Raw genomic sequence first — 72089 nt, 5'->3', positions numbered from 1 at the left:
AATGGTCCCACAGGCCAAATATTTGAATGTTCCATCTCTGTCCCTGTCTCTGTCTCTGTCTCTGTCTCTGTCTCCCTCTCTGTCTGTCTGTCTGTCTGTCTGCCTGTCTCTCTCGCTCGCTCGCTCTTTCCTTCTCCCTCTCCGTTTCTCTCTCTCTCACTCACTCATTCTCACTCCCTCTCTTTGTCTCTCTCTTTCTCTCTCTCCCCCTCTCTGTCTCTGTCTCTGTCTCTGTCTCTGTCTGCCTCTCTCTCTCTCTCTCTCTCTCTCTCTCTCTCTCTCTCTCTCTCGCCCGCCCTTCTCTGCCTGGTGCCTGTAGATCACATGTGAGTACTCAACCACTCCTACAACACTGAGACTACCTGCATGTTGCCATGCTCCCCGCCATGACTCTGGAACCATGAACTCCCAATGTTTTCATTTATAAGTTCCCCTTGTCATGGTGTTCTGTCATAACAATAGAAAATTAACTAAAATGTTTGGTATTCAGAAAAAGCAGATGGAAATACTGACTAGTTTTTATAGCACTGGAAGGTGCTGTATAGGCATCTGACAGATGTAGGGGAGACTCATCGATAATCTTACCCAGCTTTGAACCTTGTGAGCTACAAACTACAATAGTGACTAGTGTGGTAAGATATGCCCATGGATGCAATAATGGCATGGATGTTAAAGACGTAACCAACTCCTTTCTCTTGGACTTAAGACCTGCTCCACAAGAGAAACATATGCTTCATACTATAAATGTCTCCAAGAACACATGCTGGAAGCTCACATGCCCTAGGGATGTAGTATTATTTATTAAGTGGACATAGTGTCAAACCAACCCCTAAATGTGTATTTCAACACCCATAATGCAGCTCTCGGACCTCATCAGAGAAGTCTCTATATGCAGTGGACAGTGGTTAACGTAGAAACTCATCACAAATCAAGTGCTGAGATTGCTAGTAGAGTGTTCAGCCACAAACTGGGCATCTCTACAGCACACACACTCCCCACAAGACTCAGGAACCATCACAGAAGAGGGAGCAGAAAGAGCCAGAGGTCACAGAGGACAGTGTCTTCTTGACATGATAAGACTATTACACTCATAAACATACAGCAATTGTGGTTGCCTATGTAAGACATGTACAAAATCAAGCCAGTCAATAGTCCAACATGGAGGGTGTTGCCCTGTAGCCATTTCTAAGTCTACCATATTCCTGTGAATGACCTCACACCCAAGGGTATATGACACTTATGAAGTGGCCTCCATGAGTTATTTTTTTAAAGAGGACACAAAGTTGGGGGTGGGGTGGGCAGGTGGGGATGGATCCAAGAGGAATTAGAAGGAGGAGCTGGGATGGATATAATCAAAGACAATGTATGATCTTCTCAAAGAACTAATAAAAATACTTTTCCTCTAAAAGAGAAGAGAAGGAAAGTGTGAGAATATTAAGTTAAACTAAATAGAGATAAAGTCAGAAGATTCGCTATGCTCCAATGGGAGCTTCTAATATAAAGAAAACAGGAGCAGAAATGAAGATTAAGGGGATATAGATGTAGTTTTAAAAAAAAAAGAAAGGAAGAAATATCCTTGCAAATATCCTAAAGAAGCCATTTCAAGGTGACTCAATGTCAGTTGCAAGCAAACAAAGTCACAAAGTCCGAGCCATACTTGGTGCAATTTCAAGGAGACAGTGCTGAAAGATATGGCAGGGCATGTTCCTACACCAATAAAACTCAGATAGAACTCAGAACTTGGCTTCAGGTGACAATAGAGAAAAGTTTCCTGACTGAGTAGTAGTTAATCTAAACTTCTATGAGCAGTGTGAAGCTAAGAAATTCTGGGACTCATGATAGATAGATAGATAGATAGATAGATAGATAGATAGATAGATAAAGATAGATAGAGAAAGATAGATAGAGAGATAAATTGATTTTAATATATATAATCTGTATGTATCTAAAAGGCATATTATATTCAAAATCTAATATACCTAATAATCATATTATGTATAATAATATAAAATCTAAACACAATAATATATAATTATATAGGTCATACACTATAGATTATTAATCTATAGTAATATAGATAACATAATTACAGATTATATTATAATCTATATACATCTAATAGGTACAATACAGTGCCCCACCAAATTTGTCTTCATATTATTTTCAGAATACTGTATCTACTCACATGGTAGAGAAGTGTTTTCAGATATGATCAAATAAAGGCTCTTGACTGTATCATTGTAGGGAGTGATTTAAAACCCAGTGAGTTAAGTCCTGGGTCAGTGTGTGTTTTTGAATGAGCTGATCATGTCAAGAACCCCAGAGCCTCAGACCCAAGAGGAATGGAAAACCATAGACAAGGCAAACTGTTCCTCTCACCCAAATGTGGTTGTTGATAGCGTATATAGAAAGTGTCTACCAAACCTTTCTACTCATGGATGTTTATGGCCAGAAGACTGCTCCCCTGCAGAGACTGCTCCTACCAAAATTAGCCAAACCTGCCTCCTTGATCCAGCTGCACATCACAAACCCTGCCTCCTTGTTTATCTGTCTGGAATAACCTCACCTCTCTGTTCATCTCTATATAGTAAACATGCTGAAATTCTGGGATGCTGTGATTTCTTTAACATAGAGCCCAGAGCCCTATCCCAGCTTTCTGTCTATGTGTCTGTCTTTTTCTGCACATCCTCATCACACCAGTCAGGTGCATCCCTGGAGGCCGTGCTGGACCCTCATCACACCAGGTCCATCTCTGGAGGCCATGCTGGATCCTCATCACACCAGTCAGGTCCATCCCTGGAGGCCGTGCTGGACCCTCATCACACCAGTCAGGTCCATCCCTGGAGGCCATGCTGGACCCTCATCACACCAGTCAGGTCCGTCCCTGGAGGCCATGCTGGACATAGCAGATCACTAAGAATGAGAAACTTTAATATGAATGAAAATCGCTTGATTTAGATCTTCTACAATGTATACAAATTTCTTCTTGTTCCTGTTTGTTTGCTTGTTTGGGGTTTCTGGTTGGCTGGTTGGTTGGTTGGTTTGTCTATTTGGTTTGGTTTGGGTTTTTTTCCATGAAGACAAGGTTTCTCTGGTTGGAGTCCTGGCTGTCTTGGAACTCATTCTTTAGATCAGGCTAGTCTTGAACTCACATAGATCAGCCTGCCACTGTCTCCCAAGTGCTGAAATGAAAGCATGCACCATCACCAACCACCTGAATGTATACACATTTCAAAACATGCACCACAAATATATACAATCTTGGTTAATTAAAAATGTAAAAAATATTTTTTTAAGTAGGCCAGTTTCCCCTCTGGTTGGAGGGAGCTGCTCCTGCAAATGACCGGACTGATATAAATGCTGAATTGGAAGGCAGAAGAGTGAGTCCATTAGCCAAGGACTGTGAACAATCTCCAGAAGCTGGAAGGCATGGGCATAGAGATTTGCCTAAAAGCCACCAAGAAAGGAGCCAGCCCTGCTGCTGCCCTGGCCTTAGCCTATGTGGGGCATCTTACCTCGAGAACTTTAAGATAGGAAATGTGTGTTGTCGTAAGCTACTAATTTGGTGTTGATGTGTCACAGCAAAAACAAACTAAACAAACAAACAAACAAACAGGGTGTAGACAGTGCAGTCCAATAGTACCCTTCTGAAAAGAATTACCTGAGGCCATGGAATAGCAAAATAAAAGCAGGTGCTAAGAAAGAAAAGTCATCCAGAAACAAAATATGAATGCAAACTGGGAGTTGTGCAAATCATCCAGCAAGCATCCTGCTAAGATTCAACTTAAAGAAAAAAAGCAATTCCTGTTGCACAATGTCCAGGATTGAGCTCGGTGACCTTAAATATTGGCTGAAGGCACAGCTCAGTGTATTTTTAAGAGGCTAAGCATTAAGAACTTGGACAGAAATTAGAAGCTGTATATAAAAGCCATTGCCTAAATACACGTTTTTAAGCAGTTGGTGGAGAATAAAAGAAAAACTTTGTTGCTGCTCACAGAAGGAGCTGCTTCTCTTTATGACCTACCTTTGAAATCACCGCTTCTCCCTACGTTCAGTCACAAGCTTAAAGTCAACTGAAAACAGTGTTACCCAATTAAAATATCTTAAAATGCTTTCTCATGGGTGTTTAGCCATTTTCTGAATTAACTTACAGGCAGAACAATTAATACTTATTAGCGATTAGGTGTAGAATGTAGAACTGACAGTACATCAGGAAATACATACATCCATGCTGACCATCAGGAAGGAAGGGAGGACCCAAGGGGAAAAAATATCATCCAATAGAGTCTTCTGAGAGGACAAGAAGTCCATAGACTCTGCCTAAACAAGAACAAAGTGAAAATCTTAAACAAGAATATTTTTAAACTCAGAAAGAGACTCACTCATTTAGCAAATAATAATTAAATGACAACATCTGGCATCTTTCTAGGTATTGGGAAGGTAAAATGAAGGAACTAGGCAAAGCCCTTTGTATCCCAAAGTCTTAATGTTCTATTGATGCAAAAACCAACTGCAAATAAGGAAACAAGCATTGGCCTTACCTAGTAAGTTAGGTGCTAAGCAGCACTACACAGCAGAGATCAGAAAACTGTATATATGGACAGTACATATTTTAGATTTTACAGGCCATGGGCTTCTGTCTTGATATTTAACTGTGCCATTATAATAGGAACATAGTAATAAGAAACACATAAATGAATACATGTGACTTTGTTTGAATAAAACTTTATTTACAAAAGCAGGCAGTGGGCCTAAACCCACCTGAGAGTCATGGAGAAGAGTTGCCACTTTAAAACAGGAGAAGAGAGAAAGCCTCAGGAGTAAACCAACATTGGCAGTTGTTGAAGAAGCAGGAGTAAGTCTTAGAAGCCTTAGACCTTGGAGAGACGAGTGAGAGAGCAGGAAGAGCAATTGGCACAACATGCAGAAAGGGATGGTAGGGCCAGGGCAGGAAGTCAGTGGAGCAAAGGAATAGGTGACAGTCCCAGGGCAAGGTGGGAATGTGGGTCTGCAGAGGAGACTGGTTCTCTAACCAGTAGAGTTAGGGGCCCCAGGATCACAATATGCACTCCAGAAAGAGCCCAAAGTAGATCCTGTGCAGATTAAAGTTTAAAATTGGTATGGAGCTCCCTGCGTAGCTGAAAGCCTTTCACCTTTTGTCTGGAGCAAGTGGAAAACTGATTCCATTGACTAGCTGGCTGACTGGTTGGAAAGAATGGTTTGGATCAATATTTAGTGACTTCTCTGCAGGAGGGCAGGGACAGTACAATGAAACAAGATGGAAGCCTCTAGTAATCCACTTGGAGGTGATGTAGATTTGTAAGGAAGCAAGTTGAAAAACACTGGCCAGCATTTTTGTTAGATAATTTCTCACCTACAGATGTAAAACTGCCAACCAGCCAGTGTCTTGTTAGTTGAACTTCATTTATATACTTGTATTTCCATTGTGCGCACAATGAAAGAAAAAAGATGTGCATGTCTCTGATGTGTGTTGAAGTATGTAGGAAATGGTTATGAGTGATTCAATAAAATGGAAAAAGTTCCTGTGGATGTTTTGTGTAGTAAGTTGGCATCTGTATTGATAGTTCAAAATCCACATCTAAATAAAACTTCCATGGTGTGAAGAAGAAGAAGAAGAAGAAGAAGAAGAAGAAGAAGAAGAAGAAGAAGAAGAAGAAGAAGAAGAAGAAGAAGAAGAAGAGGAAGAAGAGGAAGAAGAAGAAAAAAAGGAGGAGGACTAGAGAATTACATGGTTTGAGATCTGATCTAGGTTGAAATTTGCCAAGTGGAGAAACCTGGAGAGGAACACGTGGAGATGACCAAAGGGAACAGAGCTGAAGACCATGATGTCAGTGTGGAGCACACTACACATCTGAGCAGTCTGTCAGATGCCACGTGGATGTATTAAACAGGGAGTTGGTGACATGAATCAAAGTTTAGTAGAGAAAAGGAATTATTAAAAATTTAAAGAGTGAGCCAGGTGCAGTTGTGCACACCTGTAATCCCAGCACTTAGGGAAGTAGAGGCAGGCAGATCTCTGTGAGTTCAAGGCCAGCCTGGTGTACCAAGTGAGTCCAGGACAGCCAAGGCTACACAGAGAAACTCTGTCTTGAAAAACAAAAACAAAAACAGAAAAAGAAAAAGAAAAACAAAAAATCTAAAGAGTGCTAGTGCAATGGCTCAGCAGTAAATAAAGGTGAAGGTGCCTGCCTTTAATCTCAGAACTCAGGAGGCAGAGGTGGGCAGATCTCAGAGTTCAAGAGCTACACAGAAAAATCCTATGTGGGGAGGGGGATCAAAACCAAATCAAGCCAAACCAAACAAACAAACAAAAATCCAACAACGACAAAAGAGCACTTATTGTTGTCAAAGATGACTCGGATTGGATTACTAGCTCCTATGTGGTTCTCACAAGCATTCCTAACTATAACTCTGGAGGATCCAATGCCCTCTTCCGGCATCTAGGGGCACCATGCATGCACATGGCGCACACACACACACACACACACACACACACACACACACACACACACACGGGGGACGGGAGTGGGGGAGATAGATACATAGATAGATAGATGATAGATAGATACATAGATAGATAGATGATAGATACGGATAGAGACAGATAAATATGGCATAGATACAAATGATATAGCTATAGATGGTGTGATATAGACAAGGATGTTATAGAAATAGATAGAATCAGATATATGCAGGCAAAACTCTTTTACACATAAAATAAAACAAAACAAACGATCTTGGCCTGGATAGATTTCTTGGCAGTCAAGAGCACTTGCTGCTCTTCCAGAGGCCCCATTCCCAGGACCCACATGGTGGCTAAAACCATCTGTAACTCCAGTCCTAGAAAATTCAAACCCTCTCTGGCTTCCTCAGGCACTAGGCATACCTACGTTAGTACACAGACGTACATGCGTACCAAACACCAAGACACATAAAAATAAATAAACCTGAAAAAATACAAAAATAATGCTAAATCCCATGAGCAATGGAGAAGGTAAAGAAACTGTAGAAAGAAAGCAATTATGCCCAAATGTTCATTTTAAAAATGATTAAACATTGTTTGAGAGATTAAATAATCTATTTAAACATAAACTAGATCTATTTAGTAACCTACTAAAATGAAAAAGTCAAAAGACAAAATTGTACACCCTAACTGAAAAAAAAAAGCCAGTCATGAAAGTACAATATTTTTTTTATTCTCCTTTCATGTAGTACCTTGAACAATAACATTCACAGACATGTGAAATGTTGGCAACAGATGGAAGGGTGTAAAGCAGGGGCTGTACCACAGTGCCCCAACATACTGAGTACCACTGAAAAGCATGGTTAAAAATGGTTAGACCAATGGCTCGCTGCAATGAAAGTAAAGATGTGTGGACAAAGGTTGTACTGTGGGACATACTGTGACACACTACATGGTTTCGTTTTGATTTGATTTTGTTTTGTTGTTGTCTGTTTGTTTCTTTGTTTTATCCTTTTTTTTTTTTCTTTTGGGGGCAGGTTGCGAGGATGGAGGGTAGATCGGAAGGGATGAGGCGATGAGTGGGATTAGGGTGCATGATGTTAAATCACAAAGAATCAATAAAAAGGAAATCTTAGGTTATGGGTATGTTGCCCCCAAGAAAGGTGTCTGTGTGTGTGTGTGTGTGTGTGTGTGTCTGTGTGTCTGTGTGTGTCTGTGTGTGTCTGTGTGTGTGTCTGTGTGTGTGTCTGTGTGTGTCCGTGTGTCTGTGTGCGTGTCTGTGTGTGTGTGTGTGTGTGTGTGTGTCTGTGTGCATGTCTGTGTCTGTGTGTGTGTGTGTGTGTGTGTGTGTGTGTGTCTGTGTGCGTGTCTCTGTGTGTGTGTGCGTGTCTGTGTGTGTGTGTGTGTGTCTGTGTGCATGTCTGTGTCTGTGTGTGTGTGTGTGTGTGTGTGTGTGTGTGTGTGTGTGTGTGTGTGCACGCACACACGTGCATGAGATCTGCGATGTATCCATGGAGGTTATAAGGTTCAGGAGGTGGCTCTTACCTTCTACCTGTCTCTCTGCTGCTCTGTGCTGGACTCCAGGCTGGGTGGCCCTTGAGCCATAGTGGATTCTACTGCCTCTGGCTCCCATCTTGGCATAGGACTATGAGGATTACAGGTGCTAACCACATCTGGACGTCTACAGAGCTGCTGGGATTGAACTTGGGTTCTCAGGCTCTCATAGCCCAGTGCTTTTACCCAATACCCATCTCTCCACCTCACAAGAACATTTCCTGAAAACCTCTTTAGGCTCACAGAGCAATCACTGCACACACATAAAAAAAGCTGTTCTTGTGGGACTGGGAATAAGAAAGCAGAATAAACCTGGACACAATTTTTTTTAATCTTATACTTTTTCTGTATTGTTTGCACTCTTTAATTATATGCACACCTTACTTCCCCATTTAAAAATAAACTGATTTTTGAAAGAGTAAGTATGGAAAGGGAGATTTTTCAATCCATGTTTCTGCTTGACTTACACTCAAAAGCTCAAAACACTATTTTATAGAAACTGATTTCCAAGAAGCCTTCAAAGCCCTCTTTTTATTACTATTACTAGAAGCCATTGCCTTGGAATCAGACACTTGTGTTTTTCCGATGGAGCTTGAAGTCAAAGGCTGGAGGGCGAGAGCGGTTGGAAAGCCGCTCAGCACAGCCCTAAGCTTTGAACCGCTGTGTTCCCCAGCCTTCTCCGTGCATCCTCGTCCAACTGGCCTTCCATCCAACATACCCGTCAGACAGGCGGGATTTATGGAGCTGCTTGTGGGGGTGCCCAGAGCCCGTTAGAGGATGCCCATTAAGCGAAGCAGACCCACCCACAAAGCAGACCTTATGAAAATGCCAGACTGCAGCTGTTCATTGCCTGGGCGCTAACCAATATGCTAAAAAAGGACGCCAGTATACAAGACCTTCACATCTTACAGAATTCGCCAGAAATGTCAGGTTCTGGGAAGATAATTCTAGTGTGGTAGAACTGAGAGAGACCTCAGAAATCATCCTCTTTTATACTGGGGAAAATAAGGTCCAACCGCACACAGCCAGGGACAAAGCCCAGCAGTGAGGTACCTGTGGACATTAGAAAGCACGGCAAGCTCTACATTAGTCTGAAGGTGTCTTCCAGCATGGGCGGCTCTGTCCTTTAGGGGAAGTGGGAGGAGCTGAGGAAAGACGTAGTGAAGGGCATGGAAGAAAGTGAAGCGCAGACCTCTTGTAGCTTTAGTTACACTGGCAGATTCAATGGCGGCAGCATACCAAGGCGGCAGCCTTTAGCCGAGTCCTTCCTGTTCACCATGAAAGTCGCCCAGGCTCCTTGTTGGTTTGAGTGTTTACATGACTTCTGACAGACCTGGCTTCACGCTCTGTGGATGTAGAACCGAATTAGACATGCTCTTGCCTTGAAAGACTCACAGTCGGGGAGGGAAGATAGTAACCAAGCTGCTCACACACACACACACAAACACACATACATACACACACACACACACACACACACACACACACACACACACACCTCAGCCACAGCATGAGATGGGGCACCGTGTCCTAAACTTTTCCCCAGACCCACTAAGACAGATTGGTTTGGGGAAGGTCATGGCAACCTGCGTTGTTAGAATCCCAAAGTGAGTCTTACCAGCAGTCAGCCTAGTCGTAAAGCAATTCAGAGTTGCACTCTGTTCTGGCTCAGGCCTGTGGTGTCGTCTTCTCCACAAAATGACTTATCATAGCATTCACTCTTGCCTGCTCCCAGATTTCTCAAGGTTATACACAAGCCTCCAGTGAGCCCCTAGGGGCACTCTGATGATGTACAGGTCCTGTGCTGTACAACACCAGCCAGGGCCTGAGCGCTCATTGCATCAGTCCACGCCACAAGAATTTCTTGTCCCAGAAGAAAAGGTCCTATTATTGCCTTGTTCGAACATTCTCTAACCTTAATGTTTTTAAGCTATGTCACCCCAGAGGGACAACTATTTTTCTAAGTTCCCATATCAGGTCCCAGAGGGTCCTCTGTAACACAGGTGCCTGATGATACTGGGACCAGTTGGCCACTCCCATAGCACCCTCCCACATTAGGTGCCTGGTGATACTGGGACCTGTCGGCCTCTCCCATAGCACCCTGCCACATTAGGTGCCTGTCCTCATTAGGGTTACTATTGCTGCAGTAAAGCACCATGACGTAAACAACTTGGGAGCAAAGGGTTTATTTGGCTTCTGCTTCCACATCACAGTCCATCATCAAAGGAAGTCAGGACAGGAAGTCAAACAGGGCAGAAGGAGGGAGGGGCTGATGCAGAGGCCATGAAGGAATGTTGCTTGTTGCCTTGCTCCAACTGGCTTGCTCAGCCTGCTTTCTTTCTTTCTTTTTTTTTTTTTAATATTTTATTAAATTTTAATTTATGTCCATTGGTGTGGGAGTGTCAGATCTTGGAGTTACAGACAGTGTGAGCTGCCATGTGGGTGCTGGGAATTGAACCTGGGTCCTTTGGAAGAGCAGGCAGTGCTCTCAACCAATGAGGCATCTGCTTTCTCATAGATCCCAGAGATGGCATCACCCACAATGGGTTGGACCCTCTCCCATCAATCAGTCAATAGCTAAGAAAATGTCTGATCTTATTGTTTCTTAATTGAGGTTCCGTCCTCTCAGATGACTTTAGCTTGTGTCAATTTGACATAAAACTGTACAGCACAGTTCCTCACATCATTCAGTGTCTACACCAGGCTCATGTGTGAGCTCTTTCCTAGCCTGAGTCCTTGCCAGGCCTCTCAGTCTTGTGATAAAGGATGCACTATCCCGAGTGCTCTTGGTCCCATGCCTGGAACAAGAAGCCACATGGCTTGAGATTGAGGCCATGAGCTCAAGTCAGGTCCGAGTTTAATTTTCAATTTTACCCTTTACTGTGTGACTTGAACAAAAATCGACCATTTTCTGTGCTGTGCATATTTAAGAGTTTCTTGTGCACATTCCTTGTAGGATCGGACAAAATAAATGCCCATAAAAGTTTGTGGCACAGAGCCTGGGACATAGTGAGCCTCTGTTTCCTGCATGACACATCATTGGATTTTAGATGCACCTCAACACCCCTCAACAGCTATTATTATCATCCCACTCGACAAACAGAGAAAACGGGTGTTGGGAGTAAGATGGAAGACACAAGCACTGGATCCATACCCAGCTGCAACTGTCAAATCCACGTTGTTTCTACTTTTGCCTTTTCGTCCAGACATTAACTCTTCCCAGAGTTTCAGGTCCAATATGTAGAAAGGATACGACTTCAGTCTCACTTTATAAATGCACCTGGGTCAGGGCTAGCATCACAGGCAGCCTAGCCATTGGGCTTGTGATCCTTGTGCCAGCTCAAATCTGTTTGTAATTACTGCCCAGAAGGCTGTGTTATGAAAGACTGTGAGGTCAAGCCAGGGTTCACAAAGCACCTTGATTGATTAATGGCATCAGCCATGGGAAAAGGATGCAGGAAGACGGCAGGTCCTAGAGAGCACAACCCACCCTTGAAGCATCCTCACTGCTGAGCACACTTGATAAAGAGGGAGGTCCAGGGGGGTTAAATGAAGCTGTTGAGGACCATTAGCATCTTACTAAGACCTTTTCCCAGATGCAGTCTGAAATAGCCAAGGAATACAGAATGGAGGGACATTTTTGGAGAGAAGGCATGAATGTAGTCAACGGTGTTTTATTAACAAATGACTTGCCCCTGAGACTTCATGCCAGCTTCCCTGTCCCTGAATCTCCACATAGGTGGAGGGAAGCCATTTTGGAATTCTGAAACCTCCTCATGAAGTCCAGGGGGAGCTGATATGTGACCTTGGGAAATGAATTCAGACTTTTAGGACTGCAGGTGTTTTTGCCTGTGAACTTCAGAAAAATAACCTGTGACCCCTGGTGCAGGGTGCTTTGCAGGTGTTGACTAAGGCCAAGTACAAAGGGAGCCCTGAGACCCTCACCCGAAGCAGACATTGGACAGCATCCACTCCCTGTTCCTGCCTGTCCCCCCAAATTAGTAGTGTGCATGTATAATTGTTCTTGAGGTGTCATTTACAAACAGTGGGAGTCATTTATTTGGGGTAAATAGTCGCTTACATTTTGGCAAACATACACAGCAATGTAAATAAATACTACACTAGAGACAAATGTCCCTATGATAACCAGAAGTTCCATCATACCTCTCTCCAGGCAATCTCCCGGCCCTACCCCCAATCCTTGGCAAGCGCAGACCTTATTTCTACTCTTATACTTTTACTTTTTATTGCAGCCTATTTTAAATGCATAAATCCAAAGAGCAAATAATTCTCCTGAGTTTTTCCCTTCACATCCTACTCAAAATAGCTTAGCCCTGATGGCAGGCTCTCTGTTCCAGGAAAATTCTTCATTAAATAAATGAATTCCATGTGCATATTAAAAAGACATTCTGCTGCATATGCCTTCTATTTATAGGCAGAGTCCAACCAGCAGAGGCCCAGAGCCTGTCAGGGTGCCCCTGTCTTCCTCAGCTCACATCCTTCCTCCTCCCTGCTCTGGCCTGAGTGCAGATCTGGCTGCACTGGGCGCCTGTGGAAAGGTGACGTGCCGAAAGGGCATGTTTCCTGAGAAGGTGTGCTCCCCACGCTGAGGAGCCAACCCTCAGGATGTTTCACAGTTCCTGTGGGTTTTCGTAGCCATATCGTAACTAGCAACAGCACAGGTAATCTGGAGATCAGGACTTCACGTAAGGCCAAATAAAGTTAGGTGGCTTCCAAAGTCCTTCCTGAGGGGAATCTCACACTGCAGACAGATCATGCAACAATCTAAGTCTACCACCACCTACCCTCTTGCTCACTTTCAAGCACTAGATACTGGGTTAGGCACAAAACCTAAAACTAAGCAGGTAGAAATTATTTTTATTATTATTATTATTGCTGTTGTTGTTGTTGTTATTATTATTATTATTATTATCATTACCATCATCATCATCATCATCATCATCATCATCATCGTTGTCGTCGTCATCGTTATACAACTTTTTCTCTCCACAAAGAATGTGCTGTGTAATAGAGAAATTAAATAGGCAGAGAAGGTTGTGGCTGGGTAGGGGAGAAGTGACTTTGGTGGTGGAGTCAGGAGCAATGAGGTTTCAATCTGACTTGGTCCCTTGCTGATTGCATACGCTTGGGCATACTTGCTTCACAACTCTGAGCTTCAGTATTCTCAGCCGTAACCTAAAAATGATATCCATCCTCACTCCCGAGGGCTGCAGTGGGAGAGGTGGCTGGTGCAGATCACCCAGCCCAGCTTCTGTGGCGTTCAGCTCAGGAAAGAGTCTGTGTTCAAAGGCTTCTTCACTAGGCTTTCCCAAAGAAACAGAGCCCATAGGAAGAAGACAGATGATACATAAGTACATGATAGGTAGGTAGATAGATGATAGATAGATAGATAGATAGATAGATAGATAGATAGATAGATAGATAGATAGATAAGATAAGATAGATAGATAGATAATGGCAGGATACAGGGGGAGGACTTCCTATAAGCAATGGGCTCATGTGGTTAGGGAGGCTGCCAAGTCCCACACTCCGGAGTCAGCCAGCTGGAGCTTCAGGAAAGCCATGGCTCCCATTTAGTCTGAGGAGAAGAGGATCCGGAGAGTCTGTGCTGTCAGTCACAGTCTGAACGGCAACTTGAGACCTAAGAAAAGCCAACTTTTCCATTTAAGCCTGGAAAGCCAAAAGGGAGGATGGCCTTTTCCAGCAGCCAGGCAGGAGGATGGATGCCCATGCTGGCTTGTGTTCTGTCAAATCAAAGATTTAAGAGTCAGCCGGGCATGGTGGTGTGTGCCTTTGATCCCAGCACTCAGGACACAGAGGCAGGCAGATCGATGTGAGTTCAAGGCCAGCCTGGTCTACAAAGCACGTCTAGGACAACCAAGGCTATCATCACACAGAGAAACTTGTCTCAATGCCCCCCCTCCCCGGCAAAATAAACAAACAACAACAAAAACCACTAAGAGTCACTGGGAAGAGGGAAGCTTGCCTGAGAAAATGCCCCCACCAGATTAGCCCATGGGCAAGTCTATGGTGCATTTTCTTATTTGATGATTTCCTTGGAAGAGCCCAGCTCACTGTGGGTGGTGCCACCTCTGTGCTGGTAATCCTGGAGTGCACAGAAAAATCAAACTGAATAAGCAAGGGGGAGCAAGCCGGTAAGCAGCATTCCTCCGTGACCTCTGTCCGTCCTTGCCCTAACTTGCAGGATGTTGGACTATAAACTATAGTATAAAATAAACCCTTTCCTCCCCAAGTTGCTTCAGGTCATGGTGTTTTCTCACAGCAACAGATACCCTGAGACAATGCCCTTCCTCTGTTCTATTCTGTTCTTTACCCCCTGGCCAAGGCCGACCCATTTTACTCAGTCTATCAGATCAGATATTAACTATTACTCTTAGCCAGAACCACTCATATAAGTGCATCTAGAACAGTGTTTGACCAAGAATCTGGATTCTCCATGGCCCTGTCAAAAACAGTATACCCTCTAATAGTGATCTAAAGGGAAACCGTACAGAAGAGTGATTCCAACATGGTAAGGATGCGTTGGCTGCAGGGCAGAGTGGGTAACACCGAGACTTTACATAGCTCCACTTGCATCATCTCCTAAGAATCTTTTTCTTCCTACAAGAGAATCCTGGTCACTTCCTAGACGTCTCCATAGCACCTCAGGATTGGGCACCCCACTTTGTACCTTCTATTAGCATCCCTGTGCCTGCTCTACTGTTCTTGTAGTCTTCACACAGACTTTGTCGGTGACTGGCCCAGGCTCGGGGCCTGCCACGAGATAGGAGGTGAGGCTTCAGCGACTGCGCAAATATGAAATCTCACACAACCATGCTTTGCTGCAGACAACACAGTGAAGGCTGAATACTTATTAGTTCATTCCACCAGTGTCTGTCGAGTCCCTACTGTGTTCCATGACAAATCAAGCCAAATACAAACAGAAGCAAGATAGCACATCTGGTCAGAAAGTTCAAGTGGACATGATGGGGTGAGACAAACTCCTACTATATCTATCTGCAAGGCTCTTTACGTACATCACTTCACCTTTTGAAGTGTCTTTCTTTTCACTCACCTGTAGGTTCTGCTTCTTAACAATTAAACTTTATTATACAACCCAACTAGCTTACACAAGAGGGAAAAAAGGTTAAAAGGGAAAAAGAGTGAACCTTCTGGTGTCCGTTCCACGGGACGGGTCCCTAGGTGTCTCTGGACTGTGTGCTGGTCCGGCCTGTTTGCTGATCTACGTGCCTGTGCTCAAGCCCGATCTGCACCTGCTGCTGCTCTCTCCTCTCCGCCTGCCCGTGTCGCGTGTGAAGGGCGGTCTCCTTCTCCCATTGAGGGTTGATTAGAAAAACAATAGTCCAGGTGGAGTCCCCAGGTCCACTTCCTGAATTCCAGGCCCAAGATGGCTCCACCCAGTCTATCTCAAGGTATCCATGGTGTGTGCAAGGGTAAAGCCCGCCAAGATTGCTTTCTCCTGTGACAAAGCTTACAGTCTTTCCCACACATCCTTTCATTCAAAGTTGTTAATGAGCAGTAACGGTTCCAGTACTTGCTGTAGGTTCAAGGTGTTCTTTAAAGAACAAAAGAGGCAGAGTTTGTAATACAGAGTTCAGTCTAGTAGAAAACAGATAGAATAAGACAATTGTGACTTCAACACTAATTGCAAAGTGTAGAGGAATCAAAGTAGAAAGCAAAGATTAACTTCCAAGGAACACAAAGGGTTTACTAGTATTCGAGCTAAGAATTTGAGGCAAAGTACAAAGTGTCCAATCAGAAATGGAGAGGAACACTGCAAACCCAAGATATTAATCTTGGTTGATGAAAATGGCCGTACAAAGTATTGGGTGCGTGGGAGAACATAAACATATAGGGGCTTTCCTTTTGTGACAAAATCTCCTGTAGTTTGGTGTTGTTAAAATACCACACTAAAACAGACTGAGCACCATTGGATGCTGCAGTCTGACTTGGGTTCCTCATCAGACCCACAGCTGGTTAACTATAACTGTGGCCAAGAGCCACCAGTCTCCAACAGTCATCACTCAGAAAGGCATGCCCCATTGGGCTGTAACTGCAGAACTCAGGAATGCTGGAAGGCAAGAGACTGTCTTCTACTATCACCATTCACACATTTTTGGTGCTGTGGTTGTTTTCTTCAACAATCATTATCACCCATTTTACATGAAATCCTCCCTTCAAGGACCAGAGGATAGGAAACTACCAGACAACTGAGCTGGGGGGAAGGGGCTCACTGCAGCTTCTTCCTTGTTTAGCATAATGGAAACCAGCTTGTTTAGACTCAGTTGATCATCTTTCTTTTGGTTGATGGCTTACTGCCTGCCAGGCAGCACACTGGGCAGGCAGCATAAAATCTTCAGGCCAGTCAGGAAACATGGGCACTTGTGCTAGTGTTCGTTCCCATTTTATAAGTGTGGAAACTGAGGCCCAGAGTGAGGAATGATAGCATTAGCATATGGTCCGGAGGTCACTAAGCTCAACTTTTCTCTCTCTGCCAACACCCTTCCATAACTACCTATTGTAATTGTGTAACAAAATTGTATAACAAACAAACAATATTGTCTACCTGCATAGAAAGGGGGAGGGCTAACCTTGCTAGTAAGTAAATAGCACAAACTCTATATTCAGAGAAACCTGTGTTCAAGTGAAGTTTATCAGATTAACATGGTGTACAGAATATAAAATAGTGGTCGTTAGGTGGTTAATTCCTAATGCCGGCTTCATGACAGTTGATTCTTGCCTGTACAATGTTCATTGACTGATTTGTGAGGAAAAGCATAAGACAGTGTTAAATTTCCCTTAAGATAATTCACTCAAGAGCTCACCAGTAAGAAAAAAATCGAGGAGGGGGAATATATGCACATTTTTTCCACTATTCAGAGAAAAGGCTATTTTACAAGCAAAAGTCACCTTTTATGGCCTAACAGATGCTAGCATCATCACTGGACTTTTCTGGAAACCTCATATCCCTTTCAAGGCCTGGATGAGCCTGGCCCTGAGGTCCACCTGCCACCTCTGTTGCTAAACATCTTCTTCCTATGCTGTCCTCGTAAGACCTTAGGTGAGATGTTGCAGAGCCTCCTCTTTTGATGGATCACACTGTATGGTGTTATTCTGAGGTCTACTAGGCTAACACTGAGTTCCAGCTCTATGATGTAGGACAAGCTATTTAATCCTCTGGACATCAATTTATACTCTTGTTGAACAGTGATAACTTGTGGGCTAACATTAAAGATAAGTGGAAAAGCTCATTCAATCACTTAACAGAGTACTTTGGAAAAGAACCTTTATTTGTCTTTGGTGCTGAGGCTGGAACCCAGGTCCTTTGTATGCTAAGAACCAGCTCCCCTGAGCTATACCCTAGTCACGTGTTCTGTCACTGTTATCCTTACGGCTGTTTTCTAGCTCACAGGCCTTTCCTGTCTCGGGTGGTTTTAGACACACCCTGGTCAAGGACAAGTCCTTTTCTGCTGAGAGCTGGAAATTGGGAGGGAAAGTGGCTTAGTTCAGATCAAAGTTGGTAGAATCCCAAGGCCATGAGGACTAACTATGCTCTTATATTTGTGTTCCTTCAAATACCCAGCCCTGTTGTTCCATGGAGGAAATCAAGGAGATGCCACTGGGAAGGCATCAGGTGGCATCAGTTGCCTCAAAAAGCATGTACCAAAGTCAGCTAAGTGTTCAGAAAAGCAACAGCTCTTGAAGAGGAGCCATTCAGAAGAGAAGAGTTTCACACTGGCATTGTCAGAGTGGTTAAGTCCCTAGTCTCTGGAATGAGGCCTGACCTTCATGTAGCCCTCCACCACTAGCTATGTATCCCTAGAAGACCCTTCATCTCTCATATATAAAATGAGTCCATGGCAATACCTACCACTTTAAAGTATTCATGTAATTCAAGCACATAGAAATCTTAAACACAATGTTAACTAGTAGTATTATCATTGATTTGCCTCTTTAATTGGTACCTGCTGCTCTTGGACTTTTGAAGAGAAAAAACAAACAAACAAACAAACAAACAAACAAAAAACCCAAGTGTCTTTATCTGATCCACAAACCCAGAAATTATCCCAACCCTTCCTTCAGCCTAGCGCTCCTCTTAGCCTAAATACATCAGCCACACAAATGAGACAACAGTAGAATTGCTCTCCTAGTGATGACACTTCAGCAAGTCCACAAAAGCTCTCTCTTCAAATGAACCAAAGAGTCATTTGTTTTTATTGTGGCTATGCGAATCGTGTGTGCATGCGCACCACAAGTGTGCCTCGTTTCCTTGGAGACCAGAGAGGGTGTTGGATGGCCTGGAACTGGAGTTTCAGGTGGTTATGAGATGTCACCTGGGTGCTGGGGACCGAACCTGGATCTTCGACAAGAGTAGCAAGTGCTCTTCACCACAGAGCCATCTCTGTAGCCTCCATGAAGGCTTTCTTAATGAATATCCGGGACTTACACAGAGACTATGCAAGGCAAACAAAGGCATGTGGTCTCCTACCCACTGATGACTCTCCATCCATAGTCTGTGCCAAACTCTCTTGGAACGTCACCAACACTGCTTTACTCAGCCAGAGTACCTTTCACCTTTTATTGCTCTTCACTGGTTTCTCTTCCGACTCACTCTTCAAGTCACTGGAGGTGACACTTGCATCCCCGTGCCCTACCAGCACCCTGGATCCCTTTCTAGTGATTTTTTTCTTTAAGCAGTTCTCTCTGTCCAGGTTGGGAGATGTCTGTCTCTCCCACTAGGACCCAAAGCTTTACACGCAGGGTCTTCCATGTCGCTCATCCCTGTATCTCGGGTTTCTGGCGGGTACTAACTGAATCCAAGTGTCCTACTGGATCCGTACAGCAACTCTGCAAACATGAAGAGGAGTCACCACCTCAATTTTATAGTTGGAGAAATGAAGACAGAGATGTTAAGAGGCGTGCCCAAGCTTACGGGGGATTCGCTGAGTAGGCGGGACTCTGACCCAGATTTAGATTCCCTTCTTGATACACTTTTTACTGCTTCATCCTGTCTCTTCACATTTTGTTCTCCTGGTTTCTGGAGCTGAATCTCTCAAGCTCTATAGCCAGTAGGTAAAAGCAGTACAAGAGAAATGCCCCTGAGTAGGAGGAGGCTTTCCTCCTGGTTCAGTGGGGGACCTTTGAAAGGGAGGTTTATCTTCAAGTAAATATAAGAAATAAACATTTTTTTCCAGGCTGGAGGGAGCCTGTTCCAGTGGCTGCTTAGATTAAAGCTCTGAGGCAGTGCCCAGGTTGACCCCATCTTAGCACGAGAGTCTCTGGCCACGCTCCGCAGCCTCAGCCCAGGAGAAACACATAAGGAATCAGTTCCCAGTCGCCTGGCTCCCAGGCAGCCTGAATGGCTGAAACCTGAGAGGCTTCCTGAACTTGGAGGAGAGGTCAGTCACCAAACGCCCCATTGTCCACTGAACAGTAACCCGCTGCAGCCCCAGAGACCCAGGAACAATGCTGTTCTCTTATAGCAGAGCGCTTTACATTATTCAAAGAGCGTCCATAAACAGCTGTGTCTTCTGTTTGTCCTACCAATAGTGGGTTGGGTTTTTTTTCTTTTTTTAAATAGGATGACATATAAATTTAAAAGTATGAAAGAGGAAATGCAGCAGAAATGGTTAATATTATGGGGTTTGATACCAAGTGGGTTTCAGAACCATTTAGGTTACCTGACTCATTCAACAGTCGGATGTGAACAGACTGTGACATGGGATTCCTGGATCCCAAGTCGCAGCACAAGAGCCATGACTCTCACCGTCCCCCCCCCAACGCCCCTTCCCCTCCCCTCCCCCACCCCTCCCCCACACCCTCTCGCCCCCCAAGAACCTCTCTTCAGTTCTTCTCCACAGCTAAGCTGTAGCCTGAATAAATATTTGTAGAATAAATCAATAAACCAGTAAACTTCTGTCCCATTCTGGCACCCAAGTTACCTTCTTGCTCCCCTGACTTGGACCCTAAATGCTTCTGGAATACCGGGTTGTCATGGTGATGAGTCATGAACCCGTAGGACTCCAGCATCTCCAGAGCAGCCAGGTTTAAAGGCAAGATCCTTCCTGGCACACTGATGAGAGTGCAGCAAAGACAGGCTGGCTCTTGATGAATCCCACACACAGCCTGACAAGGTGAGTGGCAGCCTCGTCAGATGGGCCCTTGGCAGAGGCACCAGGGGAGTTCTTACTTCCCAGCCTCTGCGGACCTGTCTGTCTGTCCACAGCAGCTTTGGCCTCTGATTGGGGAAGCCCGAGCCAGGCAACCAGGGGGTCCTGCAGATTGGAGTCAGCTTGCTAAGCTGTCAGCTACAGAGATGGGAATGTTGAATTCATCAGTCATGCTGACAGGGGTGTGAAGGGGGGCAGGAGGGGGGAGGAGCAGGAGCTCCCAGAGAACAGAGGAAACCCTGAGTTGAGGGACTGGGAAGAATAACCAGCTTGGGTTTGAGCAGGGTGACCCCTTGAGCCAGATTAGCAGCCCGCAGATTCCTGGGGTTTGTTTCATATTGCACTAAACGGTGGATGAAAAGCATTCGCCTTTGGCCTTCACTAACTCTTCATTTTTTTTAAAGCTGTGAAAAATCAGATACAGGTTTAATGACATTTTTTACATATTCCTAGGCTGTATAAGAGTTTGATCTTCAATAATTAAATATTCTGTTACTCTCTGGGAAGGGGGCAGGGCATTGTGCAGCTACCGTTTCATGCACTTCTCTGAGCGGGGATGTGATTGTCTCCCAAATTGAAAAGTAAAGAGGAGCAGGAAGAGACTAGCATGTCAAATCCTCTCACAGACAGGGACAGGAGCAGAGTTTCAGTTGCAAACCAGGCTACACTGGAGTGGGGTCAGCTCACACTCCACTCACCACACCTTGGCTCCAAAGAGCAGAAACAACTGGTTTTGCCCATTGTTCACATGTTGATATGATTGATAACGCTTTCACTGGTTAAATTTTGAGCCAAATTGTTTTCCTCTCTGCATGTTGGCTGACGTCCTGTTAAGACAACGACTTTCATCTCAGCACTAGGGAGGCAGAGGTAAGTGTATCTCTGTGAGTTTGAGGCCAGCCTGGTCTACAGAGTGAGTTCCAGGACAGCCAGCTACACAGAGAAACCCTGTTTCAGAAACAACAAAACAAACAAGCAAAGACACCTACCTAGCCTGCAGGTCCGATACCCCAGGTCCCCAGTGTCAGAAGCAACTCTAGTCTAATGCGGCTCTACAGGAATCCCTCACACATGGGGCATGGTGGTGCACGCCTATAATCCCAGGACTCTGGGAGGCAGAGGCAGGTGGATCTCTGTGAGTTCGAGGCCAGCCTGGTCTACGAAATGAGTCCAGGACAGCCAAGGATCCACAGAGAAACCCTATCTTGAAAAACCAGAAAAAGAGTTCCCCCTCCAAGCCAGCCTGGTCTGGTCTACACTAGAAGCCACTAGGCACCATGTTCTGGATTCTCAAAGCCAGAACAGGCTTGGAAGTTAATTCTTTTTCCAGTTGTTGCGCCTCCCTGTTTGGCACGGAGGGAGGGAGAGGTGAGGAGGGGTTTTTGCCATGGGGGCAGAGAGCTGACATTAGGCCCCGCTGGCTGTGATGCTTTGGCATTCTGTGAATTTAACGGTCTCCTCCGGGTCAGAGTTTTTAATCTATCTTCTCCTATCCCAGCCTGGCTCCCACATTCAAATAACGCGTGCCACTTTCATGTCCCGGACTGCAAGACATGTCAAACACAGTTCCCTGGAAGAGGGAGTGGGGATTGAAAGAGGGGGGAAAGAGATGCGAGAACTATGAACCCAAGTCTAGAAATTTCTGGTCAAGGCTTACTTTATTGCAAGTGAGTACGGTTTCTATAGCAAGGACACCACAAGCTCTATTACAATCTCACTTCCCCTCGCTCCCAGGCAATCCTCTGAGTAGTTCTCTGTAAGAATTTCCTTAATTCTTTCAATGGTAAACAATCTGAAGATAGCATAAACACAAAACCTCCTTCAGCAAAGGTCAACAACTTGAAGGCCAGAGCATGCAGCCTAAGCACAGGATTTCTAGCATGGCTGAATGTAGCATGGCTTCCCACACTTCCAGGTTAATGATTTCCTAACTACAAATTCAGAAGGGACTCAGAGCCCAATCTCCTATCAGCAGTTGTATCTGGTGCCCACTAGTTTTTATGTCAACAAGGTAGAGTCTTCTGAGAAGCGAGAACCTCAATTCAAAAATTGTCTCCATAAGATCTGGCTACAAGCAAGACTGTTGGGCATTTTCCATAATTAGTGACTGAGGTGGGATGGTCCACCCACTGTGAGTTGTGTCATTCCTGGCTGGTGGTCCTGGATTCTGTAAGAAATTAGGCTGGGCAAGCCACAAGGAGCAAGCCAGTAAGCAGCACCCCTCCCTGGCCTCTGCATCAGCTCCTGCCTCCAGGTTCCAGCCCTGCTTGAGTTCCTGTCCTGACTTCCTTTGATGATGAACAGTGACGTGGAAGCAGAAGCCAAATAAACCCTTTGATCCCCAAGTTGCTTTTGGCCATAGTGTTTTATTGCAGCAGTGGTAATCCTAACTAGAATAAATCTCATCTTCATTATCCTTGCTTTAAGTCTCTGTTCGCCTTCGTCCGGCTCATTATCTTCTTTCTATGTAAAGTGCTACAAAGCTATTCTTATCTATAAAGTAGCTTCAGGCATAAAAAACAACATAAGCATAGGTATGGAAGAAAGAAACAGTCATGGCCTTCCAAAGAAGACTTGGAATTAAAGCCTAGAGTTCAAGTCCCACACCTTCAACTTCTTAACTGGTGACTGTTAATAGATTTGTGTAACATTTGTAGGCAATAATGTTGTAGGCAATACTTTTTTCTTAGTTATATAATAGGGTAGTAGCACCTTCCTCACTCTATCCCACAGAGTGAACATGAGGATTAAGAAGATAATGAACAATTCTTTCAGTAGATTTTTTTTTAAAAAGTACTGTTCAGTGCCTTAGTTCATTTTCTGTTGCTGTCATAAAATGCTGGAGGCTGGGTTGTTGTGAAGAACAGATTTATTTTGCTCACAGTTTGAGGGTCTAAAGCTGTGGTTCTCAACCTGTGTGTCATGACTCCTTTGAGGGAGTCAAATGACCTTTCGCAGGGTGGGTCACATAAGGCCATTGGAAAACAATGCTTACATTGAGAGTCATCACAGTAGCAAATTCCAATTACAAAGTAGCAGCAAAATAATTCTATGGTTGTGGGTCACCACAACGTGAAGAACTGTATTAAAAGGTCGCAGCATCAGGAAGGTTGAGAATCAGTGGTTTAAAGGGTTAAGATCAAGTGCCCTCATATGTTTTGACCATTTGCCAGAGCCTTGTGGTACACACAGGGAAATGGCAAGATTGTATACAGAATCCACATGGTGAGACCGGACACCACCTCTTACAATACTGTAACAGGAACTAGCCAGGGTCCTATGAGAAGCATCATGACCTAAGGCCTCTCATGTGGTCCCAACATGTCTCAGATCACCTCACCTGAAGCCAGACTTCCAACACATGAGCCTTGGGGAGCCACACTTAACCCCAGCCAAGCAATGGCACCTGCATTTCTAGTGTGGTACTTACATCCTAAATGCTTGCTTGCACATTTCCCCCTTTTAATGAAACAAAGACCCAGATAGTCACTTTTGTCTCCTTTGCTGCTGTTTCCATGGTAGGAAACTTGGCATCTGTCACTAAGGCCATAGGTAGCTCTTGTTCAAGCTTCGCCATTTAGTTCAGCCAAAGTATTTCCAGATGGCACTGTGGAACTGCTTTCACTCACCCTCCAGTCCCCTTCCTGATGCACACTTATTCTTAGCTATTCCTGGGCAGGAGGCTAACGTTTTGCTGATCTTGCACCCAAGCAGCCTAGGACTCGCATTGACAAGACAGATGTCAGCAGAGTGAAACCAATAAATTGATTTAGCCTGATCACTTAAGCCAGATGTGCATAGACATCCCCAGGCAGAAGAAAAAAGGAAGGTGAAACATTTTGACCCCCTCCATGCCACAATCCACTCTATTTTTCCAAGATCATCTACATGTCTCATGAAATGGTATCTTCGTGCTCCTTGGATTTGAGCATCTCTGAGTAATTGTGTCCTACTTTGGAGACAAGACTTGCTACTCATGCAAACAACTGTTCTTGATCTAGAGGCCATAGCATTCAATTATCAAAATGACTCTGTGTGGTAAGTGCTTAGATGATGTTTAGATGTGGAAAGAGAAGCTGAGGGGGCTGAAGGCCGATCGTCCAAGCTCTCAAAGTTAGCAGACCCAAAACCAGAACAAAGAAATGATGGAGGCAGCTGCTGTGAAACACACATTTCATCCGCTACACCCATTCTTGGAGGCTGTAACTGGAAGAAGTGTTGAGTGTGGATGGATGCAGACGGATCTGAAGAGGAGAAAGTGGGAAGGTGTTTGTTTCATAAACTGTGCACCATGTGATTCGTAGCTGTGCTTATTTGACAAATGTGAAATGATGTGCAGTAGGTGACAACCAACGCTCTGGATGTGGAAACGACAACACGAATGAATATAGGTAAGAACGAAATCGCAGGGCCGGGCGTGGTGGCGCACGCCTTTAATCCCAGCACTCGGGAGGCAGAGGCAGGCGGATCGCTGTGAGTTCGAGGCCAGCCTGGACTACAAAGCGAGTCTAGGACAGCCAAGACTACACAGAGAAACCCTGTCTCGAAAAACCAAAAAAAAAAAAAAAAAAAAAAAAAAAAAAAAAAAGAACGAAATCGCTCATTGTTAAATAAATATGTTGACCGATGCTTGCGTAGGTAGGGCATTTGGAACACAGAGAAGCAAAGGGAATGAGAAAACACATCAAAGGAGCAGACAGAAAGACTCTTCTAGAAGGACATGTCGTGTGGAAAGTCTTTAGAGTCAGGTTCGGTTTAGCCAGTCTACATGACGTAGAGTGCGTATAGTCCACAGTAGGAATGGAGCTGAGTGTAATAGAAAAACACAGGAGTCTTCAGACATGGGGTGAGGTTATTTGACCTAAGAAGTAGTCAAATGTTTTCATTCTCTTCATAGATAGTCAGAAGCCTACATTGTTTTAGTGTGGGGGAGTTTTATTCACTAGGTAGATGGTTTCTGAAGATGTTTGATACTATGATGGATTCCCAAAGTGACAACTGCTCTGCCATGGGAGAAATCTTGGAGGGTTCACTATTAAAGCCAAAACCAAGGAACAAGTACCAAAGGAACAATTAGAGCTAACAGTCATCTAGCGTCATTTTAAAGGTGTTAATCCACCTGAGCACTTACAGTGAGCCTTGTATACATCGAGGCTATGCACACAGTCTTAGGACCATCTTGCCCTCATCTAAGAAAAATGTTGATACTGAAAGAAAAGAGGAGCCGAGAGTAAAGGATGGCACCAAATTCTGTGCATCTACCTTGTTACCCACACAGATTACAACTGACTCCTTTCAGTCTAGATCAGGTCCTTTCTGTCTAAACTCACATTACTGAAGAAAAATTTGTAGACAAGTAAATGAACCCACTTAAATCACAAAATGTGAAGGATTTTTAACAAATGTCAGACACTTCTACAACCGTTGACACAGTTAAGCTATATTTCCATTACCTTAAGTTTAATTAAGTCCTTTCCAATCTAGGTCACCTCTACCACACTGTCTATGGCCACCTCAACATTTAGAACCACCGTCATTCCTTCTGCCAGGAAGAACGGAGTGATATGGAATGTATTCTCAGTATGTCTTGGAATGCTGCTAGGTTCTTCCACAGAGTTGAATACTTCAGTGATTTATCACTTTGCATTGCTGATTAGAATTCCATTGTGTGGGTGCACTACAGTTTATCTGTTAACAGGTTGATTGCACCCTGGTTTAGGACATCATGACAAAGTTGTTATGGATACTAGTATCGGAACATTTTGTGTGGACAGGCCACTTTTGTTTTCAGTAAAGACACATAACTAGAGTTGCCCACTTGAACGCACAATAAACTAACGTTTAGCTTTGTGTGCTCTCCAGTGTGTTCCACTGCGCAGTCTCATCGGCAATCTACAACAGTTCCCATTCTCAAATTCTTCCTCAGCATCCGACGTCATCCTTCCTGAATCATACAGGGGACTCTAAGTTTCATCTTGCCTTTCCCCTAATGGTTGTGTTGGGAAAACAACAAAAGCAAATTATTCTTTACTCTGAAGAAGGGTCTGTTTCTATAGCACAATGATCAATTTTATATTCCTTTGCTCCTACGGGATCTTTGCGAGGTACCATGGGATAAATTAAAAACACAGGATGACTTGAGGGGGAAAAATCTTTGACTAGAACAGTAGGATAAAGAAAAAGTCGCTCTGAGGCTCAGCGTGCTCCCAGCAACTGTCCCATTTGCATACCTGTTGGCTTCTGAGCCTCTGTTTATTGAATTGGTAGTAACTGGGCTGAACTGCACAAATTCTTCATTCTATGTAAAAGACCTTTGTAGAAGGACACATTCCTCAGTGCTTTGGTCTCCACTATGCCTGGCCTCATCATTTTTAGAAGTATTTAGGGGGAACAGAAATTTTAATGTTTATGAAACCCCAACTTATTACTTTTTCCTTTGAAGTCTTCATGGTTTTTGTGTCCTAAGAAACCATCGCCTGCCATATTGTAAAGATTTTCTCTTGGTTTCTTCTCATGTTATAATTTTAGGTTTTACATTTGGGTTTCTTTATTCACTTGGATTACTTACTGTATATGGAATAAAGAAAAGATCAAGGTTAATTTTTCTCCACATGAGCATCCAATTATCCCAACATTTGTTGAAGAGACTAACTTTTCTCTCTTGAATTGCCTTGGCATTTTTACAAAACATCAACTGACCATGTCCGTTCCAGGACTCTGTACTTTGTTCCAGTGAAATGTATGTCTTTCCTTATCCCCAAACCACACAACTCACTAAATCATAAAATTATATAAAGTTGTCTAATCTTGCTCACATTAAAAATAGAAAGAAAGAAACATTTTGGCTATTCTAGGTCCCTTGTACTTTGATATAAATTTAAAACTAGCTTGTCAGTCTCTACAAAGTCTATGCTGTTACAGTGACTGAAACTGCACTACAGCTTATAGATGAACCAGAGGAAAAGTGGTATCTTAATCATTTGAAATTTTCCATCTTATGAAGCTGTAATAATTCCCCATTTATTTATTAATATTGTAGTCTTATTGTCTCAGTTTCACACATATTTGGCTTGTCATGATTTGCCAGGCAGTGGTAGCATACAGTTTTAATTCTAGCATTTAGGAGGCAGAGGCAGGCAGACCTCTGTGAGTTCGATGCCAGCACGGTCTAAGGATGAGTTTCAGGACAGCCGAGGATACACAGAGAAACCCTGTCTCAAAAAACCAAAAAACAAAGCACAAACCAAAAAAATCATTATTTAAATGTAATTATAAATACATTGACTTCATTTTTATTTGGTAGCATATGAAAATATTAATTTTAATTTATATTTTATTTTGTGACCATCTTAAATTTATCTTTTTTGGTTTTGTTTTGTTTTGTTTTTTGTTTTTGTTTTTGTTTGTTTTTCAAGACAGAGTTTCTCTGTTTAGCCTTGGCTATCCTGGGCTCACTTTGTAGACCAGGCTGGCCTCAAACTCACAGTGATCTGCCTTTGCCTCCCAAGTGCTAAGACTAAATTTATCTTTTAGTTCCTCTGTACATTCCTTATGAATTTTCAAACTGATCATGCACTGTATAAATACAGATAGTTGTACTTTTTATTGTACAAAACATATGTTTTAATTTTTTTTCCAGCCAGGCGTGGTGGCGCATGACTTTATTCAACACTTGGGAGCCAGAGGCAGGTGGATTGCTATGAGTTCAAGGCCAGCCTGGTCTGCAAAGCAAGCCTAGGACAGGAAAAATAACATAGAAAAACCCTGTCTCGGAAAAAAAAATTTTTTTTCCTTGCCCTGCTGATTTGAGTAGGAACTCCAAAATAAGAGTAGTACTGGCTTCTCACAATCTTAGTAAAAAAAAATTTGTCTGATTTTTACATTTGTTAACTATACTTTTTTAAGATATGCCTTACTTGAATTTTAAAATCTCTAACAAACGCATAACGCATGGTTTATAAGCAACAATGATTTATTCTCCATAGTTCTGGAAGCTGAAATGATATAAGCAAGACACTAGAATGGTGACAGTCTAATGAGAGCCGTTTTCTAATCTTTGGGCTCTCGACATGGGGCGCTAGCGTTCTGAGGCGTTCTGTCGACATGGGGCACTGGCGTTCTGAGGCGTTCTGTCGACATGGGGCGCTAGCGTTCTGAGGTTCCATTGATCTCCCTCTTCCAGACTCCTAAATTCCCATTGTGCCCCCACATCATAAGAAGAAACCGAACTACCTCTCCGGCCTTTTCTCTCTCCACTGTGAGTATTGCTCTGCAATCTCCTTTATTTTATTCTAAATAGCCACTTTAGTTTGTTTCAGCTTAGTGCTTGTACAATTACCCTTGGCAGTCTTTAAATAGCTGTGTTTTTATATTTCAAAGGGTTGTTGTAACAGGATGTAGTTATGTTTTGCTTTTTTTTTTTTTACCTGGTCTGGCAATATCTGCCTTTAATTGTACAATTTATACCATTTACATTTAATACTATTACTGATTAAAGCTGAGTTTAAATCTACCATCTCACTGTCTCTTCTGGTTTGTTCCATTTTATGCTATATTTATCTTTCTTTTTTTTTTTCACCTTGCTAAGATAATTAAAATTTTCTCAACAATTTGTATATATTTATGGTAAGTATTTTTTACATTTGTATACATTTATAAGGGTTTTTCTAATACATTTTTTTCTCTTCTCAGGAAAACTATAATTTTCAGAATTACTCAGATTTCAATCTTGCCTAAACCTAAAAAGTTCTGAATTCTCCTCAGGTACCTAAAGTCCTGTGATATTGTTTGCCTGTCTTAACCTTCCTACCTTCCTTTCTTCTTTCCTTCTTTTATTTTTGGTATTATACTATAATTACATCGCTTATCCCTTACTGCTCTTCCTTTCAAATAAGTTCATATACCCCTCCTTCCTCTCTTTCAAACTCATGGACTATTCTTTAATTTCTTATACACTTTTAATTAAAATATAGTTGCATTCCTTCCCCCTCCGATGCCTCCCAAGTGATCTGCCTGCCTCCCTCCAACTTCTTCCGTGCTCCGCCTCCTCTCAAACTAAGAGCCTCAAATTAATAGGGAAGAGACTTTCGGGCTAGATGCAGCTCAGATAATCCAAGCAGACCTGTGTCTTCAGTGTATGATATCTTTAGTGATAGGGGCTTACCTTAAACCTCTGAGGGGCAATAGCCATAGTCTATATTGTTTTCAGATTCACTTGAACTGCCCTCATCAACCATTCTGAAGCACATTTTTCATACTTGGTCCTGGGGTTTTGTTAATCTGTGGTTTTTGTGGGGAACATTGTTGTCCCTAGTGGCTAAACTTTATATATATATAATATTACTATATTTTTATATAATAGTGTTATAAATAGAGAGAGATGTAACAACAAATCCTTTCAAGGGAGTTCATCAGGCAAAAATGAAAACAAGGTCATTATCCAGGAAAACATGTCTAGACAAATAACGGATGTCAAAATAGAACTCATGTGGATATGTTAAAGAACTTTTTTTTTTCAAAATTTCTTGCTGGGCGTGGTGGTGCACACTTTTAATCCCAGAACTCGGGAGGCGGAGGCAGGCAGATCTCTGTGAGTTCGAAGCCAGCCTGGTCTACAAAGTAAGTCCAGGACAGCCAGGGTTGTTAACACAGAGAAAACCTGTTTCAAAAAAAACAAGACAACAACAACAAAAAATTCTTTAATAGAAAGTTGATTATTTCAAGTAAAAACAGTAACAATTATTATGGATTTACAATAAGTTTATAAAGGATAAGGAATATGAGAAGAAACTAGAAGGCTTAAATGATCTTATATTGTGCATGAATATATACTTTATGTAGACTATATTAAAGACGCATATTGAAAACCCTAATAGATCCACAAAAAAAGCTATTTAGCTAAAAAGCCAAAGGTTACAATAAAATAAAGCATTGAAGAAATATTTAAATTATTTAAAGAAAGTAAACACCCACCAACAAACAAAATAAACAAAAAGAGGAAAAGATGAACAAAGAAAAAAGTATAAATTGAAATAAACAATATATACCCAAGATTTGTTCCCTTTAGGGTCTCATCCAATGCCCCAGCTGATTACCAAGGCTTTCCTTAGCCTAAGTAGCTGGAGCTAACTATTTCCTGAACCTTCTCTGAGCTAGGAATTGACCTGACTGCAAAACCCAGTGGCTCTTGCCTAATTGTGTATAGTGTTATTCTATGACTGCCTGCTTTTGTAACTTGGTCAGGGTGTATTCTGTGCACATTACTGAAGATCTTTTATCTTTCTTTCCATAGCTCTGCCCTGAAAATTCCTGCACCCCAGCCTCAGTGCGGCTGGATCTTTTTTGGGCCCTCCTTTTCGGAGCCCACAATACAGAAGCCGTCCTCGGCTCAAATGCTAAAGCAAATTTGGAACTCACCTTGTTTCCAGTTCCAGTTTTAGGTTCTGTTTTCTGAGACCCTACCCTATACTGCTGACTGCCCACTGTTGGGAGGTAGCTTCACGTCATTTGTTCCGAGTGCTGTTTGTTTATGAGAGATTGTTACTTCCTTATCGCTTCATCCAGGATGGAAGTGGAGGTTTCTGCTTTGCTCGCTTGCTCGTCTAATCCCATGTTTGGATGTCCTCACACAAATGAAGTCACTGATGCTAACGCCTCCTTCGAAATTTCTGCCTTAGCCAAGTCTCTAGTCAGTTTCTCAAACTTCTGCCTAAGGCTGGTCTTCCCCCTTTAAAGAACATTCTACACTTCAAGTGGTTTAATTTTGCTGTTGGTTGCTTCATTTAATATGGGTTGGTTTTGGTTTGGCTCTATTGTCTTTTTTCCAGGGGTGAGTGATTTGTTGCTGTTTTGTTTCATTGGGACCAGGTTTCACTTTTAAACCCAGGCTGGGAGCTCATTAAATAGCTAAGGTTGGCCTTGAAAACTCACAGCAATCCCGCTGCCTCAGCCTCCCCATGCTGGGGTTACAGATGTAAGCCATTGAATCCAATTTACAGCGTCTGTTTTTACTTGTCTGTTTCTAATTCATTATTTTGTCTCATACAGTTGAATGCCATTAACCCTGCTTTGATGTCACTGTTGACCCTGAGGGTAGAAATCGCTCATTTCTGCATGCTTAGATCCATAGAAAATTTTCTTCACCACTTACCTGTCTATGTGTGTATCTGGTTTTTTTTGTTTGTTTGTTTGTGTGTCTCCCTATGTGCCTGTCCACCATTTATCCTCATCTGTTTTATCATGTATTTACTTATTTATTTTAAAGACGGGATCTTAGACTACTTCATGGGCTGTCCTCATAGTCACTGAGTAACTGAGGATGACGTCATTCCCAGAACCTCCTTCCTGGCTCCTTCTCCCAAATCCTGAGATCTCAGGCTTGTGCTATCCAGCCTCATTGCAGTGGTTCTGAGAACGGAACGCAGGGCTTCGTGCAGGCTGGGCTAGCATCGTACTAACTGACCCATGTTCTCAGCCTTATTTTTATGTCTCTGCAACTCACCTCCTTCTCGAAGCCCTCCTTGCTTGGAGAGGAGAGCACTCAAGGCAATTCTGGCTAAGAGCATGACTTTTCCATCAGAGATTTTGTTTTCGTCTACACTGTCGCTCGTGCAAATATAAATCATGCCTTCCTTGAGTCTCATTTTTCTCATTGACTAAAAGAAGCCATGTAGTATCTGTCCCCAAATGTTGTGGAGAGGCTAACTGACATGAAGTCATAGGAGTCTTTATTAAGGGCTGACACACAGAAGTCCCCTCCCTAATGCTCCCTAAAGTCGTTAACTTAGTTAACTTTCTGCTAATTCTCAGTCTTCTTCTCTCAGCTGCCTTAGCCATTAAGTGACCTCCTTTTGGGATTCCTTGTCCTCTGACTGTGTAATCTTCCAGACTGTATTGTTTCCTATGTTCAAGCCTTCTTTATTATTTTAGCTTTTGGTTTATTACCAAAAAAAGAATGAATAATCAGTGAGGCTGGGGAGATTGCTTGGGCAGTACACTGTTTGTCATGCAAGCGTTAGATTCTGAATTCAATCCCAGAATCCTCATGAAAAATCCGGCATAACAGTGAGTGTTCATGATACCAACAGAGGCAAGTGATTCCTGGAGTTCGAGGGCCAGCTACTCTAGACTACTCAGCAAATCTCAGGCCAGTGAGAGACCCTGTCTCAAAACAACAAGGTGGTACATGCCTGAGAAGCAACACTAGAGGTTGACCTTTAACCTCTACAGACACATAGACTCACACTGTGCATGGTCACCTACACACATAAGCAAACACACACACACACATACACATAAATATTAGAAAGTATTGAATATGGCTATTCCATGTTATGAAAATTACGTTGAAAAAGAAAAAGAAAAAGAAAGCTGGGCGTGGTGGTGCATGCCCTTAATCCCAGCACTCAGGAGGCAGAGGTAGGTGGATCACTGTGAGTTCAAGGCCAGCCTGGTCTACAAAGTAAGTCCAGGACAGTTAAGGCCAGAAAGAGAAGCCCTGTTTTGGAAAAAAACAAAACAAAAAAAGACAAAGCAAGAATAGCTAAACAAGAGGGAAAGGGGGGGGGGTAAGTACCATGGGTGATGGGTGCCCTTTTCCTTCTACCCTTAGTCTGAAGTTGCAGTCTCTGAAACCCCATGGTCACCACTGGGATGCTAGCACCCCCTCCCCTCCCCTCCCCTCCCCCAAGGACAACCGCTATTCTTATGTTTGTGTTTATCTTCTCCGTGCTGGTTGTTTTAAGTTTTACCACATGTGTTTAGTTTTGCAAGCCTATGACCTTGGTATAAAAGAATCACACGGGATGTTCTCTTACGCAACTTTCTCTTTCCACTTAATGTTCTGCTCTTGAAGCTCGTCCGTCCGTGCTGCCGCACGAAGCTCGGCTTCATTATTTTTCGTTGCATCCCATTGTGTGGCTATCCCTCTACTAACATAGCCCTCTCATTCTAGTGGCTCTTTGGCTTGTTTTTCAGAGTTCTGCTAGCATAGCCACAGTGCTGTGAGTGCCCTCGACACATCTTCCCTGACTTTTTCATAGAATATCTGCCCAGGGCTGCCATTTCTGGGGGAAAGGATCTGCCCATCTTTATGGGTTAACTGAAAATTATGTCTCAAAATAGTTAATTGCATCAGTCACTCCTTCGTGCTCCTTGCATAAATGGTCCACTTTACTGTCCTTCCCTACACTTCCTGTCCTGATTGACTCTTTACCCCACCCACTTTTCCTTAGCTTCAAACCATCAATTCCGAGCGGATGACCACTGAATGTTTATCCCTGGCTCACGTCTGCCTCCTAAGCTCCAGATCCACGTATTCAATGCATTATTTACTAATTCTTCTCGGTTGTCTTTGGGAAGCATGAGTAACGGACCTACTAAGCGAGGGCACATTTTCCAGCGAACTGTACCATCTTTATTCCATCAGCAAACAAGGCAGCCAAACCAAAGGACTGTCCTGCATTTCTTCCTTTCCCCTCTGTCCTCTATTTGACCGACCCTTAGACTCCGTTGGTTCTGCTTCCTCAACATCTCAGAAAATCCATTCCCTCTCTTCCATGTGTTTCTGACATTTCTGATGCTCTTTTTTTTTTTTTTTTTTTTTTTTGTATCACAACTAAGCATCCTCATTCATATCCTCGGTGCTCACCACACAGGGTAATGAACAAGCGAGGGAAAGATGCGGAGGGTGCACCTCAGCACCCAGCACTATTGAGGCTTCTAGGTGGCTGCCTCGGGGCTCCAGCTTGTGGTCATGCGCATTTCAGGCTGTATTTGCTCCAGGATGAGAATCAACTGTACTGCTACAAAGGGACGCCACCGCAGGCTGTGCTGAGCCCAGGTGAGCCCTTGCTGCCCCGGCTACCCTGCCACTGGGTGACTGTGTAAGCCATACACATCGCTTGAATAATCGCACGAAGACGGAAATGGCCTGTGTCTTTGTCAGGCTGGATTGCCTGGGTCCCCTTAGCTTCTTCCCCAGGATGACAAGTAGTACTACACTGACGGCAGCTCTACCCTTGCTTCTCAAGTGACGACACAGAACAGCTCACTGCTCCCACACTGAAGGATGAGCATGAAGTGAATCTCGGCTCTGTCAAGTCTTTGGAATTGTAACTTTGGAATTTCTAACTGCAGCATTGTGGGAGGGAGGACATTCTTACAAATGCATCCTTCTTTCTGTGCTCATGACTATTGGGTGCAGGCAAGCAGAAAAGGCCCAAGAACATTCCAGTTCCCTTGGAGTTCATTGCTATGGAATCTGTTGAGTTTTTTTTTTCTTTCTTTGCAACTTCCTGAATAAACTCTTATGTTGGCATAAAAATAATAGTATTTGAATACCCGATCTCAGGGCACAGTGAGTTCTCTCCAGCTGGCATTAGTTGAGGTTTTGGCACTTTCTTCCAGAACACAGGCATCCTCTATCGGCACAAAGGTCAGCTGTTATCGTCTCTCCAAAGCCATCAGACCCCAAAATAGCACTTGGCTGCGGGAAGGCTCATGTCTTCCTGGCACGGCCCCGTGTCAGGTTTCAAGGGCACCATCTCCCATCCAACTGCCAGGGCGACAGAAGTGAGGCTTGTCCCTCATTCTCAAAGACCCTACAGAAGTTTGTTTTGTAGGACCAACAGAGCGGGTGCCATGCCATGACACCAACTGGGTGAACGGAAATTAGCTCTGGTTGAACACCTTAGAGCGCCAAGCATTTCGTGTATCCAGTCTTGTTCGGCCTTCAGAACCACCTTCTGTGTGGGATATTATTAGTCTAGCTGACAAATCCTTCCAAGAAAATAAATTCTACTTGAGTAAGTGGCTGACCAAGGTCAGAGCAGAGATTCTGGTTTAAGCCCAGAGCTTAGAACTTCCTGGGATGTACTCTATGCCTTCACCATGAATTCTTAGTTCTAAATTTTAAAATGTAAGTCAAATTAAGACAACTGGGTTTTCTGAGTCTGGACTCAACTGTCTAACAAATGTTGTCTCCTACTTAGGGAGCAGCAGTCTTGAAAAGAGAAAAGACAAAATAGAATAAATAAAGGCAATAAATGCCCACCCACAAAGGGTCTTGCAATATGGAGCAGTATGCTGTGCTCCATGGGCAACTTACCTACAATGTAGTGTGATTAATGCATCCATTTTCGTATTTCCCAAACACCAAGAGCTCAGGATTTGGAACTACAGACACCGGCTCACAGTCAAGCTGAAGGAGAAATGAGGGATGTCTAGCAAGCAAGGGCCTCTGGGAGAACATACCCACTTCCTCCTTGTAAGTCCACAAAGACTTCACACCCTGATGGTTCTGGAGATGTGTTTTGAGAGAGCAACACGTGACAGGCAGAGGAAGAGCGTCTCTACCCTGACCAGCAAAGGCCCAAAGGGCAGGGATGTGAATTCTGCCCTGAGGTAGGGACCATGCAGCTGGTCTAAAAGGATGACTAACAACATCCCAGAAGACGGAGGGAAGGCAGGACGGGAGGAGATGAGGCAACAGATGCTGAGGCACCAAGGTTTCTCTGAGTAATGGGACAAGCATTGCCTGCACGAGGAATGGCTAGAAAATAAAGGGCGGGCTGCATTGTGGAAGCCTGGGAGGGATTTGCAATGAAGATTGAAATCTCTCTTATAAAGCAATAGATAGCTTATATGTTCTCTCTGTCTCTCTCTCTCTGTCTCTCTCTCTCTCCGTGTGTGTGTGTGTGTGTGTGTGTGTGTGTGTGTGTATGAGAGAGAGGGACAGAGAGAAATAGTTTAGCAATGGTAAGTCTTCGGTGTTTACTATTGTTTAAATGTTTGTAGCTTGGGTACTGTAAAAAAATACCACAGTGTGGGCAGCTTATAAACAATGAAATGTACACAGTTGGAGGCTAGAAGTCTGAGGTGAAGGTGCTAGTGCAGTGGGACTCTGCTGGGGTTGGTCTTCCTCATTTGTAAAGAGCTCCTCCCTTCACTGTGTCACCATACTGCGGAGAGACAGGGTGAGTGAGAGCGGGACCAGGCAGGCATGTTCCCGTCTCTTTTTTAGGGGGCACTAACTCCCTACACACAATCCTAACTATCTCCCTAGGGTTCCTCTTCCCACTACGAACCCTGTGGAGGCTAGGGCCTCAGTGGGGGCTTTGAGGAGACACAGGTATTCAGTCTGTATGAACTAATTTCACTTAAAAGGCATATGTAAGAAATGACACGGCCACATGGCCACATTTGCCATTTAGAAAGCTCACCAAGGCTGTGTGGGCTATCACTAATGAAGCCCTAGTGACATTAACTGACAGTAACTGTCATGTTAGGTGGGACTCCCGCCCTGCCTCGGCAGCTGGGCTCTACCTGTCATCTCTCCCATTTAGATCACTTTCTGGGCATAGTTGTCTAATGAGCTCGTTTCTCACATCACATTCAGAGTTTCTTGAGGCCGGTGATTGCATTGATCTCTGTCCTCAGTATTGCCACACAGAAACCATACAATGAAAGAGCATGTAGATCCGGGCCCCTGAGTGCCATAAGGGGCTGACCTGCACCGCACAGCAGGGAGACCTCCTTTGGCCACATTCCATATTTGAAAGTCTTACCGTTGCAGCCTTACCTGGTCCCAGGCTTATGACATCATACCTCAAGAGTACCTACTGAGTACCGAGAAGAGACTTGATACCCTATGAGCATATACAGGGGGAGGTAATCCCCCTCAGGAACAGTCATAGGGGAGGGGAATAAGGGGAAAATGGGAGGGAGGGAAGAATGGGAGGATACAAGGGATGGGATAACCATTGAGATGTAACAAGAATAAATTAATAAAAAAAAAAAAGTACCTACTGAGACCATGGGTGGTAAGCATGGTGACCATAGACTCCTGGCATCCCCAAAACCATCCACATCCCAGCTTCCACTTCCTTGAAACTTGAAACTGATGACAAATGACATTTGCAAGTCCATCTAGGAAATTACCTCAACACCCAAGTCATTTGCTTGGCGCCACTTACATTTCTAAAGTACGGAGTTACGTTTTTTCCCCCCATATTCTCTGGGCTGCTAGTAAATCATTCTCCCCCCACGTGAGTGAATGGCAGATGACGTCACGACGCAGCACAAGCTCTTGCTGCTCCCGCTCTCTCTTCACAGTTAATGACTGACTGGGGTTTCCCCGGCCACGGCCCTTTCTTCGATGCTGACACGCCAGAGCTCTGTATCTTATCTCAACCACTTGGGACCAAGCACATTTTTTTTTCATTTTGATTTTTCAATCTCATGGTGTTGGACTGCACAGCCTACTGACGCAGGCAGATGCTTCGCTGTCCAGTGATTTAAGCACATTGTATAGAACTCTTACAGTGGACATGCCTGTGCTGGGGGCAGGGGCACAGAGTGGGAAAGGTGCGTGTTCTGTCCCAGAGGAGACAGGGTCCCACACTAGTTCCAAGATAAAACAATAATGAATAAGATCTGTTTCCTTCACATCAGTAGGTAGAGCATATCAGACAAGGATGGTAGCTCATGCCTATAATCTCAGCACTCAGGGGCCGAGACAGAACAATTGTTAGTTCAAAGCCAACTTTAGCTATAACAAAATTATGTCTCAATAAGATTATATACAGACCATTAATGTGCATATATTATACATACCTATATACACCTAATCTGTATATATCATATATGTGTGTGTATATATTTATGCATGTATGTGTATTTACTACAGTTGCTTATGATCCAGATGTTACTGACTTTAAATATTTTCACAACCTAGTTTATCCAATTCTCACAGTATTGCCATAGAACGCAAACTTTTGCGATTAGCCTCCCTTTACAGATGAGGAAATCGGAGTGCAGACAGTTAAGCGGTGTGCTCCTGCTCTAATAAACTGCTGAGTAAAGATCTGAACCAGGCAGGATATACCCCAAGGCTGTGCTGCTACTAACCTTTATGCTGCAGCTGCAAATCTGTTCCCCACAGGGAAGACCCATGGAAGCCTTGAGGTGCAGGCAGATACACTTTGTTTCCTTTTAGAGATTCTATGGTCTGAGCCTAAGACCTAAAACATATTAGGAGAGTATTCTACCACTGAAGTGTATCCTCAACCTGGGCAGAAATACTTCAAATTAATCCTCTCAGTCAGGGTTTTGTAGACCACTCACACACAAAGAAAGACAATGTGCTTTGGTTGGAACAAAGGCGTGTATGCCTTCTGCTCAAGCAACTGTCCCACCGATGAAGGGACGCACTCTGGAGGGAGTGTTAAATCCAGCTGGGGGAAGGCATAGATGCACAGATGCTGCCTGGTGGGAATGGCGTCATTTGTCCCCCTTTGCCTCATCATGACCTGGCAGAGCTCTGGCTGGCCCACTCGTCTCAGTGATAAGGGACATGATCTCTTGGATCCCGGGGGCAGGAGGGGTGGGGATGACTTGCTTTACCTAATGATGCAGGAAACTGAGCAGCATCCTCTCTATGTGACATCACCTTTAGTACTCACGGCTCAACATAAAGGCTTTAAGTCCCATGTTCACTGTCTACTGCTAGAAAACAAGGCACCTAAAAGTCGGCTGTAAGACTCTAAAGGCACGCATCTTGCAGTAAGAGCAGAAATCATATGGAGACGCCTTTACCCACACATCTGTGGTTGACGCTACCTGTGGATGAAAACCTCACTCAGCCTGCCGACCATGACACCTCCGTGAAGCCACCTCACGTGGCTGCCTGTGCTTCCTCACAATATGGCGGCCAGGTTCCGAAAATCGTCATCCTAGGAGAACCAGATGGAAGCTCCCCCGCCTTTGATGGCCTGACCTGTGAAGTTAAGTAGAACTGTTTCTAGTCTAGTCAGAGGCAAGAGAAGGAAACCAAAGCACCTCAGTTGAAATTGTAAATGTCAGGGTCGCACGGGAGATGGTACTGTGGCTAACTGCCTCACAGAGCCCCATGGTCAGCCTTCAGAACACATGTCACAGAAACCACCCATCTCACTAGGGAGCTTGTGATGTCTGCGAGCTCAGAAAACAGGAAGAAATCAGTCACTTCACTTGAGACTCTATTTCCCATGCGATTTCTAAGGGGACAGTACATATCCTGGAATCTACTCTTTAAGAAATATTTTTTTATTTTTTGAAAATGTCATACAATATATTGTGACCATATTCTTTCCCCTCCCCCAACTCCTCGCACAGTCCCCACCCACACACCCCACTTCAAGTCTTTCTCTCTCTTAAAAAAACAAAACAACACACACACACACACACACACACACACACACACACACACACAGACGATGTTGTGTTGGCTGATTGCTCTAAAGCGTGTGGCTTCCCTGGAGTGTGGTAGGATATCCAGAGTCACTCCATTGAAGAAAACTGGTTTTCCCTCTCTGGGAAGTTATCACTTGCAAATGGCTCCTTGGTTACGGATAGGACTGCCTCTTCTCCTTGCTGGGGTTTTGTCTGGTTTGAACTTGCACAGGTCTTATGCATGCTGTCACTGTGTCTGTGAGTTTATATACTTGTCAACACTACTGTGCCTGAAAATGCTGTTTCCTTTAAGCCATCCACCACCCGAGGTTCTCACAATCTTTCTGCCTTCCTCTGCACAGATTCCCCGAGCTTTGAGGGAAGTGTGAGAGAGACTGCCCATTTATGGCCGAGTGCTCCAACGCCTCTCGCTCTACACACTGTCCAGGGATGGATCTCTGTGTTAACTACCGTCTACTGCAAGCAGCAATTTCTCTGATAAGACTTGAGTGATGGTGGGTATAGTGAAATGTTGGTAGTGAAATGCTCATTTATTAGGATAATAGTAGTAGGTTTTCCCTAGGGCTCATATCCAAGCCTACTTTTTAATTTTTTTATTTTATTATTTTATTTTTATTTTTTGGTTTTTTGAGACATGGTTTCTCTGTGTAGCCTTGGCTTTCCTGAACTCACTTTGCAGATCAGGATGGCCTCGAACTCACAGAGATCAGCCTGCCTCTGCCTCCCGAGTGCTGGGATAACAGTCATTTGTCACCATGCCCTGCTCCACACCTACTTTTTAAAAATAGTAACCCAAAGACTGTTTATACACTATGTGATCTCAGGCCATGTAGTGACACACAGTTGCAATTCCAGCACTGGGATGCTGAGGCAGGAGGACAGTGCGTTGGAAGGCAGACTGAGCTATGCAATAAAACACTAGCTGTACAAAAATAAACAAAAACAAAAAACAAAACAAAGCATTAAATGAATAAGTGACCTCAAAACAGATGAATTGTTTCCCAAGTTCTTGCTCAGTACTTTCAGACCAGGTCCCCCTGCGCATTGCTCCTTCCGAGGCTCACTGCAAGGCTGAGTTTCTCTTTCTGTTCAAACCATCCTTAGAGATGCCATCTTGGATTGCCCAGGTGAGACTATGTGTGCCGGGTAATCCTGCCACCTGTTTACTTGTTTATTTCTGGGCCTCATTCCCACCTCACTCCCTCTGCATGACAAGAACCATCACAACACAGGGCCTGTTTCTGTTCTTTGGCGCACAGCCTGGTGTCTGGCACATAAATCCATTAATATGCCCATTAAAGAGTCACTGAGCTAGAAAGTGGAATATAGTGCCAAGTGCAGAAACTTGTTTGTTTCTTGTTTGCAAGGTCCTAGGCAAGGAGAATAAAGATATTTACATACATCTTAGTAAAATATAAAAATTTTCTCTCTCATCTCTGCTTATTGGATACTTTCTTAACCTTTATTCTTTAAAAAAAAATAACAAAACATAGAGAATAATACTGACAAGGACCTTGCAAAAAATCTAGGGGGAAAAAACTTCTTTTTAAAGTACTTCTCCATAGGATTTCAAGTAGTTCAATATGTTTTACTGTAAATTCACTCATGAAATTATTTTCTTTATCATAAGTAAACTAAAAATATACACTGAGAATATATTATAAAACATAGCATACGTTATTATATTTATGCTTTATTGTATATTTACTGTTGTATATAACTATATGACATAATATTTATTTAAAATACAAATGTATTTTATATAAGGTATAATGTTTATAATATCTTTATTATATTTATACAAAACATAAATTACTTGTAACACTAGTTTATAACCTCTACATAATCTTTTCCTGATTATAAATTTTATATAAATATATTTATAACATTTATGTTACATATAAAGATATATTATAAAAATGTAATAGTACCTTAAAATGTTTGATCTTTACATATTTAGTTTTTCAAAAGTTCATATTTTTTGTGGAGGAAAAATATCTACAATGTACATCAAAATGAATTTTTTAAAAAAAAAGCGTGTTACTAAGAAAATAAAAATATGAAAAGCACTGAAGCGGATTATTAGAATGGGATGAAGGACATCAGTCTGAGAAAACATCAAGTAGAAATAAAGTATAAAATTAAAGCAACACAATTTTACCTTCGCCTCCCTTATGCCCACTCTCTTGCTCTGTGTGGAGTCAGGACCATGACCTTTCCATGAGACACACGAAACGAGTGCGTGTTTTTTTCATCCAAGATTGTTATAAATTACAATTGCAAAGAAAAGGGGGCTTTCTTTTCACGTATAATCCTGGAGTCTTGTCTTCCCATGTTGATGCCACCACACACTCACTAGCGTCCTACACAGGGACTGATGAGGCACCTCAGACGTGACCTAGCACCTAACCTTTTTCATGGAGCTTAAATTATACTCACCTCACACCAAAAGAGAGGTCTGCTAAGAATCTGTACCAAAACGGGTGCTTAATTTATATGAGACGGCGTCTAGACATTTATTTTCTGGAAATATTTAACTTGGATAAAACACGTGGCACCCAAGATGAATGCAGGATTGAAGTATTTTCCTTGAAAATTTGTTCAAGGAAATGTCTGGTTGAGTGCAATGAGCTTAAACATCAAAATATTTTCCTAGGACGGAAAGGTCATCCTCTTGGCTGTGCCCGGGAAGGCCATCACACCTGAATACCTCTGGTTCCTAAGCAGCCATTGCCTTTGTAATAACCATGTTTCTGTAGTTATATATACATTTATCTAAGTCTGCATGTGATGACTATAACCCAGACAGTTCCTGGGGTAGAGAGATTAAAAACTACATGCAATTTGACTTTGAAATGAAAGTTTTGTCCTCAATACCCAGGCCAGGCCAGAGGAGAGGGCTGTTTTTCTATAAAGGACCAATTAAATAATTTAGGCTTTGTGGTCCCTACACTATGTTGCAACTAATGAGCCCAGTGACTATACTGTGGAAGTGACTCACGACAATACAAGCAGATGTGGCTATGTTCAGATAACCTGTTCACAAAAACAGATGCTTGCCAACGCATCTCAGACCAGTAGCTTTTGAGTTGCTGGAACTGTGGCACACAGTAAGAAATGAATTAGCCACCTTCACCAAGGGCAGATATGTGTTATCACTGGGTATGTTCACCAAAGAATACCTATCTTTATAAGCATTACACACCCTGGTATTTCCTAGTCTACACAATTTGATTCTAAGCCACTGTTAAGACCTACAGATAGGTCATAACCTCCAGGGCAGAGAACACACTGAGGCTAGCTCTATGCTTGTGTACAAAGTGAATAGCGTGCAAACAGCTGAAAGCAGACAAAGGCTCCCTGTCCCCTCTGCTAATGAATGGGAAAGCTCGCCCGGAGTCCCCAGCCTCAGCTGCCTGCTTGGGTTCTCACGTCGTCGCTGGAATCTGATAAAGTTGTGACCCAGTAACTACAGAGAACAAGCAATACTGAGAATAAGTCTGGAGAAGGCTGGAGGGCAGGAAGCTAGATTCTTATCCGTACCAAAAGAATGAGGGAAACCAAATCCTTTCTCTTCAGAAGTCATGCTGGAAGACACTTTTCTTTAAATGGAGCTCATGGGAGCAAGAAAAGAAAGAATCTCGAGATGGGTAGAAAGAACCCAAGAGCTGGGTCCCTGTCTGCTGTGGCCTCTCTGTCTAACAGCCTTGACCCATGGGATGGCTTATCCTGGTGGTTGACATTGCACACCTGGGAAGAAGGCACCCCAATTGAGGAACTGCCTGCATCATACTGGCCTGTGGGCGTGTCTGTGGGGCACTTTCTGGGTTGCTAATTGATGGAGGAGAGCTTGGCCCACTATGGATGGCACCACCGCTGAGCAGGTGAGCCTGGACTGTCTAAAAAAGGTAGCTGAGCCAGGCGTGGTGGTGCACGTCTTTAATCCCAGCACTTGGGAGGCAGAGGCAGGATGATCGCTGTGAGTTCAAGGCCAGCCTGGTTTACAAAGTGAGTCCCAGGACAGCCAAGGTTACACAGAGAAACCCTATCTTGAAAAACCCAAAAACAAAACAAAAATTAAATTAAATTAAATTAAAAAGGTAGCTGAAGAGAGCCTGGGAGTGAGAGAGTGAGCAGCAGTCCTTCGTAGTCTCTGCTTCAGTTCCTGCCTTCAGGTCCCTGCTTGACTTCCTGCCCTGTCTTCCCTCAGTGATAGACTGGGATGAACAAGGATAGAGCAAGTAAATGCTTTGCCCCTCCATCCTCCATCTTGTTTTAGTTAGTGTTTTATCACAGCAACAAAAAGCAAGCTGGGACAACCAAGTATTCCTTTTTCTGGGCTTCTGCTCTCTACCCTGTAAGCTGTGCAAATTTGGGTGAGTGTCTGCTCCTTGGGAGTCTTAGATACCCCAGCCACAGAGTCGAGTGGTAATGTTGCCCACCCAAACTGAGGTGCTGGCTAAACAAGTTAATGTACTGACGCACAGTGAGTGCCTAGCCTGAAAGCAGAGCTAGGTGCCCAGCACTCGCTACAGAGAGGTAAAACTTGATAATACTGCCACTATTGTGCTTCCATCTTGACAAGTTTCAAACAGAAAATCCTTAACAGCTGGATGATCCTATTATTTCCCCCTCCAAAAGAAATTAGATTTTTGACAGCTGTTAGCATTTAACCCTATCTGTACCCCTCTTAATCTCTCTCTTCCCTCTCTTTCTCTTCCTCACTTCCTCTAGTGCGCTCTCTCTCTCTCTCTCTCTCTCTCTCTCTCTCTCTCTCTCTCTCTCTCTCTCTCTCTCTCTCTCTCTCTCCCTCCCATATACATGTATATTTAAGAGTGATTTGCCAGCCAGAGTGGCATTTGGAGGAGGAGGAAGAAGAAGAGGCAGGAAGATGGAGAGTTGGAACTGTTTCCACTAGGAAAAGGAGAATGACATTGTATTCAACTCTATGATCTTCAAATCTTCACACCACACAACTCTAGAAAAGGGCAGCAAAGGGCGAGTGTTTATTACTCAAAACAAGAGACACTGTCTTCCTTCCGTAGCACCATGCGATGATTTTGCTCTCTTGATCTTACTTTCTCTGACCAAGACCCTTCATCTGAATGGAAACCGCCAATGTATCGAACTGGGAAAAGCCATTCTTTGACGGTAAGTCCCAAGAGCACTGTGGAGGCTTCCGTGTGCCTGTCCAAGGTCAGTTTTCACTCTCTGTCACTCTCATACCTGTCTGATGTAAGTGTGGGAATAAACGGACCAGCTCTATGTCCACTGGACCTCGGCTTCTTCAGCCTTTTCTCAAAACTTCAGCCTTCTGTCCTTCCTAATCCTCTCTGCCTCCTTCTCTGAAATGACTTGGCCCCACCATAGCTCAGGCCCTTCCCCTAGGAAAAGAAAAATCCATCAGCATCTTTTTTCACCTGCTCAGCCCCTGGGTCAGCTCAACACAGAGCCATGGGCAGGCAGGGGAGCAAAGGGCTGGACCCAGCAGCAGTGTGTGTCATCAGCCTTTCTCTGCCACCTGTAATGGCCTCAGTGAGGGGCAAGTTGGACGCAGTATTAGGGAAAATGTGCTTGGCTGGCTAGGTGTCTGCTTTGTAAGGTACCAAACACATAGAAAGTTCAAGGGCAGATTTAGCAAGCTTTCTCTCTGAACCTATCACCTGGGTCTGACGGCGTTCAAGTTTTTGTACTTTGCTTCTGTTCATTTTGCTGCTGCTGTTGTTTTGAAAGAGCCTGTTGGAGATTCAGTAGCTGTCCCCCCTGGAAACTTATCTGAGCCTTCCTGTCTCTAGGAGTAATTACTGCCATTGAGGGGCATGCGTTCTCCCCCACCAGGCCTATAAGAAAGAGGTAGGGATGGGGTCATTCTAAACATGTGGCCTTGTTGTTTGCATGGTTTTTTTAAAGTGTCTATCCTGGTTGTGCCTTTCTGGTCTCATTTATTCAACAGAGAGATTGAATAATTTGCTGGTATTTATGCATGACACTAAATGAAGCTTTAATTGACTACTAGGATTACTGTTTCGAGTATCATCTCCAAACGGCCCATTGAATCGTTTACCCATCCCTCTAAAACTGTGATAGTATTCACTGTAGATTTGACAGAATCTAGCATCTCCTGGGAGATGGGCTTCTGGCATGCCTTTCGGAGAGTCTCTTGGCTACACTTAGTTGTCATAGGAAGACTTATCGCAATCGTAGAAGGGACCGGTGCCTGAGACCTGTATGAAGTGGAGAAAGTGAGCTAAGCGCTGAGAACTACTCATGCACTGTTCTCGGCTTCCTGGATGGGGTTGCAATGTGACCAGCCAGCCTCCTGCTCCTGCCATCCCTGTCTGCTGCCAAGTCTTTCTTGCCATGATGGTCTGACTATATCCTTCTAAAGCAGCAAGCCAAGTCAACTCTTTCTCTCTTAAGTTGTTTTGTCAGAGTATTTTATCACAGCAGTAAGAAAGTAACCAAGACTGAAATTGATATCTATGTGCCTTTTTTTTTTGCGTGTACACAAGAGTTTCCTCTATCTATCTATCTATCTATCTATCTATCTATCTATCTATCTATCTCCTTGTTAAGCACTCGCTCCCCCAAGTTGATTTTGCCACTGGGCTGTATGGCGGCTCCTATTTCTTCTCATCCTCACCAACAGTTGGGTCTACCTAACTGTCGTGTTTGCCCACGAGATGGACAGAAATTGTGTCTTCTTGTTCTCATCAGAGTTCCCCCACTGGCTAGTAAGGCCGAACATCTTTCCATATGATTACCACCTGTTTAAATTGCCTGCTCATAATCTGTCAGCTTTTCCGGGGTTGCCGGTCTTTTTCTTATTGACTTGTATGCATTATTTATATATCCTGGATAATAATCTTTGAAAACTCAAATGTGTAGGAGATATTTGGGACAAGCTTTATAAACTTCAAAGCATTATTTAAAAAAAAAAAACACCCGCATTGGTTTTTACTAGTGTTTTCTTCTACTCTTACATATGTCTTATCACCTTAACCAGAGCCCCAGAGGACAGAGAATGTGGCTTCCTTGGGTTTATTTATCCAGGGTACGTGTTAATAGGAAGCAGTCTGGAATTATGGGGGAAATTATGGCTTTGAAAATAGAAATGGGGTTAATGCTGCCTGTTCCCCCGGGGAGCTGTGGGGGCTCAGCTGCTGTATCTTCCCAGGGCCTTACCTCTTTTCTTCAAAAATGGGGTTGCAGAGAACAGTTCCCAGAGTTATGTGGGGCGCCACTTGAAACACTACCAATGAAAGAGCTTGGTAAGCAGTATAGAGGATGCTAGATTTTCGGGGCGTGGGGGTTTGGTTTTTTTTTTTTTTTTAGGTTTTTCGAGACAGGGTTTCTCAGACATCCTTGACTGTCCTGGACTCACTTTGTAGACCAGGCTGGCCTCGAACTCACAGCAATCCCCCTGCCTCTGCCTTCCAAGTTCTGGGATTACAGGTGTGTACCACCACGCCCAGTGGGGGAGCTAGATTTTCCATGGGTATTAGCTGAACAGAAATACCAGGTGATGCTTGTGGGGAATTAATTTTTAGAGACCGCGTAATAACTCCCATCTCTTAGGTTCTCGGTGCTACTCCATGAGCAGCCTTTTCCTATTGATGCTGGGCCCTTTCGTTGAAGAATCTAAGAGGGCTCTAAGAAAGAAGTTCAGCTCGTGCCTGATGGCGTTGAGGAGTAAGCAATGACCCATCATATGCTTATCCTGAAATGCACTCCTTATCCAGGAGTGCTTGTTGACGCTTTCCTTTGGGCCAGCGGCCCTCCAGCCCCACCCCCACCCGGGCTCTGGGCTGAAGTGGCCAAGGAGTACCTACCAAAAAGGTCTTATATCCCACAAGTTAACCAAAACAGGAAACCAGTGGACAGGTAAATTGTCTGGCTCCAACAGCATAAGCCTTATGCCGGAAGGCATAAGCTTAGGGGTGGGAACTTGCCGGAAGGAGAGCAAGGCAGCCTTTTCCGAGATGTCCTCTTGAAGCCAGAACGAAAGGCATGGGAGAGAACAAGCTGACACTTGAGGAGTCGGAGCTCTTCACACAGGCTGACCGGAAGCGGATCCAACTCTCATCTACTTCAGGAGCGAAACGGAAGCCACTGCTTTCCCACTCCTTTTCGCCTAACTCGTGGCAAGGAAGTGAAACACTGTGAGCCCCAAAACAGCTGGGAAAGCCATCCTTGTCCACCGTCCCCAGATCATTCCGGCTAAGCAACGGCTAACTGGACAATCTCCAGGCCGGGCTGCTTGCCTGCCAATGTCCCTTCCACGTCACTGTTCCAGCTGCTAGCCTTCCATTCACCACGCCATCTATGGGTGGGAGCTCGCGGAGCAGTCTGTATGTGCTAGCTGAGAACACCAGAGGATTGACTCAAGCCTGGAGGAGGGCCAGCTTTTCATTAAATCCCTTGTAAAGCAGCAGTGCCCTTCTACAGGGCCGCATCTGCTGAGGGAGCCATCTGGGATCCATATCGTCCTGCTCCAACAAAACGCCAGAAGTGTGAAAAACCTCTCCCCTCTGCTCTGCAGTGAACTGGAAAAGTAACATTAGTAATCACTTTTGCAGGCCTCATAATGGCAGAATGGGCACTGCATCCATATTGTCCCCAAGAATTAGGTCATCATTCAATGCGCATCTCTCTCTGCCTAACAAATAACAGATAAATAATTTCCACTTGGAGAGGTGGGAAGAAAAAAGTAATATCGGATGAGTGGCGGCGGCGGCGGCGGCTCCTGCTGCTGCTGCTGCTGCTGCTGCTGCTGCTGCTGCTGCTGCTGCTAATGATGGCCTTACAAATCAAGTATCGCTACACTTTTTCGTTCAGATGGAGAATTGAGGCCAGAGGTCCTAGATGGCTGACCCACATAGGCAAGCCACAAACACAGGTAAGAGGCTTGGCTAGAAATTGGACGAGTGTCTCAATAACTCCAAAACCTGGGAACATACCCTTGCCCAAAAGAACTCTAAGAGTGATAAACAAACCAACATGATTAGCAGCTTATTTGTATTTGCTGCTTCTTTGCCAACTATAATTCAAGAGTGCATTATGCAGGACTGGATATATAGGGTATTGTCCATATACAGACACCTGGATCTAAGCAAAGCTGCTACGTAGTAATTACTGCACATGAGTGACTTAACTCCCTACAGCCTTCAGTGGTTGAGCTGGAAGTCCCTTCCTGCTTAATCCTTCTGTCTTCCTTCCCAAAGCTCAACCTACTCAAGTTTAAAACAAACATCGCCATACAGAAACAGCGGCCAGCATCCGTTTCACCAAGAGCATCTCTCAGCATTGTGCTCCCCTATGCTGTCCTTATTGAAGGACAGGAGTGGTCCCGTACAGTCTAAAAGTTAAATATTATGTTTGTTTTGACCCTGCAGGATGTCCAGCACTGCATAGGACAAAGAAATGGACTCTTTCTAAAGAGGGGAGCTTAGAGAAAACAATAGCTCCTATTAACACACACACAAATTCTCAGGCAGAAAGTAGCAGAAAAGAATATAAAAGAAAAATAAGCACACAAATAAACCTGACTGGGCATGGTGGCACAGTCCTGGGCTACCTGATAAGACTGATTCAGGGAAAGAGAAAGAGAAGAAGAAACAGGAGGAAAAAAGAAACTAAATTAAATAATTCCTGCATTTTCAGGCCAGACAAGCTATGTTCTGAATCTTGGCCTTTATGCCTAACCATTGTGTGATGGACAAGACATCTTTACCTCTCTGAGCATCTTTCTGTGAAAAATAGAGCTACTGCTGTTTTGTAGAGCTACTGTGAAAAGTAGAGGAGCCAACATTTCTAGAGTCAGGCACATGGTAGACATCAGGGAAAATACATTTGCATTCCTTGACTCTCACATGCATCTCGTACAAAGCTGAAACTTCAAAGAGATATGTGTATGTGTGTGCATGCGTGCATTCATGTGTGCATGAGTGGGTGTGTGTGTGTCTGTGTGTATGAGACAGCAAGAGAGACAGAGAGACAGAGAGAGACAGAGAGAGAGACACACAGAGAGACAGAGAGAGACAAAGAGAGAGAGAGAGAGAGAGAGAGAGAGAGAGAGAGAGAGAGAGAGAGAGAGGAGAGTATGCTTGTGTGTACCTGGTGTGAGTTTGTGTGAGAGAAAGCATGTGTGTGTGTTGTGTAAGTGTGTGTGCATGTATATATATGTGTGTGTGAGTGTGTATGTCATTGTGTGTTTGTGTGTGTGTGTGTGTGTGTGTGTGTGAAAGAGAGAGAGAGAGAGAGAGAGAGAGAGAGAGAGAGAGAGAGAGAGAGAAAGGAGCTGCTAGTTTTCTTTTGGAAAGATAGTTTTTGATATTTCAGATATTGGATCATCCAGATGTCTGACTTTCAACAACTTCTCCTCTTCCCCTATATAAACACCTACTAATGGTTTCCTGACTCACATCCCATTGAAGGCCAGGAACACCTGGACAAAGGAAGGCAAGTCACTAAATCACCTCACGGCACTCTGCCTTCTGCTATAGGCAACTGGGTTAGCCAAAGGTTCAGTTTTGAAAAGGAAAAGAAGTAAGAGGGGAAATTGCTGAGAGTGAAGGAAAACTACATCACGAGCGCTTTAAGCTTGACTGGGATTCACAGAACGCGCCGCTTGCTTGCACATCCATAGTGTAGTCTCTACAGAATGATCCCAGTTGGAATTCTGGCTTGAATGTTTGAGCAAATTGCTCATTGCCTCTGAACTTGCAGGTTTCCTGGTTCTTCAAGGAAGACTGGCAATTGTAATAACTATATTTGCCTCGTGATTAGGGGACTACAAATTAATTCCATGTAGCTGTTCGGCTCATTGCCTACCTGAGAGCAGGTGCTTAATAAGCCCTGCTTACAAAATGCACCCAAAGCAACATTGTCAGGAGAACCGCTGAGCCACTTGCCTAGATGAGGAAGGAGAGATACAAGAGGAAAAGAAAATCATAGTCAAGCTGCAGATCCATGCCTTGCTGTGATAGGATCCACATACGGATTTACTGGCCTGCAGAGGCCATTTTCCTTCCAACACACACTCACAGGGCTGCCACACCATAGAGAGAAGGTATGGAGATTTTAAATGCATTTTGTGTCCATTTGAGTTGCTTCCTCTCCTCTGGGTTGTGTGTTCTTGCCTTGTAGCCCTGGCTGAAGCATCTGGCATGCTACCAGCCACCCAGACACTGCCTTTGCTGCCAACTGAGGCTCCCACCCAGCCAAAAAGACCTCTGGACAAGCACATCCCCCTCTGCTCTCCTCCACTTACCTTTGAAGTCTTTCTGTCATCTGACCAGTCCCTACTTCAGCTACAAGCTCCACACTCCTAGGCTACCTTGAACTTAGGGTCCCCCGTGCATCAGTGCAGCCATCACATAAGGAGCTACTCTCAGTCCCACCTGAATTTACTAAGCACTTACCCTATGCCAGTCATGGACTTGGCTCAGGAAATGAAAATAAGGAAAACTTAAAACTTTGAACCCATGAAAACCCAATCCAGTTCAGGTAAAGGGTCACCAGGTCCTCAAATTGTGCCAGATCTTATGGTAGATACAGACCTGGGGGTACAGATGCTGAGGCAGCAAGATGACAGTCCTCTGGAAGAGCTGATGGGTAGATGGAACAGTACCCCAGCACACAGATGCCTGGCAGATACCCATGCCCCCTCTATGGCTTCTACACTGTGCTTTGCATATAGATCTTCTCTCTGGTCCTCAGAAGAACATCAAGATGGATGCTGGGAAAGCCGAGGAAGAGCCTCAGCTCCAAAACAATCCTGGTCAGGGCTGGAGAGATGGCTCAGTGGTTGGATGCACTGACTGTTCTTCTAGGGGACCCGGGTTCAATTCCCAGCACCCGCATGGCAGTTCACAACTGTCTGTAACTCCAAAATCTGACACCCGTAGACATACAATTCTCATAAAATAAAAATAAAAATAAAATCCTGGTGATGGAGATTCTAAACTCTGTCCAGGTCTGCTTTTCCTCTCAGCTGCCGCTGTTTTCTTGGCAATGGAGTGGCAGATCCACTTTCCTGCTATTACCTCACAGCTGAATAGAGTACAAGGATTTTCCAAAGCACATTCCCTCCATTGTCTCATCTGAGCTCCAAACTCTAACTGTGGAGGGTTCTCTGAGAGGCCCGAGGGGTCACAAGACAGGAAGACCAGTGCCAGACCCTGCAAGGCTATTGTACTCCGGCAACACCCTATGAAAAGAGACAGTATGATTCCTCTCCCCATTTCCTGTTTCTGAGACCCTGAAGCTCTTTGCATCTCTCTCAAATTCCCAGCATGGCTCCAGGGAAACCCTGAGCTCGCCCTGGATTCCTACAGCAGCCAGCACCTCTGTCAGACAGGTCTACAGTCAGAACGAGCCCCCTCGCTCTCCTCACCAAACCAGGACAGTCTGGCTATCTGTGGAAAGATAAAGACAGCTTTGTGGACGCTCGGCCCCCCCCCCTCCGCCTTGGTCCTTTGCTATATGACTTTGGCCACACTCACTAAGCCCCCCTGCCTTCAGCATCTCATTTGCCAGGAGGCAGGTGGTCACGTCTGCTGTCTGTCTCAGCGGTTGTGCAGGGGGCTGGGGAGCTACAAGGCACAACTGGGGAAAGCCTTGGGGAACTCAGCAGTGCAGGAACCTGCTCTTCCTAAAGGCTATGCCCATCTGTTAGTGTGGAACCAGAAACCTGGGAGACAACCTGGAGCCTCTTCAGGAGTCCTGCTCTGACCTCCAGGGGCCCCAGTAAGGTCTGGGCCCTGAGCTCTGATGATTTATCTGTGTCTTCAGCCAGGCTCCACTTTCAGACTTGGGGGGGACTTTCACAGAGAGAGAGACAGGCCTGGTCATAAGGTGACACCATCTATGCCAAGAGCCCACTTTGCTTTAATGGATGACACCAAACACTTCAGCCATAAAGTCTTCAGGTTGCTGTGTCTGGCAGTAATTACATGGCTCCCGTTCATAAATCCTGCCCATGACTGGTTTACTGCCCTCTTCCTCCATACACAGGCAGGCTGAGACCTGTCCTTAGGGCCAGAGGCAAACTTGGGAAGACAAGGCAAGCAAAGTGAGGCTGCTTTTCTGGTCAGGAAAAGACAGCAGCCACAAGAAATAAGTGAGCATCGAGCCACTTCCCAGGTCCCCAAAAGGCAGGGAGGCTGGGAGTCAGTCCCTGGTTCCTGCATATCCCAAGCTCCCCAACCAAGTTTAGCTAAACGTCCCCTAAAGCTGACTCAGTTGATAATTCATCACTCTAGAACACAGTGACCATGCAAATTGCCAATGTCTTGTCTGTCCTCACATGAGGCCAAACAGACACCCCCTCTCACACACAGAGGGACAGACAGGCAGGCAGAGAGGTACATTTTTTCACACTCCTTTCTAAAGACCCACAATGGTCCCCAGTGCTCCAATAGAATGCCCAAACCCCTTAAGTGAGGGTCCTTCAGGATCCAGCCTGTTGCTTAGAAATGACCCAGCCACCCTCCTCCACCTTGAAGGTTATTGAACTGTAGAAATGACCCTTGGGTCTCCCTGACAGTTCTCAAAGTGGTGCCGTGGACCCTCCTGATGAAAGCCAGTTCTCCCAGTTGCAGCCTTAGAATGCCGAGGTGGGGCCAGGCAGCTCATTCAGAGTAAAGCCTGGGGGATCTGCTGCATGCAGGGTTAAAAAGAAAAAAGTTTTTATGCCCGCTTTTCTCATATTTTTGCATGCACAGAACCACCTTTGACTTTGAATGTCTTGTTAAAATACTGGCTCTGATTCCTTTGGTTCAGGCGGGGCTCCAGGAAGCTCTAGGCCAAGTCAGCACTGCTGGTCCTCAAGCCACGCCTTCTGTAGCAAAGGTCGAACAACTGTGGATAGCAGATTCCTTGCCATTCCAAAGTATGCCGACTTACCACTCCTCGCCTTGAACCTTTGTGGATAATGGTCCCTAGCCTTCCTTTCTCTTTCCCTTTCTTAGATTCCTTCTCCACAGGACAAACTTTACTGACATAAAGACAGTGTAAAGAGCCTGTCTGCCAGGAAAAGTCTCTGAGCCTCTCCAGCTGGATGAAAGCCTCCCAGTCCCTTTGCCTTCCTGTAATTTGGCCTGCACGCAAACACACACAGACACACACACACTGTGTAAGAAATAGCGTTAGACAGCTGTCTGTCTGTCTGTCTGTTCCTGCTTCCTCACTGATGAGGAATAAGACCTTACCCCTTACATGTGAGTATTTTCTGTCTGTTTGTTGTTTTTGTTGTTTTGGTTTGGTTTGGGTTGGTTTGGTTTGGTTTGGTTTGGTTTGGTTTTTCAAGACACGGTTTCTCTGTGTACCTTTGACTATCCTGGACCCAATTTGTAGACCAGGCTGGCCTTGAACTCACAGCGATCCACTGCCTCTGCCTCCCAAGTGCTGGGATTAAAGGTGTGCCCCACTACCACCCGGCCTTCTTTTCTGTTTTATTTGTTGGTGGTTTGCTGGTTTCTGAGACAGGATCATGACCTCACGATCCCTCTACTCCAGTTTCCCGAGTGTTGGGATTCCAGGTGTGTGCTGTCTGAATTGTCTCTACCTCCTGTGACTCCACTCGAAGCAACAATACAATGCCTGACTTAGAGCAAAACAATGAAAGTCGGTGAGTGAGGGAATACTTAACTGCTTCTTGGTGGGCAAAGCGGTAAATAAGCAGACACATGACCTTACCAGAATTCCAGTTTCTTCCAGGGTCCCTTTGTTAACCGCTGTGTTGCTTCTACATCAGGCAAGAGCAAACTATTTCCTAAGACAAACCAACTGTTTAGTTCTGGAAGATGCAATACAGGGTTGCTCTACCTGAACCACAAACATCGCCGGAAGTTTCCAAAGCTCAATATCCAAGCAGCAAGTGTACACAGGTGCATTTTTCAGAAAGAAAGGCACACTTCCCATCTCATAAAGTTCCTTCCTTAGCATCTGTGATCTCCAGACTGTGTGACAAATGCAGTAAGTGGGGGGATGGAAGGTAAATTTTGATCCCAGAAAAAATAAGTGTGGAAGGCTGGAGAGATGGCTCAGTGGTTAAGAGCACTTACTGCTCTTCTAAGGGACCCGGGTTCAATTCCCAGCACCCACATGGCAGCTCACAGCTGTTTGTAACTCCAAGATCTGACACCCTCACACGGGCATACATGCAGGCAAAACACAAATGCACATAAAATAAAATAAATTATTTTTAAAAAGAAATAAGTATGGAAACGAACAGGTAAGGACAAAGTAGAGAGACAAGCCGTGATGTTTATCAGTGTGTGCGTGTTTGCATGTGTGTGTGCGTGTTTGCATGTGTGTGTGCATTTGCTTATCCATCTAAAATAGAAGCTATGTTCAACAGAAACAGTCTCCAATGTACACGCGTGCTCTTAGTCTTGCCAGAAAGGTGGGGACAAGAATGAGAGCAGAAATGAGCAAGCAACCAATAGGAAATGGAAGAAGGGTATTTCCCATTTCAGGAGGAAGCAAAAATGAGAATGTTACACATTTGGGGGTGGAAATAATCCGGAATAACTGGTAGAAGTAGATCACAGCACTGAAACTGAATGTAAAATGACTTCATCTGCCGTCTCAGGGACTGTGATTATGAGACGTGAGTCCACACAGCTCTGGGGGAGAGATGGAAAGTTGAGTTTATGTAGGCAAAGGGCTCTCAAACCATTCCAAAGTAAGTAAAGGTATTTGAAGAGAAACTTTGCTTGGCTTTGTAAGGAGTGCAAAGGCTGCTTGACACGGGCTGCAGGATAATGATGAGGGGACATGAATTGCAGACAATAAGACTCTAGTGACCTTGTGATGATCATCCCATGACCTCCGGGTACAACGCAATGCTCAAGTCATTTTGTTCATTCCATGTAGCTGCTTCAAAGAGTAGAGGTGACCAGTGTTCTCCGCCACAGCACTGGAGGCAGACATGAGTCCTGACCCCTTAAGGTCTTCCTGGCTGAAAGCAGTGGCATGCCACTTCCATCGTGATTTCCTGTTTTTATTTTCACACTGGACATACACAGGCTGGACAGAAGGTCAATGGGAGGAAGCTGAGCAGAACGTGGCCAGGTATTTAGGAAGTATTAATTGAACATCTATTACGTGCTGGCACCTAGGTAGGTACTGAAGATACAGGAGAAAATATGACGCCGAAATTACTTCTACTCTCCTGGAATTACCCATTTCTGGTAACTGAGGGCAGTGGGGAAAATATAAGCAAACAAAACCAAGAATCCAAATAAATAAATAAAAATTGATACACTATAACAAATAAGGAACTGAAATAGCAATAAAATAAAATAAAATAAAATAAAATGAAGCTTTAACTTTCAAATAGCCAAAGAAGACCTGTCGGAGATGGGCATAATTAATGAGAGAGAGAGAGAGAGAGAGAGAGAGAGAGAGAGAGAGAGAGAGAGAAGGGAGAGAAAAAAGAATATGCTGAGCAGAAAGAAAACACTAGGGTGGTCAGGTACTCTGAAAACTTGAGAAGCCCAGAATGAATTGAACCTATTAAAAACAAAAACAAAAACAAAAACGCGCTGATGTAATTTGACACAGAACTCCTGGGCCATGGTGACAACAGATGCCTCTGAAAAACCAATTAGTAAAGGGCAATTTGGAGAGATTGTGTTTTCCTTTTTTTTTTTTTTTTTCTTTTTTCCTTCCCAGAAAGATGACTTTGTAGAAGGAATTGGAAGTGAGGGAAGAGAGACTCTCACCTGTGGAGACAATGTAATTATTCTGCTGAGAAGGAAAACAAGGCGGAAACCACTGTGATTGCAGAAGGATGGGTGGGGTAGCTGCAAGAGTACCTTGCTCTGGAAAAGTCTGCACAGAAGCTCGCAATCAGAAGTGCCCTGTGCCTACACGGTATGCACACCCAGAGCAGAGCACCTTGGGGTGGTGACCAGAGAATAGAGTGCCTTCCATTTGTGGCTCATGGCTGCCATGTACTGAGCTCCGGGCCAGACCCCCAGACCCATCATCTGTTTGGTTCCAAGCATGAGGAGGGTTCCCAGGAGCCGTGTGTGGTGTGTGTGCACAGTCATCTCCATGCACTGAGACAGATAAAGGAAATTAGATGGTTGTTAGGCCAGTGTTGGGCCACTGGGAGTGTAAGCTCTCAAAACACTGCCGGTGAACCAAGTTTCCTATCAAGCTGAGCTCCTGAGAAATGTGGATCTGTTGAATACTGGGAATAAATGTGGCTACCTACACACACACACACACACACACACACACACACACACACACACACACACACAAATGATGAGCTACATAATCCCAGCACTCAGGGAGGCAGAGACAGGCAGATCTCTATGAGTTCAAAGCAAACCTGGTCTACAAAGTGAGTCCAGGACAGCCAGGGCTACACAGAGAAACCCTATCTCTAAAAGCAAAGCAAAACAAAACAAAGTTAGACTATACATGTCACAGAGGACCAGGGCATCGCTCAGCCCTCAACTGAGAAGCTCTTCAGTTAATCACCGGTAGATGGGGATTAACACAGAGACCCATAACTGACCAAGGTATAAAAAATAAGGGATTGTAGAATGCTCAGCCCTAAATGGAACACATATGCCAAACACCACACACACACACACACACACACACACACACACACACACCTGTGAGGCTAAGGGATCACTGTACAAAATGGGACAGAAAGAGTCTAAGAGCCAGAGGCAGAAACAGTGTCTCTAGACACAGCCTGGGTAGCTTCGCATATGAATTCAGCAGTTGCGAGAAAACATGCCCAAAGCAGGCCAACTCCCAGGATGCAATTCAAGGTGGGCATGAAGTCCTAACCCTAGCCGCAGAACCACTGGCCATCGTTAGCTGCTCTGGGGGAAGAGACAAGTTGACCACGCTCCAGTAGAAGACCACACAGGCAAGAACACTTGAGCAGAACAAATTGGTCTTGACAAGTTAAAAATAATAATAAAAGGACAGAAAATTAGACGCATAGGGAAAGGGGGTAGATTTGTGAAGGAGTTGGGGAGTGAGAGTGAATATATCAAGACATATAAAACTCTCAAGGAACCAATCATTGTTAATGAGGTGGAAGGGTACACACAGCAGACACTCATCTGCTTCTTTTTATTTTCAGTGCTGGAGAGCCCAGAGCCTGGCTCATGCTAGGCCAGCAGTCCTCTGCTGAGCTACGGCCCTCACCCTCTCCCTGCCGCTAAATCCTCTAGCGTGCTCCTTCAAGAACAGATTGAGGTAGTTAGGAGCATTTTAGGGAGGTGATTTGTTGGAGATCTTTTAGACCATTTGACAAACCCTAATCTTAGCTCTGAAGTACCTCCAAGGATGACTTAATCCGACCCCCTTTCCCCTAGGTAGACAAACTAAGATTCAGAGACTACAATGGCCTGTCTAGCCTTACAAAGCTCGTTTGGGCAAAGCTGTAGATTTAAGCTGGTGTGCTAGCTCTTGATCTGAGGTCCTTTCTCTGTGACTCCGCGCGCTCACATAAGCTCTCAAAATAGTGATGAACTTCCTGAGCCTTTATTATACGCTGAGCTCTAAATCATCAGCCCGGGATTGAAATGAACGCCTGAAGGATTGCAGCATGCATGTGCAGAAGGCTTGGCTTGCTCAGAATCTTAAATACAGCCGCAGAAGGTCTAATCCTCTACATTCTTGAGTCCAGGGAAGCCGTATCTTCCTCATCTCTACATCAGCCTGTTGAGAAACTGGGCAGTGAGAACCTCTGGATGAAAGGACACATCCTCTGGCTATCCTACAATTACTCATTGCTGTAAAGTAAGACCAACTGATGTTCTGTGCAGCTTAGCTTTCTCCTCTGGCTGGGGCAGGCTCCACGGGTAGCAAGTGGGTGGCATTGACGGTCTCTCCCTCGCAGGCCAATTGCCTATCCGGGTGGTCTTTATGAAGCCATCCATCTTTTGACCCTGACAGTCACTGTGCCCCCACCGCAGCTCAGGAAAGAAATCTTTCTTAATTATCAGACCTTTCTTGCTCCCTAGAGATCCTGAGTGCCACATCAGGCAGGGCTGATGGCGTGTAGTCTGGTTCTACCAACCAGAGAAGCATCTGGTTTGCTCAAAGTCAAGGGCCCGAACTTGCTGGCTCAGGGCATCTGGAGAGACCACTCCAGCAAGCCACCCAATGGTTTATGTCTCCAGGAAAAGACCTCTGTCCTCCAGTGCTTGGAGGGCTTCTAAGTAGTTGATGAGTCAGACCCATGGGGTCAGAGTCAGACCCATGGAGCTTAGGTTTCCATAGTGCCTCTCACGGTGAAGCAAATCGCTTGGCACTGCAGCAGATTCTTCCTGCCTATGCCGCTTTGATATCCTAGCAGGCTTCATCTCTACTCACTTTGCTGTCTACACTCATTCCTTGGTAATCTTTGAAAAATTATTTATGTGCTGCCCTGGCCAGTTTCATAGAACTACAGCTACATACCTGAGATAGCTGAAGAGACAAGATTTATTTGGCTCCTCTTTGGGGGCTGGAGTGAAAGCAGCATAGTGAAGTCTCAGCACTTGTCCTATGACTGCATCAGCTCATGATGGTACAGACAGGGAAGGTGGGAAGGAGCAAGCGCATCCCTGCCGAGATGTAATGTCCTAAGATAGCCCTCCTCGCAAAAATAGCAAAGTGTCTGTGTACCCAGTCGGTAAAACGCTTAAACCCCCATTTAAAGCTAACCAGAAGGACAATGTGCCCGTGATGAATGAAAATACACTCTGTGGCTGAGAAGTTGGCTCAGTCCTGGGCACATGAGGATCTGATGTCAATCTCCAGAAACCATGTTTGCTGTTGTTTTTAAAGGTAATATACCTTTAAGGTAGTATACTTGTCCCAGCACTGAGGAGGCTGAGACCGGTACCCATAACCTGTTGGCCAGTCAGCTTAGCCAGAACAAGTGATAGACTCTGTTTCAAAATAACAAGGAGAAAGCCAGCACTCAGGATTGACCTCCAACCTCCAGACACACACACACAGAGAGAGAGAGAGAGAGAGAGAGAGAGAGAGAGAGAGAGAGAGAGAGAGAGAGAGAAGAGAGAGAGAGATATGCAGGTAAATGAATACACACCGGTTACAATAGATTCTAAGTAGTAGATACAATCACTCAAGCGTCCTGCTAGGACACACCCTCAACATCAGACAGGAGAAAGTGGTAGAGATGAGTACCTGTGTTGAATTCTCAGTGAAAGAAAGCCGATGAGTAGTAAATTAGATGACCTCAGTTTTGTTTTGTTTTGTTTTTTGTTTTTTTTTTACTTTCAACTGTAGATGAAAACAGACTTGACCTCTGGTGTTTTGCAAATACCACTGGACACCTAAGGCTTGAAAAATGCTGAGACTTGCCAGGCGGGGTGGCACAGGCCTTTAATCCCAGCACTCAGGAGGCAGAGGCAGGCGAATCCCTGTGAGTTTGAGGCCAGCCTGGTCTACAAAGCCAGTCTAGGATAGGCAAGGCTACACAAAGAAAGCCTGTCTTGAAAAAATAAAATAATAATAATAATAATAATAATAATAATAATAATAATAATAATAATAATAAAAAGAAAAATGCTGAGACTAATACCTGGGTTGCTGTGTTATTTCATAAATGTTTTGTCTCGACTTTTCCCTCTCTGTTCATCTCCTATAGTGCTTTAAAGAACTTTCTCTTCGACCCTCTTTTGAGTTGTTGTTCAGGGTTGTCCAAGAAACTCCTAAAATGTACAGCTTATCTCTATCCCCCTTCATTGCCCCCAAGACGTGGAATTAAGTTCTGTTGCTGAAGGTAGCATGCACTTCAGACGCAGTGCCAGAGGCTCCGGAGCTGGACCTGACCTAAATGCCTTCTCCCTGAAAATTGCCTTTCCTGGTACCAAAAGGTGTGGCGCAAGCTTCCCAAGGAGAAAGACAACAATAAATAGTCCTACCCGGCTATGAACTGTGTCAGTGACCAACATAACACTATATCCCTCAGGGTACAATAGTGGTACACGCATTTTGGCAGTAACCAGCCTTAAGACGCTCTCAACCAGACTTAGCCAGCTCCCTAGGGCCACTGACGTCATGGATCTTGGGTGAGAACTGACAACCATCCCTCTCCTAAACCAGGGCAATCCTAAGCTACGTTCCCAATATTTGTCTTTATACCTACAGATAAGTGTAGTCCCCATCCTTCATCAAAGACACTTCTATTTGCAACAAATGGAGACCATTACTTGGATCCCACAACCAATCAAAATGAGGTTGTGGAGCCCAGTCCCAATGGATACATCAACAAAACTCCCAAAACTAAGGCTAAGGGAACAAGGCGGAACAGGGCACAGAAAGACTGAAAGAGCCAGGGAGTTTGCTGTGACATTGTGTTTCCCAGGAATGTCAGAAGCTACACCCGTAAAGCCTCACCAGTATGAGACTGTCTAAACACAAGCTGAACCAGGACAACAATAGATATGCTAACATGTCAGGAGAAAATTCCAGAAGTCTCAAACCATACACGAAGAATTACAGGCAGCTAAAGAATGCTAAAGAGCAGAAGAGAGAACCTTCCCCAGGGAAGAGCAAACCAATTGATTATCCAAAACCAATGGTCAGCTCTGAAATCATATATATTAGTGACACTATATATTTATTTATTTAGGAATGTGGTGTGTGTCTGTGTATCTATGTGCACATGTGCTTATGTGTGTGCATGTAACAAAGAGTCTATGGATTTGGTTTTTTGTTTGGGGGTTTTTTGTTTTGGTTTTTGGATACAGGCTTTCTCTGTGTAGACCAGGCTGGCCTTGAACTCACAGTAATCCGCCTGCCTCTGCCTCTCGAGTGCTGGGATTAAAGGTGTGCACCACCATGCCTGGCAAGGATATGGATTTGAAAGAGAGCAAGGAAGAGTACCTAGTAAGATTGGAAGGGAGGAAATAATGTAATACATTATAATCTCAAAAAATAAAAGAAATATGTTTTTAAAACACACTTCCCCCTCTTCTTTCTTAGGTCCTATAAACCACCTCTTACCTCATCAGTCCCCAGCTACCAGTATATATCCATCCTGACCATAATTTTCTAAAAACAAACCAAGTAAACAAGAAGTGACCGGCTCACCTCGCGTCTACTGCCAGCCTGCGCTTGCCCAGGGATGGACTTCAGTGCCCTCTGGCCCATCATTGTACACTTGGCAATTGGCTCCAAGCTTCCTCTCAGACTAGATCGCAGGCTCGCCACACAGGCCTTTGTATGATTGATACTGGCCTAGAGGTACAGCTCAGAGGTAGAGAATTTGGCCATAGAGCATTTGTCGAGAATGAGCAAAGCTCTGGGTTCCAACTTTAAAGAGATAAGAAAAAGTGGGGTCAAATTTATTCCGAACCCCTAAAATAATCATGGGGTGGGCATGTGCTGCTGACATGTATATACCTAACCCTCAAACTGCACTGACATAATTAAGTCAGTGAGGGAGTATAGGAGGGCAGGCTAAGCTGTGGGACTTGCCCAGAGTCACATAAGCAAAGATTACAAAATAAAGCTTTAACAACTGTGCCAATCCCAGGGCCTGTCTCCTTGCACATCCTTGCCATCTGCCTGCCTCATGGGTTCACCCTTCCGTTGAAGCCTTCAAACTCACTGGGCCACACCCACATCCTGCTTCCTTCAAGTTTGGTTATTGCCTCCTTCTGGAATGGCCTACACACACAGGCACACCCTTTCCCTCTGCATCCCAGCACACTCGCATGCCTCTCTGATGCCTCCCGTCCTGCCTGGATGCCACCCTCAGCCCTTGTGTAACGTCTTCCCTTACGCTGCCTTGTCTACACCTTCACTCTGCATCACAGCCAGGTTCTTATTTGTGGAAACTGTACAATAAAGAAAGACAGCCACAAAGTTGATGCTTAGTATTCCAGTCTTGAGTCTACTATTTGCTGAAACTGAGCCTCCCGTTCAATACACACACACACACACACACACACACACACACACACACACACAGAGGCAAATGATAATACGTTAAATTTTTAAAATCTAGGGCCACACACCCTTTAATCCTAGCCCTTAACAGTGCTAGGTGGATCTAGGTGAGTTTTAGACCAGCCTGGTCTACATAGTGAGTTCCAGACCAGCCAGGGCTTCATAATAAGACCCTGTCTCTAAAAGGGTGGGTACGGAGTAAAGAAATGGCTCAGCAGGCAAAATCCGAGCTACCAAAGTCTGAAACCCTGAGTTCAGTCCTAGATTCCACGTAAAAGTGGAAGGATAGGACCAAATCCCAAAAGTTGTCCTCTGACTTCCACAGGTGTGTCTTGGCACACGCATCTCCACAAGCACACACACATTATGCACATATACACACACATATAATAACAATATTAAGAGTGTTTAGAGAAAGGAAGGAAAGAAGGCGGGAATAAAGAAAACATAGCAGAATCCTATTTAATACCATCACTATTTTAAGAATAACTGAGCGTGACCTGTGTGTTAAAAAGCATTTCTCAATGAGGATCAGAATGAAGACTGTTATTATTAATACTACTATGAATTGCTCAAATACTGAATTATTACCAATCTCAAGGTAGCGTGACCTCAAGTTAACGCTCATAGTTGAATATTTATTCTTGAATCTTTTTGTTTTGTTTTTGTTTTGGGTTTTTTTTTTTCAAGACAGGGTTTCTCTGTGTAGCCTGGGACTCACTTTGTAGACCAGGCTGGCCTTGCACTCACAGTGGTCTGTCTACCTCTGCCTCCCAAGTGCTGTGATTAAAGGCATGCACCACCACGCCCAGCCTATTTGGGAATCTTTTAATGAAGCAGTTCAGGCAGGATATGAAGCACTGAGGAATGTGCATAAAAGTCAAGTCCATCAGCCATAGGCTCACTCTATTTTCCGTTTTTTTTTTTTTTTTTTTTTTTCCCTACTGCTGCTGCTGGTGGTGGTAGTGTTTCAAGGCAGGGTTTCTCTGTGTAGTCTTGGCTGTCCTAAACACTCTTTGTATAACAGGCTGGCTTCGAACTCACAGCAATCCGCCTGCCTCGGCCCTCCAAGTGCTGGGATTAAAGGCGAGTGCCACTACACCCCGGCTTGACTCTGCTTTCAGAGGCTTGCAGCTACCAGGTAGGTCACCAGGGAAGGTGAAGGAAGTAGACCAATAGTCAGGCTTGCTTGGCTAGAGGACACATTTTATGGCAGGAAGGGAGACTCATGTCCTGACTTAACCAAGCTTCCCTCTGGGCCTCAGCCTGACTGTATGTAAAATGGTATCAGAGAGCTGGACACCCGGACACCCTCATCCCACTCCATACCCAGCAGCGTATTCATGAACTTTGACCTACTTTAGGACCAGACACTGAGAGCCGGGCATGGTGGCACACGCCTTTAATCCCAGCACCTGGGATGCAGAGGCAGGCAGATGACAGTGAGTTCGAGGCCAGCTTGGTCTACAAAAGTGAGTTCAGCATAGCCAGGACTGTTACACAGAGAAATCCTGTCACACACACACACACACACACACACACACACACACACACACATACACATACAGTGATGGAGGTGTTCTTCCACAGAGGAAGGCCCTAGCAGCGCTAAACAACCAGTAAATGATGTGTCTAGGAGCAGCGGTTTTTAACCTTCCTAGTGCCGAGACCATTTAACACAGTTCCTCATGTTGTAGAACCAAATATATATATATTTTGCTATCTCACAACTGTAATTTTGCTACTGTTATGAACTATTATGTAAATATCTGCCACGCAGGGTATCTGATATGCAACCTGTGTGAAAGAGTCGTTCAACTCCCTCTTCCAAAGATGTCACAGCACACAGGTTGAGAAGCGCTGTTCTAAAGCCATGTGCATCGCTTTCTCGCCTTCCCCATAGAATCCAGGCCAGGTTTTCTCTGAGACCTTTAACTAATCTTAAATAGAGAGCTTTTTAATTATTTCTCTGAGTCCTCCATTCCCAGCTGGATAGAGTAAAGAAACCAGCTAGGTCCTTATCTTAACAAGGAGTCTTAGGTTCAGATTCTTTCCTCATTAAAGGCTTGAGGGCAGTAGGAGTGAAGCAACTTAGTTTCTTACTGAATTCCATCATGAGCACAAGCCTTTGACTTCAAGACAAATTTAAAAGGGGGCAAGAAGGAAGAAAGGAAGGAAGTGAGGGAGGGGAATGGAAGAAAGGAGCAGAGGCAGAGAAAAGTAGGAAGGAAGGGGGAAGTGGTGGAACAGAAGACTAGAGGAAGGAAGGAAGGGATGGAGGCAGGAAGGAAGGAAGGGAGGGAGGGAGGGAGGGAGGGAGGCAGGCAGGAGAGAAGGAAGGGATGGAGGCAGGAAGGAGGGGAGGGAGAGAGGGAGGAAAGAAGGGAGGGAGAGAGGGAGGCATGAAGGCAGAAAGGAAGGGAGGGAGGGAGAGAGAGAGAGGGAGGAAGGGAGGCAGAAAGGAAGGGAAGGAGAGAGGCAGGAAAGAAGGGAGGGAGAGAGGGAGGGAGGGATGGAGGCAGAAAGGAAGGAAGGGAGATAGAAAGGAAGGGAGGGAGGGAAGGAGAGAGAGAGGGAGGGAGGAAGGGAGGAAGGAAGGGAGGGAGGCAGGCAGGCAGGCACTCATGCTTGCCTTTGTTGAGACTCAAAAATGAAGCCCCCTCAGGAGCCTCCCCTGTCCCCTGTTGCTGTGGTGATGGAGGCAGGTACAGTCAGAGCTCCACCCTCACCACCATCCAGGCCCTGGAACTCTCTAAACAACCTGGGGAGTCTGAATGGTTGTCTGCACAGTATGACCTGGGGAAACAGAAAGAGGCCTCATGAAGGAGAACTGAGTTCCCAGCTAGGAAATGCTGGTCACTTCACTTACTCCCAAGCCCTTTCTCTTCCAATGACTACACAGCTTTCACCAAATAAAATACAAAAAATGGTGGATGTGAAGGACATTCTTATATTTATGATTTCCTAGTCTCCCGGCTCCCACACAAGACAGATATGGAGCCAAATAGTTCTTCCCTCTTTAAGATAAAGATAGTAGAATTGTATGTCTACAAACAAAGGAATTATCATAGAGACAGGGAAATTTATATGTGGATATATGTGTGAATGTATGTATTATATCTACTGGGCAACTTTTTGCAAGCATTTTTAGCTTTTATTGAATGTATTCATTGTAATATCATGCTGTGTATAAGCCATTCTGATTACTTCCTCTTCTCATCTTCTTTCATCTTCCTCCCTCTCTTGACAATCCCCACCTGCCAGCTCCCTGGCGTACATCCTTGTCTTTGTGACCCACTGAGCTTAACCAAGGCTTACGTGTACCAAGTGGGGTTAGAACTGCCCATTGGAACTTGGAGGGCTCAGCAATGGATACACAACTGAATGGACTGTCCTCACTGTTCCTCCCCCAGGATCTATCAGTAGCTGATTGGAAAGAGTCCCTACTGGCTGAGCCCCTCCCCTGTACCTGATTGACCACTGAAAGGCCCAGTCTCTTGTCTGTGCGATGTTTCCGCATACGCATCAGTGTACAGGTCTCTAGACTCCTCCGTCGTGGAGCTGTGGGAACTATGTGTGCATCGCCTAACTGTGGGGCATTAGATGAGTCTCTTAATCCATGTAAGATCTCATTTCCTTGTTCATCTGGTGGAAGTAATCCAATCTCGCAGGGCGGGTCTAAAGGGGAAACCTGAAAATGTGCGTAGAAAGCAGCACTGTGAGTTTTGCAGGAGTAGTCTTTAATTTTACTACACACCCAGGAGTGCACTCATGCGCACACGCTAACACCCATGTCAACCTGTAGTATTTAGCATGGCCCACACCAGTACCTCCTACTCAGACACGTTCCTAGTCTGCTAATCATCTCATTTGATAAGCATGAGGGTTAAAAGCCACTAGATAGATGCCAAAGAGAAGAGAACGCAGGGTTTAAAAAAAAAATAGACCAATCTCTTAATGCTTGAAGAGAGCGATTCATTTCCCTTTTCAAACTGTGTTGCGTGCATATGTAGGGCTGGGTTTTTTGTTTTTTTTTTTTTAATGTAACTACCAATCACCCAGCAACTCCCAAGCACTGGGCACTTTAAATATCATAAGCATTTTATCCCCTAAATATGTCCCACAGCCCTCCGTCACCACATAGGGTGTAACTATTACCTCCACAACACAGATGAGCTCCTAGACCAGTGCTCTACTCAAGACCACATAACAGGTTAATGCAAGCTTCTTTCCTCCTATTTGATGTTGGTTTTTTGAGACAGGATCCTTCCATGCTGTCAAATCTGACCTGGAACTCACTTAGCCCAGCATGATTTTGAACTTCATCTTTTCAGTTCTACCTCTCAGCTGCTGTGACTGCAGCCCCCTGCAGCACCGGGCCAAGACGATTGAGTCTAGGAATTGAGCCCAGGGCTTCACACATGCTCAGCAAGCACTCCACTAGACAGAGCTAAACCCCCCAGCCTGCAACTGTGTTTTGAGGTCAAATTTCTCCAGCTCTAAACAGCGTCTCCCCTGTCTCTCTCTGCTGGGAACAGCCCTACCCTGTTTCCTAGTCATCCTAACTTGCACAGTGCCAGGTACCCTGAGTGAACACGGGTCCTTATAGCTGGAGGACAATTCACATCATGCAGTGGGACTTCAGTGGGGCCTACTGTATAAGCAATTATGCTATTGTATTTTTTGTATTTTTTTTTTTGGTTATTTGAGACAGGGTTTCTCTGTGTAGCCTTGGCTGTCCTGGACTCACTTTGTAGACCAGGCTGGTCTCGAACTCACAGCGAGCGATCCACCTGCCTCTGCCTCTCGAGTGCTGGGATTAAAGGCGTGCCCCACCGCACCCGGCTGCTACTGTGTTCTTTTAATCGATTATTTTTATTTTTCAGCTGATAAGATATAATAAATAATGAACGTATGTATTCACGGAGCAGAACACATTGTGATGCAGGCATGCCTTGTAATTTGATCCTGCTAATTGTCCTCACTTATTCTTACACACTTACACACTTATCCTCTCAAGTGGTAAGAACTTGAAACTCTACCCTTTAATATGCAGGCTAATTCACAGCAGCGGAGATAGGAAAGCCATTTAGGTGCTCGCCAGCGAGGAATAGGTAAAGAAATGTGGTCCACGTGCACAATGACATAGTGTTTGTGCCTAGAAAGGATAAAGCACCAGCCGAACGGGGTGGCACACGCCTGTCAACCCTCAGGAAGTAAAATTCTTTTTGAATGAATCTAGAGAATTTCAAGCCTCGAGAATTGTCCTTTCTGGTTTCCTCCCCACCCCCACACACCCTCCCGTAGCTCATGGGGAGCAGGGGAAATAATGGCAAGGTCAGTAGGGGTCCCGGGCACAGATAGAACCAACAGACGCCCCAGAATTCCTTGATTTGGGAGGGAGTCCTAGTGGGAGTAGACAAAATAAAGTTGATGAGCAGGGTCACGTGGTGGTTGAGCAAGCAAAGCAGTGGATTTGAAAGCAGCATGAACCAAACACAGCACAGAATGGGCTGCACCAAGGGCTCAGCACCTGTACACGAAAAGAAGGCACAATGTGAGTTCCCCCTTTAAAACAGTGCTGGGGTGCTGCTGGACTTAGCCACCACAAGGGACACACCTTTCACATTTAAGTGAGTTATGCACACGAGCCTGTGAACCAGGGCTGAAAAAAGATTGTTTAATTATAAGTTCTACGGACACATACCAAGCAAGCCAGTTTAATAATTCCGTCCCTACTCAGACTTAATGATGAAGGAAGTATGGTTTGTGTCTGCCCTTCTGCCTTCCCTGAAGGCTACAGGGTAGAAAAGAAACTAAACCTGTCCTTGCAGGACAGGATGGGGCTGAGTCGCTGTGAGGTGGTCAGAAATACACCATGACTGAAAATTCTGGAAAGGGTGAGAGGCAGCCGTCTGTAGCATGGGGTTGAGCACACAGAAAAGGGTCTGGTAAAGGTTGTAGCAGGGCCCCAGACCTTAGCACAACTGACTCCATGATGGAAGTGCCATTCAGGCTGTAAACCTCAGCAGGTAGACTGGACCACCTGCCAAAACTAAACCAAAGGGCTAATCCATCAAAGTCCAGGTAGTTCTGGGAAAGTCTCAAGGTGTACTAACCTTGCTTGTGCACTTCTGTAATTCCACTTCTGGCTAACTGTTCTTGTTAACTGAAGCATATCCACCTGGAACATTGCGGTTGTACTTAAAAGCTCACCTTGAGAATGGTTGGGGATCTCAAACACTCGGTTTAGTCGCTGGCTGGCTAATAAACACTTTCTATTGGCTTGAATCCACGTCTGAATAGTCTTCTCTGGTGAATACCCCACAAGGTTGAAGTCTCTCAAGCCTATCTCTTTCTTTTTTTCTTCCAGGATAGTGGGCTGAGAGAAGTCAGTGTTTTCTTCTACGCTCCTCACACGGGCTGCATCAAATCGTCTGAATGGCTACAATGAAGGCGTTCTGGCCAACCAGACCACTTGCCTGCTGGGTGACAGGGAAACATAGACTGGTCCTGGGAGATCCATTCCTATAAATCTATGACTTGGAAGTTACGAATCTGCTTTGTTCAGCTTTTCACTCATTCATCATCTACCTTTCCAAAATAAGACATGACTAGATTTCCCTATTATCCTGCCCAACAGCCTGAGAAGCTATCATCCAGGATGCCCTAAATTGGCTTGATTACTACCTGATGGAAAGACCGTGCTGTTTCTGAATGGAGCAGAGTATCTGTGTTCAGGTGCCCAGCTGTTCCCCCTCCCCCCAACAGTGCAGGACTAAGAGAGGCCCGAGGATGGCCAGGAGCATGCCTCTGGCTGGTTCTGGACAGACCTCTTTGTCTAAGACTGAGGACTTGGTAGTAGTTTGGGTGGGATCCCGTCTGAAGAACATGTTGTTGGTATTCTAGTGGCTGTGGTTGTAACCCAGAATTCCTTCCCACACAGCCAGGGTGGAGAGCAAGGGAAGGGAGCCTCCTTGTCTGCGTATTTATCCCACACAGTTGCACCCAGGCACAAATCATCTGTGCTGGGTCACAGGATGTTCACACTCCCGTGATGAAATCCCATCTACTGCCCCGCCCCCAGCGCTCCTCCGCTGTGCGTTTCATACGTGCCTACAAGAAGGAGTGCTCATCACAGCCCCAGAGAGATAGGAAGTGAAAAGAAGAAACTGACTGAAAGCCAGGGGATCTAGGTAAGTAGAATAAGATTGGATTCCCAATGAATATAACTCTAGTGAACCATGTGATCCCTCTGAACCTCAGTTTCCCCAGCCTATAAAACAAGGGGCTCGTCAGGCGTGGTGATGCAGACCTTTAATCCCAGCACTCAAGAGGCAGAGGCAGGTGGATCAGTGTGAGTGTGAGGCCAGCCTGGTCTACAGAGTGAGTCCAGGTCAGCTAAGGCTACACAGAGAAGCCCAGTCTCAAATTTAAAAAAAAAAAAAAGGGAAAAAAGAAAAAAGAAAGAAAGAAAGAAAATAAGCATAGGGCTTGACATCAATTTATAATTCCAGTTTTCTCAAAAACGAATGCAATGAATGCATTCAAAGGGCTAAGATAATCTACGCAGCCCAACACAAGCATAGACGCCAGCAAACAAGTCAGTTTAATAAAGAGGGAAGTTCCCATTGTCCTGGTCAACCCTCAAACTTCAGCACCTTTGTTTGACTTTGCTCATTCAGCAATGTCATGCAAATGCTCGATGGACCGCCCACCCTTGTAGGTGATTTAGCCCAGTGATGTCCACACTTATCAGTGGTGTCGCATGAATCAGTGGCCAGCTTGTTTTTATATCAGATAAATGCTCCATGACGCAAGCATGCTTTGGATTGTATGGAAATGCGCTCCACAGAGGCAACAGTTTGCATAAGTTAAAGTGAATAGGCTTTTAAAAAATAATCTAGTAAGTACTGATAAATCTAGGGACCTTAGGAATCCTTGCTTTCCACCCCTTCTTTTTCTGTTTTTCAGTTTGCTCTATAGCCTGGGCTTGTCTCCAGCTGGAAATCCTCCTGTCTCGGCCTCCCTCCAAAGTTCTAGGTTGACAGACATACCCCACCATGTCATACTGAGCCACAAAGTCAATCAACTTCAAAATGTTTCTAAAGCCACTGACAGCCTCCTTTAAGCTTCTGCCCTGGAGCCCAGGCCTCCAACCATAGTTGTCACTTTATCCTCCTGACTACATATAAACTGAATTTTCCTTCTGTCTCATTTTCCTCGATAATTTTTGATATTTAGAAAATGATATTTTTTATATTCTCTCTTGTTGCATAAAATTGAGACTGTATGCCATTTAGTGTTTAGGGTTACAAGATAATATCAAAAGGTGTTTTTCTCCTGTCTATCAACGGCTTTTTATGCTGCTTCAGATTTTGAACAGACGTGAGTAAATCTGTTATGAACATATTTTATAAAGAAGGAAGATGTTCAAAGGTCCCGAAGAAACACAGAAGAAGCATCTCGTTCCTCTAGGAGCTCTTGGTAAGGCAATACCACTGTATTAGAAGCAGTGGTAGCAGCAAATTTAAAAAAAAAATTAAGCTACTGGGATACCTTGGGTGGGAAACCCCCATGTGTTCTGAGAGCAATCTGATTTACATACATTTTGTCTAAAAGTTCAGAAACCAGGACTCACCCTAGCCTGTAAATCCTGTGGTTTTATTGCAATAGATCTGTTCCTTATTTGTCCTTTGAGTTGATGTCCTTCTGCCTTGCTTTGTCCAACCACTTGACAGTTTTACTTATTAGTAAAGGGTCGTGATGCTTTTAGCCAGCAACTAGCACTTACTGCAATGTTGAGCAAGGCTCCAGCTGCTTTCATTCGTTAGCCCCAGATGATTGGTAACGTGCATCTCACCCTTTACAAAGACATGGGGCCTCAAAGATGTTAAGTCAGCTACCTAATGCCTTTCTGAAGACTGTTTTAGCTTCCAAGTCATCATTCTACCTACTGCCTTAAGAAGGCAGCTGACAGCACTCGGGAGGCAGAGGCAGGCAGATAGATGTGAGTTCGAGGCCAGGCTGGTCTACAAAGCAAGTCTAAGACAGCCAAGACTACACAGAGAAACTGTCTCAAAAGAAGAAGGAGGAGGAGGAGGAGGAGGAGGAGGAGGAGGAAGATGAGGAGGAGGAAGGAGAAGAAGAAGAAGAAGAAGAAGAAGAAGAAGAAGAAGAAGAAGAAGGCAGCTGAATTCTCACAAATACCACGTCTCCTGCTTGAATGATAATAATAATAATAATAATAATAATAATAATAATAATAATAATAATAATAATAATAATAATAATAGTCTATGAAGGATGATCCTACCCTTTCTTGTATATCCTTAACCCTTAACCCTTCCTTGACAGGGCTCCAGCCCACACAGCCTTCTCTGACTTCTCTGAAAGTCAACCTGCTCTGACTTCCCCTAAAGTCAGCCATCCAAGGGAAATTCAAGCAAAGCAGGACTTTCCACTCAGCAGAGGCTCCATCCTTGCCAAGTTCTCCCACAGCCAGGAGCCTGGAGGTGGGCCCTGTGCATTCTATCACTGCCTAAGTGTTATTGCAGCCAGTTCCTGGAATCGGAAACATGGCAAACCATTCACCTGGTGGGAAGCCCTTGCCAGGAGCAATGGTTGTTTGGTTAGCTGTGACTTCAGAGTCCTTT

General features: G+C 44.5%; 1 long non-coding RNA gene across 5 annotated transcripts; it reads left to right on the top strand.

Annotated features, from left to right (window-relative positions):
* Positions 1-53384: 53384 nt before the first annotated feature.
* Positions 53385-62347, top strand: LOC311599565. 5 transcript variants are annotated; one of them, XR_014779947.1, is made up of 6 exons: positions 53385-53702; positions 54001-54112; positions 55363-55560; positions 56164-56364; positions 58154-58266; positions 61465-62347. It is a non-coding gene; the product is annotated as an uncharacterized lncRNA (long non-coding RNA). The 5 variants fall into 5 exon arrangements; XR_014779946.1 differs by lacking the exon at positions 58154-58266; XR_014779948.1 differs by lacking the exon at positions 58154-58266 and having other exon boundaries at positions 53971-54112.
* Positions 62348-72089: the final 9742 nt, after the last annotated feature.

The sequence above is a fragment of the Acomys minous genome (assembly GCF_964271855.1).
Source record: "Acomys minous genome assembly, chromosome: 6".
Classification (NCBI taxonomy): Eukaryota; Metazoa; Chordata; class Mammalia; order Rodentia; family Muridae; genus Acomys; species Acomys minous.
This window is presented reverse-complemented; position numbering and strand designations above follow the sequence as displayed.